At 35.3% G+C, this 72,089-nt stretch overlaps 2 protein-coding genes and 1 non-coding gene across 3 annotated transcripts; all 3 read right to left on the bottom strand.

The window, feature by feature from the left end:
- Positions 1–26,560: 26,560 nt before the first annotated feature.
- On the bottom strand, positions 26,561–26,661 carry LOC121759767. The gene has a single exon (XR_006041714.1). It is a non-coding gene; the product is annotated as a U6 spliceosomal RNA (small nuclear RNA).
- A 1,436-nt stretch (positions 26,662–28,097) lies between these two features.
- Positions 28,098–36,042, bottom strand: LOC121759115 (mitogen-activated protein kinase kinase kinase 1-like). Its single transcript, XM_042154612.1, has 9 exons — positions 34,794–36,042; positions 33,086–33,170; positions 32,902–32,964; positions 32,584–32,741; positions 31,335–31,407; positions 30,527–30,586; positions 29,832–29,936; positions 29,069–29,274; positions 28,098–28,378 (listed from the first exon to the last, which is right to left on the bottom strand). The coding sequence occupies exons 1-8, from the start codon at positions 35,798–35,800 to the stop codon at positions 29,077–29,079; spliced, it is 1,749 nt and encodes a 582-aa protein (XP_042010546.1). The 5' UTR covers positions 35,801–36,042; the 3' UTR covers positions 28,098–28,378; positions 29,069–29,076.
- A 9,916-nt stretch (positions 36,043–45,958) lies between these two features.
- Positions 45,959–49,585, bottom strand: LOC121759501 (beta-1,3-galactosyltransferase 7-like). Its single transcript, XM_042155103.1, has 11 exons — positions 49,235–49,585; positions 49,052–49,151; positions 48,803–48,864; positions 48,536–48,729; positions 48,411–48,474; positions 47,891–47,963; positions 47,688–47,808; positions 47,510–47,597; positions 47,297–47,422; positions 46,869–46,978; positions 45,959–46,564 (listed from the first exon to the last, which is right to left on the bottom strand). The coding sequence occupies exons 1-11, from the start codon at positions 49,321–49,323 to the stop codon at positions 46,416–46,418; spliced, it is 1,176 nt and encodes a 391-aa protein (XP_042011037.1). The 5' UTR covers positions 49,324–49,585; the 3' UTR covers positions 45,959–46,415.
- Positions 49,586–72,089: the final 22,504 nt, after the last annotated feature.

The following is a 72,089-nucleotide window of genomic DNA, read 5'->3' as shown; positions in this document are numbered from 1 at the left end:
TAGTTTTTCGGGATAGAATGATACTCTGAGTTGATAAAATGATACTTTTAGTTTATAAATGTTAGGTTTAGTGCATAAAATGATAGTTTTGCCGGATAGAATGATACTTTCAGCCGATAGAATGATAGTTTTACCGGGTAAAATGATACTTTCAACCGATAGAATGATAGGTATTTTTGGTGTATAAAATGACATTTTTGTTTAATAAAATGATACTTTTACATGATAAAATGATAATCTAAGCGGATAAAATGACAGTAACCTTATAAAAATGATACTCTGAGTTGATAAAATGATACGTTTACTGCTTTGTAGGTTTGTATATTATGTATTGTGCCGATTATATTAGGTTTATTGCATAGAATGATAGTTTTGACAGATAGAATGATACTCTGAGTTGATAAAATGATACTTTTGACTGACTGATAAAATGATAAAATGATAAAATGATAGGTTTATTGCATAGAATGATAGTTTTGCCGGATAAAATGATACTCTGAGTTGATAAAATGATACTTTTGACTGACTGATAAAATGATAAAATGATAGGTATATTGCATAGAATGATAGTTTTGCCGGATAGAATGATACTCTGAGTTGATAAAATGATACTTTTGACTGACTGATAAAATGATAAAATGATAGGTTTATTGCATAGAATGATAGTTTTGCCGGATAGAATGATACTCTGAGTTGATAAAATGATACTTTTGACTGACTGATAAAATGAGCGAAATTCAGAAATTAAATGAGCAAAATTTGGATACGTAAATTTTATCATGAGCAAAATGACATATTTACCCCCGCGCTTTTTTTATGAAGTAAATCTAAGTTTGAATCTAGACCACGTGATTTTAAAAATGTGTGGTCCAAATTTAGTTATAGGGTTATTACGAAAATTGGGGTTATCGTTATAATGCACCCCTATATATATATATATATATATATATGTATATATATATATATATATATAGTTGTGATCATATGATAACCCCTAAATCACGTAATAACCCTATAACCAAATCTGAACCACACATATTTTCTAATCTTGTGGTTGAGATTCAAACTTAGATTTACTTCATAAAAAAAAGCGCGGGGTTAAATATGTCATTTACCTCATTTAATTTCTGAATTTCGCCAAATATCACGTAAAATGATAAAATGATATATGTTAGGTTTATTGCATAGAATGATAGTTTTGCCGGATAGAATGATAGTCTGAGTTGATAAAATGATAATATGTCATATCCCTCATTTAATTTCTGAATTTCGCCAAATATCACGTAAAATGATAAAATGATATATGTTAGGTTTATTGCATAGAATGATAGTTTTGCCGGATAGAATGATACTCTGAGTTGATAAAATGATACTTTTTGACTGACTGATAAAATGATAAAATGATATATGTTAGGTTTATTGCATAGAATGATAGTTTAGGCGGATAGAATGATACTCTGAGTTGATAAAATGATACTTTTGACTGACTGATAAAATGATAAAAGGATAGGTTTATTGCATAGAATGATAGTTTTGCCGGATAAAATGATACTCTGAGTTGATAAAATGATACTTTTGACTAACTGATAAAATGATAAAATGATAGGTTTATTGCATAGAATGATAGTTTTGCCGGATAGAATGATACTCTGAGTTGATAAAATGATACTTTTGACTGACTGATAAAATGATAAAATGATAAAATGATATATGTTAGGTTTATTGCATAGAATGATAGTTTTTCCGGATAGAATGATACTCTGAGTTGATAAAATGATACTTTTAGTTTATAAATGTTAGGTTTAGTGCATAAAATGATAGTTTTGCCGGATATAATGATACTTTCAGCCGATAGAATGATAGTTTTACCGGGTAAAATGATACTTTCAGCCGATAGAATGATAGGTATTTTTGGTGTATAAAATGACATTTTTGTTTAATAAAATGATACTTTTACCTGATAAAATGATAATCTAAGCTGATAAAATGACAGTAACCTTATAAAAATGATACATTACTGCTTTATGATAAAATTCTAGGTTTATTGCATATAATGATAGTTTTTCCGGATAGAATGATACTCTGATTTGACTGACTGATAAAATGATATATGTTAGGTTTATTGCATAGAATGACAGTTTTTCCGGATAGAATGATACTCTGAGTTGATAAAATGATACTTTTAGCTTATAAATGTTAGGTTTACTGCATAAAATGATAGTTTTGCCGGATAGAATGATACTTTCAGCCGATAGAATGATAGTTTTGCCGGGTAGAATGATACTTTCAGCCGATAGAATGATAGGTATTTTTGGTGTATAAAATGACATTTTTGTTTAATAAAATGATACTTTTACCTGATAAAATGATAATCTAAGCGGATAAAATGACAGTAACCTTATAAAAATAATACTCTGAGTTGGAAAAATGATACGTTTACTGCTTTGTGATAAAATGATAGGTTTATTTCATAGAATGATAGTTTTGCCGGATAGAATGATACTCTGAGTTGATAAAATGATACTTTTGACTGACTGATAAAATGATAAAATGATACTCCCTCCGTCCCCGAATAAGAGTCGCTAATTTCCATTTTGGGTCGTCCCCCATTAAGAGTCACTCTTCATTTTTACCATAAATGGTAGTAGGCCCCACATTCCACTAATTCACACCACTTACATTTTATTATAAAATCAATATAAATATGTGGGTCCCACATTCCACTAACTTTTTCAACTAATTTTTCTCTACATTTTTTAAAACTCGTGCCCGGTCAAAGAGCGACTCCTATTAGGGGACGGATGGAGTATATGTTAGGTTTATTGCATAGAATGATAGTTTTACCGGATAGAATGATACTCTGAGTTGATAAAATGATACTTTTGACTTACTGATAAAATGATAAAATGAGCGAAATTCAGAAATTAAATGAGCGAAATTTGGATACGTAAATTTTATCATGAGCGAAATGACATATTTACCCCCGCGTTTTTTTTTATGAAGTAAATCTAAGTTTGAATCTAGACCACGTGATTTTAAAAATGTGTGGTCCAGATTTAGTTATAGGGTTATTACGGAAATTGGGGTTATCATTATAATGCACCCATATATATATATATATAGGTTAGTGATCAAGATATAACTAATTTTAAGTGTATAACTAGAGAACAAATCTCAGCCACATATCTTAATGGAACAAATATTATTTATTTTAATTATATAAAATAGACCAAGGGTATTTTGGAAATTACATTATGAGATTTAAATCAATTAAGCGGTTTCCTTTCCTTCTCCTTTCAAATCTGCGATCAAGTACGGCGAGGGAGGTGAGGAACACGGCGGCGGCACGGAGGTGGAGTCGTCGGGAAACCCCCATTTGTTTAATTATATAAAATAGACCAAGGAATTCTAGATCCAAATATCTGATCAGCATCATCAAGCAGTTTCTGTGCCTATGAAAGGGACGAGTTTAAAGCAGAGTTTGGAGAAATTGAGGGTTTCTGAGAAGATGAATTTGAAAATATTGAGCGAAGAAGAGGATGGGGCGGAGAGTGATTCGAGTTCGGATCTATTTGATTTGCCTAATCATGAATTGGATTTCTTTTCGAGTAGCTTGCCTGTTTACGAGACTAATCATATGGAAAGTATTAGAATTGGAATGCCTATTTCCAGCGCAACATAAAGGAGTAGAATTTTTTTAGGAAATGTGAACCATGCATGAATCATTTTTAGCATCACTCTTAGCATGATTTTACTTCACTCTTGTTTACAAAACACATCACTCTTAGCATGATTTTACTTCACTGTTATTTACAAAACACATCACTCTTATTATGATTTTACTTCACTGTTGTTTACAAAACACATCACTCTTATTATGATTTTACTTCACTGATGTTTACAAAACACATCACTCTTATTATGATTTTACTTCACTGTTGTTTACAAAACACATCAGTCAGTCTTAGTATGTTGTTTACAGAACACATCACTGTTGTTGGGAGTCCATCTCAAATCATTACTCCCATTTCAATTTTCACTTCAATTCCATTGAAGCTCTTAAATAAAGAAGACGTAGAATTAAATAAAGAAGCAAGTCGTCCATTACAGTACTAATAGTTAGTGAAATTACATTAAGCAATTTTCACAGAAATTTTGACAAGGCAGCAATAATTTACAATTTGATAGAGCACAAGTGATGATGTCAAAAAGGCTGTGAAAAGCGAATGCATAAGTAAGAGAGACTAGGCGGAGAGGGAATAGAGGGCGTTCCAGATGTTAGTAAAGGCGCGGACAATGGTGCCGTGATAGTAAGGGGAATTGAGGTGCAGGAAGCAGTTGAGGAGGTGCTTCAGCTCCTCTTTCGCGTAAATCTCCTTCTCCAGAATCATCCGCAGCATTGACTGCCGGAAATCCAGATACGGATCGTCCGATTCCTTCTCCCAACAGCGTGCTCCCCTCCACCTCCTCCGGCGAGTTTTAATTTTCTAGAACAGAGAAGAGGAGAAGAGAGAAGAAGAAATCGCGGTTGTTTTTCAAATGAAATCAATTTGGCGACCTAACCTGATTTTGGTATCAAGATGTTACAAAATTACCATAATACCCCCTCTTTGTTATTATGGAGTAAATTTGTGATTGAGGGAACTAATTTCTCCTTAAAGTAGAAAATTACATGTATTAATACTAGCCCTTGATTTTCTTGATCTTGTGGCTATGATTTGTTCTCTAGTTATAAATTTAAGGGGCTCTTACCCCAAATCACTACTATATATATATATAGGGATGTATTCATTTCCTTTTTGTATCTTTTGTTCTTTGTTCTTTTTAATCTCAGCCCCACGATTTTATCATCCGACGGTTAGATTGGTGCCACGTGTCATTTAATAATGCAGATTTTCAGTTGAATAATGCACACTGACTAATAATGCACCATTATAGTGTAATAATGCAGATTTTCAGTTGAATAATGCACACCGACTAATAATGCACAATTATAGTGTAATAATGCAGATCATTTGGACCGTTGATGAATGAGATCTAACGGCCCATATTAAGAAGAATAAAGGATCTAAGGAATGAATAGGAGAATAACGCTCCCCTATATATATATATATATATATATAACTATGATACTACTATTATTTATATCTCATTTAGATCACTATCAAAGTATATATATATTTTCCATGCACTAAATACTCCCATGCACACACACACACACACACGTATTATTACACATGCACATGTACACTTAAATGTAGTAGTACTATATGATCCCATGTACGTATCTACACGTTGCTACACATGTATACACAACTATTTAAAGTTCACGTACACATACATACTTTTACATATATATATATATATATATATATATATATATATATATGGGGAGCGTTATTCTCCTATTCATCCCTTAGATCCTTTATTCTTCTTAATATGGGCCGTTAGATCTCATTCATCAACGGTCCAGATGATCTGCATTATTACACTATAATGGTCAGATTTATTTTGAAGTTTAGTTTGAACATGAACATTATGATTATAACCTTGTTGTTAGAACACGTATTGGCCGTGGCCGTGTTGTGTAATAACGTATTGGTTAACATCATATTGTTTATGATAGAGTTATTATGAATTATTCTGTTATCGGAAGTCATTTGATTAAGAAAACACAGATGAAAACACATTTGAAAAGGAAAATACAGATTAAAACTTGTATGAAGATAAATTGCAGTATGAAGAAATGAAATTGAAAACTCACTTTGGATTAAAACTTGAAAAGGTAGCAGAGGGAAGGGGGGAGAAGAGCAATGAGTCTGAGATCAGAACTCGGTGTGCTTTTCTACATTCCCGACCTCTTATTTATAGCCAACAACCCTGGCTACATAGGAGTACAGTATCTTACAAATACGTAAGCAGTGACGAAAATCACACTAATTTACATAGTACTATTACAAAAAGTCACTATTCACTATTCACTATTCACTATTCACACGATTTTTACATAACTATAATAGTAAGTAGCCGTCATTCCTGACTTTTGAGAAGCTTTTGAAACATCTTTTGAAAGATAGCCGTAACTTTTGACATTTGAGAAGAGAGCTTTTGACGAGGGTGACCCATGAAGCAATTATGCTGCCAATATGATATTGATAAGCCGAATCCTGTTTTTGCAACGTTTGATGTATTGACAACGTCTCCATTCTTCATCATCATAATAGAAATCCATATGATGACTTCTTTTGAAGCGGTACTTATACATTTCTTCAAGACATCTTTCTTCATTAATAATCGCCGCCTGGAGCCATCTGAGCTCTGATCTGAAATCGAACCGTTGGAAGGGATGCATCGTTCAGGCTGCAGTCATAATGGAGATAATTTTGAGAGTTCTTTTCATCCTTTTGATCCTATTGACTCTATGGAAAATGTCATCAATGGTTTCTCTAATAAAAGGAAAATCCACTTCTTCAGGAGGGGCTTCGAGAACAATTTTTACTATTTCTGAGAGAGAGGTAACCATATCGGTATCAATTTTGATATTGTCAACAAGAAACCTAGAATAGGCTTCAGTATTCTTTCTTCTAAAGTAACATGTCATCAGAAATCAAAGGGGTCTTGACCCCCAATAGGGTCAGAAGAGACTGATTCTTCAGACCTGGACTTTGAAGAGACAGACTTTTGAGCCAAAAATTCAAAGAAATCCCTTTTGAGATGTTCTGGGAGATTATCCATGAAACTTCCAGGTTTTGATTCCGTTTTGCTAAATTTTTCTGGTTTTTCTGCTTTGTCTTTTCCTTTTTGATCTCTTTGGAAAACCGCCTTTTCCCCAGTGGTAAAGAATTTTTTGACAGCCGGTTCAGTTCCAATATGATTTTGAAACCTAGCCCACCATTTGATTCTGAAGACTCTTGTTAAAGAGTAAGGAGAAGGATCCGGATAGATTTTCTCAAAGTTAAAATCCCAGGAAAAGATCCAGGGTACTTTGAACTCAGCATGGAACATGACAAATTTTTGAAAATTTTTGAGGGTAGAGTATTCCGCAAAGGCGTGAAAACCCTTTTGAACTTCAGTAGGAAGAATTTGGATGGAAGATCCTATTTTCCTCCACCAATCAGAGAACCAGATTGGAAATTGTTTCTCACAGTTATGGTGAAAGGCCATGAACCAGGAGTGGTTATAATATCTTAATAAGAAAGCCCTGAACCAAGCATTCTTATAGTCGATATAATTATACCTCTGAGCTGGGTGATTGAAGGTTTTGAATTCACTAAGGCCACCAAAGGTGGTTGTGGTATGGACTTTTTTGATAATGCATTTTGAATACTCAATCTCTTTGGATCTGTTGTAATTATGAGTTATTTCCACTGAATCAGAATCAACAAGAATAAACTCATAATACTTTTGGTCCTTTAGGCAATCATCTGATTCCCAGAGTTGGGAAGGATTTGGAAAACGGTTTCAAATGAAATCAGTTTGAGAGAGTTTGGCTGGAAAATCAGTGAAAGGGGTCATTCCACAATCTTCATGCCACTCTTTTGGAAAATATTTGAATTCTTCAGGAGTATTAGGGATTTGAATATTAGCGGGCTTTGGAATATTTGAGGTAAGGACAGTATTATAAGGGATTTCGGGAGTATTTTGAAGTGGTGAGAATCTGTTTGAAATAATTTGATTTGAAAGGTGTCTTTGATTGGGTTTTTGAGGAGTGTGGGGAGCCGAGGATGAAACCAAAGCCTTTGAGGTTTTGTTTGAGGGGAAGATTTCATAATCTTTGACACTTTGTTTCTTGGACATCCTAGAGTCCGTCATTGCGACCTTGTAAAAATTCTCTGGTTAAGAAATCAGGTAGAGAATTATTTTCTCCTTTTATGAACTCAATTTCAAAATCAAAGACAGATAAAATGGCTTGCCATCTAGCAAAGATTTGTTTTGACACAATATTTTGAACATCTTTTGTAAGGACTTCTTTTGCAGATTTGCAATCAATTTTGATTAAAAACCTTTTGTTATAAAGGTCATCTTGAAATTTTTGAATGCATAAAACGATGGACAAAATTTCTTTTTTGATAACAGAATAATTCATTTGCGCATTATTCCAGATACCAGAATGGTACCTTACCAGTTGCTCTTTTGAATCCAGCTTTTGTTTTAATATCCCTCCATAGCCTATGTTTGAAGCATCCGTTTCAATAATCATGAAGGCTTTCGGATTAGGAATACCTAAGCAAGGTAGAGTTTTGACCTGCTGTTTTATGGTTTTAACCACATTGGTATGTTCTTCTGTCCAATTTGAAGGATTTTTCCTAAGTCTTTGATAGAGAGGTTTACAAGTCTCCCTAAGGTTGGGAAAGAAATCTGAGATGTAATTTAAGCATCCTAAAAATCTTTGTAATTGATTCTTATCTTTTATCTCATCAGGAAATTTGTCTGTAAAGGATATGGATCTACTGATGGGTCTAAAAGCTCCCTTTTCAATCTCATGACCTAAGAATCTTATATTAGTTTGGAAAAGTTTCATTTTTGGAGTAGAAATAACTAATCCATTTCTCTCAACGGTTCTTAAGAAGATTCCTAAATGTTTTATATGTTGATCAAGATCTTGGGAAAAGATCAAAACATCATCTATGTAGACAATGCTAAATTGACTATGAGGGTTTAAGATATCATTCATAATTTTTTGAAATTCCGAAGGAGCATTTTTGAGACCGAAAGGCATTACATTCCATTCGTAATGTCCAAAGGGAACTGTGAAGGCTGTTTTATATCTATCCTTCTCAGCGATTTGAATTTGCCAAAATCCAGATTTAAGATCGAATTTGGAAAATATTTTTGCATTATAAAGCCTGTTTATCAGATCTCTTTTATTAGGAATTGGATGCCTAATCCATTGTAAAACATTATTGAGAGGCTTATAATTAATAACAAGACGGGGAGTTCCCCTTTCTAATTCTGCTTGTTTCATGACGTAGAAAGCAGAACAGCTCCAGGGAGAATTTGAGGGTCTAATAAGCTTTTTATTAAGTAAGTCTTTAACTTCTTTTTTACACACTTCAAGAAGTTCTTGATTCATTTGAATGGGTCTTGACTTCGTAGGGATTTTACTTTCGTGGAAATCTTCCTCATAAGGTAAATTAATCACATGATGCTTTCTTTCCCAGAAAGCATTGGGGACTTCATTACAAACCCTTTTGATAAAATTACTTTCTATTTCTTTGATTTTTGAAACAAATCTAGGATTTTTGAGTTGTTCTTCAATTTTTTGGAAAGGAATTTCTTCTTTAAGATAACTTATTTGTTTTTGTTTTTGGGTTATCTTATTGATTTGTTTAAAGATAGAACTTCTTTGAAGGTTAAGGATTTCTTGTTTCAAAATGGGGGAGATGAAATTAAATTTTAATTCTCTTCCTTGGATATTGGTAGTAATGCCACTATCATCGACACTAAAAGGATAGATTTGAGTTAAGAAAGGTGTTCCCAGAATCATATTGTAGGTGATATCTTCAACAATTGTGAAAATATTCCTGAAACAATAACCATTATTACAGATATGAGCTTTGGAAAGTTTGTATCTGATTCTTAAAGGGTTATTATTGGCTGTGTAAAGTTTCTCTTTTGTTTTGTCACAATATTTAGTAGGAACAACTCCTTCTCTAATAATATTCTGGTCAGCACCCGAATCAACTAACGCCATTATGTTGGTTTTGAAGTTATCGATAACCAGAGTTACATTAACATGCCATTTTTGATAATTCATTTCTTGGATGACTTTTATGGAATTATTTTCTGAATTCTGTTCCGGATTTTCCCAGTTGTTAACTTCTGTATTTCTTTCCATGATAGAAAGTCTTGTTTCTAATTCAAAATCCTTTTCTTTAAGTCCATAAAATTCTTCATTAATTTGTTTTTTAAGATTATTAATTTCACTCTGAAGGTCTTTTGTAGTTATTTGTTTTGATATACTTTGATAAGGATATTTATCCCATAGTTTGTTTAGGCTGAAATCTTCTTTTATATTAACCTTTTTAGAAGTAGATGGCTCTTCAAGAATTAAGTCTTTTAACTTATTAAGATAATCATCCCTAGTTTCAGTGTCAGGGATTTGGTGAAGGAGATCAAGAATAACTTCCTTCTTTTCTTTGGAAATGGTATTGATGCAAATTTTGCAAATATCTTTTTCATTTTCATTACTACTATGGTAATTACTACTTCCAGAGGTGTTTTGAATTTCTTCAATTTCTGACTCACTTTCAGAATTGGAGGAACTATTTTATTCTCTTAGAAGGTTATTAATCTGTTTACTTAGTAGTCTAATGTTTTTATTTCTTTTCTTCCAACATCGTTCTTCGGTGTGACCCATCTTTTTGCAATATTCACATTTTATCTTATCCCTGTCCTTTTCCTTAGTTGGTTTGAATTTTCTTTTTGATCTTGTAAACTTACTTCGTGACGTTCTATAATAATCATGCTTTTGAGTATCTTTCTTGAATTTTCTAATTTTCTTTTTGCTTTTAGACGAAGGAGCCTCAATTTTTTCTATTCCAAACATTTCACAGAAACATCCTAATTCGTTTTTGGCATTTTGTTTGTCCTTCCTATATTTGTTTTGTATTTTTATTTCCATACAAAGGGCTAATCCTTCTTTTTTGATAAAAGCAAATAATTGACCAAAAGTTATATTTTCAAAAGGGATATTTTCAGAATCAATATCATCTTTGAGTTTTTGTATTATTCTTTCACTAAACAATTTGGGTAATCCTGCTATGAATCTTTCTTTCCAAAAGGCTTGATTACAATCATTTCTTTTGAGGACATGAGTTATGAAGACATCTTTATACCATCTGTAGTCGGATAAGGAAGGGCATCTTAGGTTATTTAAAACCATAGAGGAGCTATTATATTCTTCCCTAGGGTTTCCGACAAAATACATAGAGATGGTAATAATTAGGAAATCACAAGCATCACTTGTTTCATGTATTTCACCATCTTGATCTTCGGTATTAACAATATGATTAAGAATTTCTTCCTTGCTTTCTAGGCTTAACGCATTATCCCACCAATTTTTAAGTTGGCCCGTAAAACCATTAACAAGGAGGACACAAGCTTCTTTTTCAGAAATACCAGCATATCTAAATGCCATTTTTGCCATTCCCATTTCTTGTAAAGTATTGAGAATTTCATATTCAGGTTTTCCATCAATATTCCATTCAGTAATTGAGGTTCCATCATAACTGGACCTATGAAATTGACCTCTTTCTTCATACAGCAGATCTGCTGGCGAAGGCCTACTATAATAAGGTTTATTACTGTTAAATTTTTTCCCTTTGAAAATTTTGTTTATTTTAAGAGGGAAGTTACTAGACTCTTTGAAAACATCTTCTAGTTTTTCAACAAAATTATCTTCTTCTTCAGAGGAAGAGTGACTTGACTGTTCAGTACTAGACCCGTGGAAATGTTGAATAACATTCGTAGTTGACTTGCTTGGACCAGCAAGATTTCCAGAGATCTTGTTAAGAATTTCCTCTGTTTTTGAATTGAAGGAAATATTCTTATTTTTCAAATTATCATTGCTTTTGAAAAAAGGTTTGGAAGTATCGTTGAGGATGCTTTGTTTATTAACAGTAAATAACTTTGATGAAATAGTATCTAGTTGTTCTGCAATGGTACCAAGGATTTGGTTTGAAAAATTACTTTGTTGGATAATTTTTCGGAACTCTCTGTTTTCCTCAGGGTCAGTAACATTAGTTCGTTTGAAAGGGTCAGCAATAATCCCTCCTTTAGCAGTTTGAATTTTCAGAGCTTGAAGAGGGGGATGGACAGCTGAAATAACTATATCTTTTTCAGAAGAATACCATCTTTTCATAAGGCTTGAACCAACTTCTATGGCGGGTTTTTTGAAACAATTATACCATCCTTCCGAGGATAGATGAATTGCTATGAAATCATAAAAAAGGAAATTTGATTTGATTCTTTTCATTTCTCTCATCCATTTCTCTTTTATTTCGCTCTTAATTTTATCATTTAATTCATTGAACCATTTCTCTTTTTCTTTGTAGATGGGATTGCTTAATTCTTTCTTAAGATAATCCATGTCAGGTTCAAATTCTTTATTAGTAATTATGACCATGGTACTTCTGGTAGGTGAGTAAGAATCATCCATGTTTTGTTCCGTAGGGGAATTTGGTCGAGGTATGGGAGTTTTGAAGGTCCAATTTCTTTCAGATGTGCTAGGCATGTCAGAACAGGAGGCTCTACTACTTTCGTAGTTGAAACTCCTATTGTTTCTAAAGGTTGAGAAAGAATTTGTTCTATCAAATTTGACAGTTATAGTGCCATTTGGTTCTTCAATGATCTGAGAAGGTTCCGTTTTTTCTAAGTTTCTAGGAGCCTGAGGTTCCATTATGGTAAACTGGCTTGGGATAGTAATTTCATCCCATTTTAATCTTTTAGGAGTATAGGTTGAGGATTGCTCAGCATCAACCTGAAGAAGGATAGTTTCTCCTTTTGAAAAGGGATTCTTGCTGAATTTGGGATTCAGATTGGACGTCATTAGTCTAAGATAGACCCTAAACATGACAGCAAAGTTTTTACATACATGAAACTTATCCCCTTGAATTTGAACATCAAGGATGAGAGATTCAAGGATCATGGGGTCAGTGAGATCGACAGAGAAATTTGGACAGCAGTTGAAGTAGATGGGACCATTACATATGTTTGTTTGAACCATGGCTAAAATAGAAGTTTTGTAATCTTTGAGTCTTTTATCTCTTAGAACAAGCAAAATAGGGGCATCCACTCCTATGTGGACTAAGGGTTTGACAGCAATTTGGGCAAGACCAAAATGTGCATATCTATATTTCTGTTCCCTATATTTTTTTAGGGATTCTCCATTAAGAAGAGGAAAGCTTTCCGATTTTTGCAATATGCTTCTAGTTTCTTCATGAGTTCTTATAGAAAAGGCAGTTTTGAAATCAATAAGTCCTATATCATAGTAGTTTTCTATTTTTTCATTAGGGATGCTCCAATTAGAATAATCTATAGGGGCATGAGTTTCACTACTTGAAACAATGTTTTTATCCATTTTATTTTTGGTTTTGGGTACTAAAAGACTTCTAAATTTACTGGCCATAGTCAAAAGGAGGGATAGATTAAGATTAGGAGATGGTTTAGATCTAAGAAACTGGTCGCAGGGGAACACTATGCGTGGAACACCTAAACTTAAGGCTTACCAACCGTCTTACAAGTTTGCCGAACCTGAATTCCAACGTTTCTTTGACTAAGGTTATTCCTAAGGATAATCTGATCATCTCAATTTCAAGTATTAAGACAGTTGAATTTATAGGTCTAATAACATCCATTAATATAACTATGATACTACTATTATTTATATCTCATTTAGATCACTGTCAAAGTATATATATATTTTCCATGCACTAAATACTCCCATGCACACACACACACACGTATTATTACACATGCACATGTACACTTAAATGTAGTAGTACTATATGATCCCATGTACGTATCTACACGTTGCTACACATGTATACACAACTATTTAAAGTTCACGTACACATACATACTTTTACATATATATATATATATATATATAGGATTGTATTCAAATCCTTTTCCCCTTATTAATCCAATCTCCTTCTTAATCTCATGCGTTGATTTAGGCTGATCCAATGGACTACATTTTTAATTGGAATTATCAGATTTCATGAGTTTTTAACGTGAGAAGGGCATAATAGAGAATATCTATTGTAGTTGGTTATGGAATGCTCCATGATTTCCTCCGTGGAGGATTATTGCAGTTTTTCATCAAAATTCATTCAGATTTCGTTTAATACTTTCTGCTTCAAACCGCGTTTTATCAACATTCGGCCACACGGCGCATAATTGGTGTTTAATAGCTTTATCGAATCTAAATCGAACGCATACAGATTTTCCACGGAGAGCAAGCTCTACGATCTGTTCAGCCACGTTGCGCTCGTCGCCTCCGTCAGGATTTGCAGAGATGTGACGCGTCGATCGTCGCTCGGATATGCCTACGTCAATTTCAATTCTTTGATCGACGGTGATCGTGATTCATTCTGTTTTTTCATTAGCATGCATCTCCAATTCATTACGCCACATATTTTTTTGTTGGAATATCATTGAATTAATAGTGATGATGGCGTGATTTGATTATTTAGATCCCCAATCTGAATGAATTATGTGTGTACAATTTTCCAATTCGTATTTCCTCATGAATTATGATTCTCATTTAGCAGCTTATAAGTGATGATAGATACAATTCCTGAGTGAAATGTTTTATGCTTGATGGCTTAAAATTGTGATAATGTGCAGGTTCTAATGCAAAAGATGCTTTGAATTTCACTCATGTCAATGGAAAGCCAATCCGGATCATGTTCTCTCACAGAGATCCTAGCCTCCGGAAAAGTGGATATGCTAATCTCTTCATCAAGAATCTGGATCAAGCAATCGACACAAAGGCGTTCTTCGAGACCTTCTCTGCCTTCGGAACTGTGCTCTCTTGCAAGATCGCAGTCGATCACAACGAGAACTCGAAGGGCTATGGCTTCGTGTAGTTCGACAGGGACGAAGCCGCGCAAAACGTACACATAATGTACATATTGTATAGTATAATGCGTAGTTTAGTTTCTGTAATGCATTATTTGTGATATGTAATGAAGCGATTATACTGACGCGTTTAATTTAAGTTGTGTCGTGTTTCGATGTTTGGCGCACGTTTCTTGTTTTCCCCAAGGGTTTAACAAGCCTAGGGGCTAGGGTGTAGTACGTTCTAAGTCTAAAAAACGTTGTCCAAATACACGAGCTGCGGTAATTCGTCTTGGGTTGCACAAAATGTATATTTTGTATAGTATAATGCGTAGTTTAGATTCTATAATGCATTATTTGTGATATGTAATGAACATTTATCCTGCCCCGTTTAATTTAAGTTGTGTCGTGTGTCGTTGTTTGGCGCACGTTTCTTGTTTTCCCTAAGGGTTTGACAAGCCTAGGGGCTAGGGTGTAGTATGTTCTAAGTCTAAAAAAAGTTGTCCAAATACACGAGTTGGAGTAATTCGTTTGGGGTTGCACATGCATAACGCGTAGGTATATTTTAAAACAGATATACATAATGTACGTATTATGTAGTGTAATGCGTAGTTTTAGTTTATGTAATGCATTATTTGTGATATGTAATGAACATTTATCCTGACCCGTTTAATTTAAGTTGTGCCGTGTTTTGATGTTTGGCGCACGGTTCTTGTTTTCCCTAAGGGTTTAACAAGCCTAGGGGTTAGGGTATAGTATGTACGACAACAACCACGTGATGCATAAAACAAGATAAATAATGCATTCAAATAGCCGAATAATGTACAGAATCACTCAAGTAATGAACATACAAAGAGTGCATTCATTCTTAAACTCATGTACAACAGCAGTCTAATGATGCATAAAACAGGATAAATAATGCATAGAAATAGCTTAATAATATACAACGGTCAGAAATTCCAATCCCTAGAGATAGGCGACGTTACAACCTCGTATTATGTTGTATGCAATAGGGAAGGCAAGAAGAAGTCGAACGAGGATGACCAATTGAATGCCCGAGTTTCACTTATTCATCTAGGGTTCAGATATCATCTCGGCTAGAGAGTAGTTTTTACCTATACACATAATGTACATATATTACTCTGTAGTGGTTTTTTTATTTTCAGTTATGGACGATTTATGATCTGTAATGTAAATGTTTGCTGAGCACGTTTCATGTATTCCCCAAGGGTTTAGCAATCCTTGAGGCTAGGGTGTAGTATGTATTAAGTTACAAAACCGCCGCCAAAGTCCACGTGTTTCAGTCATTCATCTAGGGTTTATATATCATCTCGGGTAGGGAAGTAGTTTTTACTGATACATATAATGTTCATATATTACTCTATAATGGTTATTTTAGTTTCTGTAATGGACTATTTATGATATATAATGTAAATGTTGGCTGAGACGTTTTTTTTGGTGATTTTAAACAGTGGTGGTTGTACCAATGTACACACACAGTCAATTAATGCATAATACTCGGTAAATAATGTGTAATACTTGATAAATAGTGTACAGAAGCAATGAAATAATGCACAAAGAAATATGACTTTCACCCATTCACCTATGTACACAGCGGTCAAATAATGCATAATATTTGATACAAAATGTATACTACTAGTTTAATAATGTAAAGATTCATCTACATCCATCTGCTTTCACAGTATTTATCTGGGACTTTTTTCACTTCATTGCTCCTGAATCTCAGCTGCTTCGCTGCTGTCCAACATACAACATCAGAACATTATTTAAATGGGAAGCTATCAATATTGTGTCGCATTGTCATTATATAAGGCACAGTTCACACATGTACACAAGCAGTCAATTAATGCATAATACTTGGTAAATAATGTATAATACTCGATAAATAGTGTACAGAAGCAATCAAATAATGCACAAAGGAATATAACTTTCACTCATTAACATATGTACACAAGCAGTCAAATAATGCATAATATTTGATACATAATGTATACTATTAGTTAAATAATGTACAAATTCAATCAGATATGCACAAAGGAATATTATACAAGCAGATTTGGGAATTCTGGTTTTCACTCATGCACCTATGTACACAAGCAGTCACATAATGCCAATTACTTGATAAATAATGTAAACTACTAGCTATATAATGTACAGTTTCAATCAAATAATGCACATAGGAATATTGCATTCACCCATTCACCCACGTCCCTCAGCAAGCAGTCAAATAATGCCTAATAATTGATAAATAATGTATTCTACTACATAAATAATGGACAGATTCAATCCAATAATGCGCACATTAATATTGCATTCATCCAATCACCCATGTGCACAAGCAGTCAAATAATGCCTAATACAAGATGAATAATGTATACTACTAGATAAATAATGCACATATTCAATCAAATAATGCGTACATGAATATTGCATTCACCCAATCACCCATGTACATAAGCAGTCAAATAATGGATAATACATGATAAATAATGTGTAATCATTAATTAATAATGTACCCAAACAATCAAATAATGCACACAAGAATTTTACATTCACCCATCCACCCATTTACAAAAATTGTCGACGAATGCGCAAATGAAGACTACTTGATGTAGATCCTAGCCAATGCCATAAGCGAAGGCTCAATGATACCTCCCCTAAGCCTCAATACCAAATGCAGAGTCGGCTCTACAGAATTATTCATCACTCCGCTAATCAGAATACAGAGTGTAACAACATAACTAAATCTAGAAATGGAGAGAGAGAATTACCTTTCTGTATGTTGTAATCAGCAATTGTTAGGCCATCTTCACGCTGCTTTCCGGCGAAAATCAATCGCTTCTGATCCGGTGGGATTCCTATACATAATTTCAAACGTAAATCACATCAATTTACCATCAACAATTCTTCACACCCCATTTTCTTCAAATTAACATCGAACACCATATAAACCTTTTGCAACCCTACCTTGTCGACGCCTTCAACAATTTGTTCGCGCGCTACCGGAGTGAGAGTTGGAGAATGGAACCGACAAAAACGATCACTTTCTAGAGATACCCGACAAAAAACGGTGGCGGCTAGGGCTTGAAGGGTGGTAGAAAATGGGAAGACGAATTGCAGAGACGTGGAGAGAGGGATAGACGTTTGGAGTGGGAGAGAGTGTGAGTAGATGGAAGGTTGTGTCAAATTTCCGCTGAAAATTCGCTCATTCTGTTTTGGGCGTTTTCAATTTAGTTATTTTACTAGTTTACCCTTATAATGCACAAAATCCATCATATAATGCAACACGGGAGTAAAAAATGGGATTTCATCTGGTCCCTCCATCCACCAAATCCAACGACCCAAATTAAGAAGGAACTTAAATCTAAGAGAGGAAAAGGAGATTAACACTACCCTATATATATATATATATATATATATATATATATATATATATATATGGGGAGCGTTATTCTCCTATTCATCCCTTAGATCCTTTATTCTTCTTAATATGGGCCGTTAGATCTCATTCATCAACGGTCCAGATGATCTGCATTATTACACTATAATGGTCAATTATTAGTCGGTGTGCATTATGCAACTGAAAATCTGCATTATTACGCTATAAAGGTGCATTATTAGTCGGTGTACATTATTCAACTGAAAATCTGCATTATTAAATGACACGTGGCATCAATCTAACCGTCGGATGACAAAATCGTGGGGCTGAGATCAAGAAGGAAAAAGGAGGAAATATGCAAAAAGGAAATGAATACATATATATATATATATATATAAGGAGATGATCAAAACAAGTATGGCCCTAGGATTAGATGATCTAATGGTCAATAATTAACCAAAAACACGAAAGGTCATAATTAAGTAGTTTTAGGTCATATTATAAGATTTGAGTTTAATGTCATATTAAGATCATTTTAGGTCATGCTTTGTTAGTATGACCTAAACATAAACTAACAATGACCTAAACATGCCATACGCATGATATTGTTCTGCGTTTCTGTATTTAAATCTAGTTTTGCATAGATTAAAACCTATATATATATTTATGTGATAACCCTATAACTAAATCTCCACCACACATTTTTAAAATATATGGTCTAGATTTAATCTAACAAAACTATCATTTTATCAAATAAAACTATCATATTTCTAATATATTAAGGGCAAAATTGTCATTTCGTTATAAAATTAGGTGGGCATCAAGGAGATGGCAGCAACGGTGTTTCTAACGGTTGCCATCAGAAATTAAGATTGAGAATACGCACTTTTATTATGAATATGTACACGCCTCCAAAAGACATCCACGTTAAGAGTTTGCAGATTGAATATTAAATTGTCTCATAAATAAAAATAAATGTGCCTATCAACACATTCAAGGCTACAAAACACAATAAAATGAACTGATAAGAAAGCATCTTTCGATCTCGACCTCTTCCTAATTCGGTGCACTGAATATGTAACAATAAAAGACAAAATCCCTCTGTTTCGTAACATATATATGACAATTTCACTCGAATCTAAGAAATGACTATTCTATATACACATTTCAAATCAAGAATCCGAGATCTCCTTCCTGCCAAATATGAGCAACACCTGAAACTATCATTTTATCAACTGAAACTATCATTTTATCCCCTGAAACTATCATTTTATCCCGTGAAACTATCATTTTATCCCCTGAAACCATCATTTTATCAAGTGCAACTATCATTTTACCTTCTGAAACTATCATTTTATCCCATGAAACTATCATTTTATCCCCTGAAACTATCATTTTATCCCCTGAAACCATCATTTTATCAAGTTCAACTATCATTTTACCTTATGAAACTATCATTTTATCCCCTGAAACTACCATTTTATCCCCTAAAACCATCATTTTATCAAGTGGAACTATCATTTTACCTTCTGAAACTATCATTTTCGATATAAAGATTTATCATTTTTTAGTACTTACCATTTGTACCATTTGTAATTATGGGACTGAGGATTCGATCCAATTTTTAGATTCTGATTCTGATTCTGCAAGCACACTTAGAAGACCAGACTGTAAATTCTGAATTCAGTTTAAATTCAGATATAAACCACAACAATGCTTTCCGTATTGATCACGACCTACTTAGAATAATAGTTGCAGATTACCAAATTTCGCAATAAAATTGATCGAATAGACTATTCCATTCATCAATAAGCAGCCACACCACATGAAAATTTTTACTTAAAGCAGATAAATTGACCCTGGCGTGGGACGTATCGACGCCGGAAAAATCAAGCGCGCCATGAAGCACAAATTTGAAATCATCTTCAGCGGATAATCCACATTTACAGCGGCAATTCACGCTCCGAGTGAAAAGATGGAATTGGAATTTGGAGAGTGTCCATGGAAGAAAGTTGCAAGTTGATGAAGAAGATAATACTACTAAGCTACTCGATTGGAACGCCATAATTGCAATCGAAAACTAACTATTTCTGGAATTATAATAATTTCTGTAAAAACCTTTTGGGGCTGCATCGTGGAGAAGAAGAAGAAGAGGCAAAACTGGTGGTTGTAATAGTGGTTTCGAATATAATCACCCAAGATTATCATTTTATCAGTCAGAAGTATCATTTTATCTGCTGTGAGTATCATTTTGTCATTTTATAGGTCAGAAGTATCATTTTATATGTACATATCTACAAATCAGTAAAAGTATCATTGTATCAACTCAGAGTATCATTCTATCCGGCAAAACTATCATTTTATGTACATACCTACAAATCAGTAAAAGTATCATGGTATCAACTCAGAGTATCATTCTATCCGGCAAAACTATCGTTTTATGTATATACCTACAAATCAGTAAAAGTATCATTGTATCAACTCAGAGTATCATTTTATCCGGCAAAACTATCATTTTATGTACATACCTACAAATCAGTAAAAGTATCATTGTATCAACTCAGAGTATCATTCTATCCGGCAAAACTATCATTTTATGCAGTAAACCTAACATCGAACTGAGAGAGAGTGAAAGAATGGAGCGAAATTTAGAAATTAAATGAGGGAAATGACGTATTTACCCTTTGCGCCTTTTTTTATGAATCTCAGCCACAAGATTATAAAATATGTGTGGTTCATATTTAGTTATAGGGTTATTACGTGATTTGAGGGTTGTTATATGATCACATCTCTCTCTCTCTCTTTATATATATATATAGGGAGATGATCAAAATAAAAATGCATTTAAATCCAGAAATGCAGCCCAAATCTTGGCCCTAGGATTAGATGATCTAATGGTTAATAATTAACCAAAAACACGGAAGGTCATAATTAAGCAATTTTAGGTCATATTATAATATTGGGTTTAATGTCATGCTAAGATCATGTTAGGTCATGCTAACATAGCATTACCTAAAAATTAACTAACTATGACCTAAAAGTGCCCTACGTATGATATTGTTCTGCGTTTCTGTATTTAAATCATATTTTGCATAGATTAAAACCCTATATATATATATATATATATATATATATATATATATATATAGAGGTTAGTGATCAAGAAATAACTAATTTTAAGTGTATAACTAGAGAACAAATCTCAGCCACACATCTTAACGGAACAAATATTATTTATTTTAATAATCTAAAATAGCTCAAGGGTATTTTTGGAAATTACATTATAAAATTTAAATCAAATTACGTTGTTTCCTTTCCTTCTCCTTCCAAATCTGAATGAGAGACGGGAGAGGACACCTCCGGCTTAGGCTGCGGCGGTCTCTCGGCAGGCGGCGGGCGGCAGAGGGGACGGAGGCTGCGGGTCGGCAGTGGCGTGATGCGGCGACGGAGCGGACCAGAGAGAGCTGTTGTGCCAATCGGGGACGCGTTTATTCCTCATAATCGGCGGCGAGATCGGATTGGGAATTGGATCGAAGATGAAGTACACATAAATTGAAATCGGAGTGAGTGGAATTTCGATGATTTGGAAGCCGAACCTACATGTGTTTGGTTGAGGGAACAGTCAATTACAAATTATAAGTTAAACTTTTTTCCCATGTTTGACCACATGAACTAAACTATTAGACAGATTTGCAAATTAAATCCAAATGTCTTCGAAGGGGTTTGAACCCATGAGTATTTTTTCAGCTGATGAATTAAGTGTACTGCTTAAAAATCAATAGAATGTGGAGTAAATAATTTAAGATATAATTGACTGTTTAGATATAGTTTATAGGATAATACTTTATAGTTATGGATATTGATTAGAAATAACTTAAAGTTTAATCTAATATTTTCTTCAAATTTTAACTTAGTCAAATTACATCACTCTTAGCATTATTTTACTTCACTCTTATTTACAAATTACATCACTCTTAGCATGATTTTACTTCACTCTTGTTTACAAAACACATCACTCTTAGCATGATTTTACTTCACTCTTGTTTACAAATTACATTACCCTTAGCATGATTTTACTTCACTCTTGTTTACAAAAACATCACTATTAGCCTGATTTTACTTCACTCTTGTTTACAAAACACATCACTCTTAGCATGGTTTTACTTCACTCTTGTTTACAAAACACATCACTCTTAGCATGATTTTACTTCACTCTTGTTTACAAAAAACATCACTCTTAGCGTGATTTTACTTCACTCTTGTTTACAAAACACATCACTCTTAGCATGATTTTACTTCACTCTTGTTTACAAAACACATCACTCTTAGCATGATTTTACTTCACTCTTGTTTACAAAACATATCACTCACAAAACACATCACTCTTAGCATGATTTTACTTCACTCTTGTTTACAAAACACATCACTCTTAGCATGATTTTACTTCACTCTTGTTTACAAAACACATCACTCTTAGCATGATTCTACTTCACTCTTGTTTACAAAACACATCACTCTTAGCATGGTTTTACTTCACTCTTGTTTACAAAACACGTCACTCTTAGCATGATTTTACTTCACTCTTGTTTACAAAACACATCACTCTTAACATGGTTTTACTTCACTCTTGTTTACAAAACATACCACTCTTAGCATGATCTAAAACATACTTATTATACGTAATTCATGATGAATCCTCAGTTGCACTTATATCCTGCTAATTAAAGATTGAATCCTTTGTTTTATTAACATTTCGAGTGGATTCCAATTTATGTTCAGAATCCAATCGGAATTCTTAAAATATTTTATAAAAATTCCGTACTTACACAAATAATAATATAAATTGCAGTAGTTTTATAGGGGCTTGGAAAATTAGCATGAGGTCCCCAATCTCATTCATACGAAATCGAGATGTGTGGATTGGGTGGATTCCAAATTCCAAATCCCAAATACCATTACATTTCTCTATAACTTTATAAACCATTATCATTAAATATCATAGCATTAGCATTAGCAGCCTTGTGAATTTGAGTGTGAGGAGATCCATTCATTTATCACACTATCTCACCACCACCGGCGCCGCCGCGTACATGTCAGCAGCATCCACCTCCGATTCATGCTCCTCCCGGCACTTCTCATGGCTGATGAAATCCTACTTCCCTCACCCCCACCACCCCTCTGCCTTCTCCCCCGCCGGCAAGCTCGTCTCCACTCTTCTCCAAACCTGATTTTGGCTATGCAATGACCATAATACCCCCGCTTTATTATTATAGAGTAAATTTGTGATTGAGGGAACTAATTTCTCCTTAAATTCGAAAATTAATACTAACCCTTGATTTTTTTGATCTTGTGGCTATGATTTGTTCTCTAGTTATTTGGTTAAGGGGTATTTGCCATAGATCACTACTCTATATATATATATATATATATATATATATATATATATATATATATATTTGACATATATATGCAAATAACCAAAAAAAAATTGCAATAATATAAATATATATATCAATATGCAAAATTATGCATGTTTTAGATTAGAGATGTCACATAAGAGATCTTTTTGTACCACACCTATTATAAATAAGTGTGGAGTCTTTTATTATTATCAAGCAGAATGAAGAATTAAAATATTAATCTCATTTTCTCTTTGGCGTGAAACGCCCCTAACACCTCAACTAGGGTATTTCTCTCTACAAAGTCACGCTATTTTCCCTTCTTCAATATTTTCTCAAATAATTTCTTATATGAGATTAATATGAATTAATATGAGATTAATTCCTATTGAAAATATTATATGAAAAGAGAGCACAAAGGGAGTAAAATAGCGACTTCGAGAGAATTGGAGAGATTGACGGTTTCTCCAAGAGGGAAGAACCGATGGAGAGAATGATAAATATTAATTTAATTCATTCTGCTTGATAATAATAAAAGACTTCACACATATTTATAATATGTGTGGTACAAAAAGATTCATATAAACTAGAAAGTAAATCAAAAGCAAATCAAATCCTAACCATGGAAAGTAAATAAAATCATAACAACTAAATAATACTAAAACATAAATAAACTAAATAAATATACGGAGAGAATATCAGCTCCCTTCCGGAATAAAATAGAATATCAGGTCCCTATCAACTCCCCCACCGTTGAAAACCACCTTGCCCATAAGGTGGAAGTCAGAAAAATTAATTCTTCCATCTCGTTGTCGCTGTCTTTGTTTGGATCTTCGTCTGCAAACAAAATTGTATCGTTTGGGACCGCAACAAGTGATGGAGAAACCGTCTTTGGACATGAGATCTCTTCCGCGACTTCAGTGACATAACCAATGATGACAACAACGATTTTTGGGCTATGGGATTTGGTTTCCACCAAAACCATTGGCTCATCCAGCTTTTGAGGCGATTCGTCATCAATTTTTACCATCTCTTCGATGATGGGATCAGACTTGACATTTGTTGTTGGATCATCATCTTTTTTTGCAATAGGCTCTATGATAGAATCAGATGTGGCCTCCTTTTTAGCAAAATATGCAACTGCCTCCATAATTTTGTTGAGAAGTTTATTCGTCTCGGCGAGGTAAATGGCATCCTCATCAAAGTTATGATAAACATCATCCAGAAATTCTTACCATGAACAATCAGGATTTGTGCATCTATACTTATGGAGCCATACAGATGCTGGATGGTCAAAAAATAACTTCACAAAGAACAAACGATCGGAATCAGAGAACAAATGATAGTAAAAAAATATTCTTGAATATCAAAAATCCATCTCATGGGGTTCACACCAGAAAATCGAGGAGCAATAGGAGGGGAGTCTGGCAGCAAAATGGACATGGTGGTAGAAAGGAAATCAATTGGATGATGAGAGCCTAATAAAAGCACCAATTTGATAGGAATTAACGTGAGGTTAATTCCTATGGAAGAAATTATTTGAGAAAATATTGAAGAAAAGAAAATAGCGTGACTTTGTAGATAGAAATACCCTAGTTAAGGTGCTAGGAGGCGTTTCAAATCAAATCCTAACCACTATGGAAAGTAAATAAAATCATAACAACTAAAAAAATACTAAAACATAAATATACGGAGATAATATCAGCTTCCTTCCGAAATAAAATAGAATATCAGGCCCCTATCACAGTGCATTCTGTCGAGAGAGTATTTAAGAAAAATTTGCAAAATAAGTTGAGAGACAAATGAATAATATCTTAGTTGTATACATTGAGAGAAAACTTTTAAAAAAAATTAAAAATGAGACTATTTTTTTACGATTTCAAGACAATGGCGACTTGCTGAAAACAATTACTCCCTCCGTCCATGATTAAATGTCTCATATTTAATCGGCACGAGTTTTAAGAAATTGTTTGACTTTATGAAGTAAAGTGAGTAGAAAAAGTTATTGGAATGTGATGCCTACTTTTATATATTGGTTTTATAATAAAATGTGAGAGGAATGAGTTAGTGGAATGTAAAGTCCACTAACCAAATAATAGTAAAAGTGAAATGATATATTTATTGTCTGGCGGAGGGAGTATAATCTAGTGTGTTGTTATGTAAAACTAGTGTTATGTGCTATGCACGAGGCAGACGATTTTTACATACTCTATCCGTCTCTGAAAAGTGTGAATATTTGGTTTGACACGAGTTTCAATAGTATAAAATTGGTAAATTAAGAAAGAGATGTGTAGTGTAAGTAGTGTTATAAGTGAAGAGTGGGTTCTATATTACTAGTAGTGTAATGTAATAACTTGTAAATAAAATGAGGGGTAGGGATAAATTGTTATTTAATATCCACAGTTCAACCTTCACAGGTTCCTCCGACATCATTGTGGTATTCCTACATCCGACACTTCTATTTCCCTTTTTTTTTTTGGATCCACCTTCATTGGATGAAGATTCTTGGATGCCAACTGAAATCACAGCCAAACCATTGCTGACCCCCAGGTAGACTTTCCTCCTTCAATCCCAACTTATCACTCAACGAAACTTGTACCTTTTTAGTATTAAAAGAAGACATTGAATTTGGCTTTCTTGCAGAAGAGTGGAAATGTAGTATCTGTTTATCAACATTAGCTAACAGTGGTAATGTGTTTTGGTCACGTTGAATCTGATCATTATTGATTTTGGCTGTGCCTTTGTAACTCGGTTGTATCCAGTAGTTAGAGATTATAGAGTTAACATACTCCCTCCGTCCCACTCAAGATGGCCACATTCTTGAGTGGCTAGGATTTTAGGAGGTGTTGTTAGGTGGAATAAAGGAGAGAGGAAAAAGGTAGTTGAATATTTAATGAAGAGAGGGGAGAGAGGAGGTTATTTCCAAAATTGGAAAGTGGCCATCTTGAATGGGACAAACAAAAAATGAAAGTTTGGCCCAAGCTCGGTATGGGCAGGCACAGGCCCGGCCCATCAGTGAAACGAAGCAGGCCTGGGTTGGGCTCATCAGTTGAGATGGGCTCCAATTGGGCCATTTTGTAAACCCAGGCCCAGAACCATCAGAAGCCCAGCTCAGGCCCAGGACTAGCCCAGGCCCAGGCCCATCAGAGGCCCACCTTCTATAATTAGTTTTTTAATGTAATTAAGTGATTAATCACTAATAATAGTATATTTCTCTATTTATGCATGTCATCTTGTGCACGTGACATGTTAATTTTGTCTATATCATTCCAATATTTTAGATGTCTCCGAATGGACTCAAACAGTAATAGTTTAATATCAACATAAGTTTCCAACTAAATCATGAATGAAACATTCAATCTTGATTACATCTAATTTTTTTAATTTTTTTTTAATCCAAGATGTAAAAAAGATGATTATGAAGTTTAACTTTAACAATATTATGTATTCAAACCTTAATATATGATGATAATTATAGAATTCTTTAAATTTGTTAGTTAATTCATATACTTGTAGCTTTAAAAATACAACATCAACCCAAATATCATCACCTACTAACATAATTAACAATATTAGTTATTCCTTTAGTTATACACTTACTTTTAAATAGAATAATGAACATGAAAAATATTGTTGATACAAAGTCAATAAATGAACTTAAACACATTATTAAATTTAGATTTAGGTAATGAGATATAAAAATACAAGTTATATATTTTATTTTTGCATATAATACATTTAGGATATCTTTAAAATACTTAAACAAAAAATTTAAACAAAGCCCAGTCCAGCCCGACCCGGGCCCACATGGCAAGTGGGCCTATGTCGGGCCGGGCCTAGCAAAATTAGAAAAAGCCTGGCCCAGCCCAGCTCACCTCAGACATGGGCTTGGGCCTGGCTAAGCTCAATATAGGCTAGTCTTGGCAGGTCCGGGCCGGGCTGGGCCAGCCCTGCCCACTTGACATCTCTAATTCGGTGCTTTATTTATCAAGGCAAAAGCCAAGAATTGAGGATGTTACCTCTCTTTTGTATGTATATAAAATAGTAAACTTTTAGACACAAGATTCAAGAAAGTGGCGCCTAGAATGGAACGACCCAAAATAAAATACAACTCAACTATTGCAGGCGGTCGGGATCAATGGCATCCACTCTTGTACAAGTTGTTGAAGATTGGAAAAGATTCATCAATCCAATCCTCATGGTTTTGCTGTGTTTCTTTAGTTTCTGCTTCTGCCATAAGCATCATCTTGTTTCATAGTGCTTGCAGTCTTGTTGAAGCAGCAGTTATGGAATTTTCTTGTTCGATCATTCATTTGTAGCTTGCCAATATGTTAATTACTCTGCATTTGGCCTCACTCTCTCGAACTCGTTATGATCATTGCAGGTGCGAAGGAAGCTAGCCGCGACCAGGAGCTACAGAAAGAAATATGGGCACTCAGGCTAAGAAATCTGTGGCGCTGCAGCTTCGACTCTGCTAGCTAGGCCTTCGTATTTCGCCTGTGCAGATGTAGGACACCTAACTGATTTGCATTATGTAAATGTGAGAAACACCAATAGCATTGGTGTGTTTCAAAAAGTCATTTAAATTAATCAATTAACTACAAATATATAGATGAAATATCAGACAAATTTGGGTTGGGCTCTTTCCAGGAAAGTTTTCGGAAATTTCAACCAGAGAGATGAAGTGTACATTCTTGAAATAATGACTGGTTGTCTGCAACAACAGATGTCAGTTTACCTGAACAGAAACTTCGGGCAAATCATGAAAGAAAAGAAGCATCATTAACATTTACATACATCCTACTAATTACAAGATCACACACTACAACACTACATAACAATCAGAATCAACAGAAAAAAGAGAGAGCATGAATACACATTACAAAAAATGAGCTCCTATCTGGAAAAATCAAAATGTATTGAAATAATCGAAGAATGCTAACTCTCGAGCCTTATATTCTTAGTATGATGTGAAATCCTCAGGTTTGCAGTACATACACACCACACTATGGTCCTGCAAGGAGAAAAAACGAACCATGACAACAAGAGAAGAATGACAAAAAGAACAAATTCGAATCATTTAGTGCGTTAACAAGTGAAGCGAGGAGCATCTAGTAGTTCATCATTATAGATAATTTATACTCCCTCCGTCTCATAATAGATGGCACACTTGGGGAATGGCACGAGATTTTAGGTGATGTTATTTTGTATGTTAGATGGGAACAGAAAATACTCCCTCCGTCCCCCAAAATTCGTCACCATTTGACCCGGCACGGGTTTTAATAAATGTAATAGAAAGTGGGTTGAAAAAGTTGGTGGCATGTGGGTCCTACTTTTATATATTAGTTTTATAATAAAATGTGAGTGCGAATGAGTTAGTGGAATGTAGGGTCCACTACCAAAAATGGTAAAAGTGAAAGGTGATAAATTTTTAGGGACGGACGAAAAAGGAAATAGGTGACAAATTTTCAGGGACGGAGGGAGTAGTATATTTAAATTAATGTGAGAGAACTTTTTTCAAAAAAGGAAATGTGACATCTTTTGTGGGACAAACTAAAAAGGAAAGTGCGACATCTATTATGAGACGGAGGGAGTAATATAAAGTGTTGTGGTGTGGTTTTGATGGAGATGGGGATTCATCATTCATATATTGCATCAGCCAACACTGGAACTCAAAATTGGGAGTAATGTTTGTGCTGCTTACCTCAAATTTCAGAACAGCCAGCCAAAGCTGTGAGCAGATGATGAAAGCGGCCGCTTCACAAAGGGGTGGTCCAGGAGCTCAGCAGCTGTTGGCCGCAAGCTTGGGTCGATCTGTAGGCATTGAAGTATGAAATCCTGCGCATCACTTGAAAGAGTATCGGGGACATCAGGTCTCACTCCCTGTCCTATCTTGTATAATGCTGTCATCTGTCATCAGAGAGAACGATTATCAATGTCCTGCGTCATGAGTGGGATATCATCAATGTGATCTGATCACATGCACAAACTTCCTACAACTATTTCTGCAAAATGTAATAGTGTCCTCTGATAGCAAGATGGCTGAAAAAATGAGCTTCAAGTAATAAGCCGAGTGCCATAGTTAATAGCTATCAAAATATTTTATCCCACTTGGATAAGCAATCATGAGAAACAATATAAGTTCGTAGTCTTGGACAACTAAACAAAATTTATTCATGAGGTACTTGGTGATAGTATTTCTCTTCTCATGTAGCAGTCTCCTTTACTAGAGTATTTACAATGAAAATGTCAATTTCTCAAATAAATCAACTGGTCAATAATGTCAGGAAAATCGTGTCTAGAACACTCTGCACATGATCGATTGGGCCCAAGTTGAAATAAATATGAGAAACTCACCAAAGATTCAGAGTCAGAATTATTGTAAATAACACAACTGACAAATTATCTTAGCAGAAGAAACATTAAAGTCATTTAGAAAGTCTAAAACAGTAAATTCTTTCACTTACATATTCTAAACCAAAATATGGAAAACGTCTGGTCAACATCTCCAACACCGTGCATCCGAGACTCCATATATCTGCTGCAAGCCCATAGCCCTTGCTACGAACAACCTGCAGCAGCACAAGAAGCTATTAAGTAGATGTAATCAACATTCCATTCCCCAACATAGATAACAGAAAGAAACAATTTCAACCAAAACATCAAATTACATTAGATAGGTTTTTCATATGCAACACCTTCAAATAAGTTATTGTTCTTAAAGAAACACAAACTCTTACCCTTGAACAGACTTACATTTCAACAATTCGAAGTATTAGTTGCTCCACATGTATTATGTTCGAACTACATTTCATAAGGGGGTGTTTACTTTGGATGATATATAAAGGGTGCATTTACTTGTCTGATTGATTAATGGTAAATGGTAAAGTAGCCTATATTGTTAATCAAGAAAATTAGCCTCTATTATTTTGATCTATATATCCAATCATCCAAGGTATACACCACCTAATTGACAGCACATAAGGTTGAGGATTTGAGGGATTACATGATCAAACAAACACAAAATTGTTAAATCCATCAAAGTATATGGTGGATTGCCTATAGGCCTTGTGCTTTATTTTATCTGTTTAAGCTAACACCCAACGTAAACACCCCCTAAGAATATCAAACAAGTCAACATCTAAACGAGCATAATAGTGACCTCGGGAGCCATCCAAAATGCAGTCCCCTTGCAAGACTTCACATCATTCAACTTGGCAGCCTGCACAATTAAATAATCACAAGACACACAACAATATTATACACCAAACCATTTGCATGATATGAAATTATGAAAGCATTGTGCGAAATATGCATACTCCATTTGTCCCCCATTAATTGGCACCGTTTGACTTGGCATAAGTTTTAAGAAATATAGTGGAAAGTAAGTGTAAAAAGTTAGTGGATGTGGGGTCCTACTTTTATATACTCCCTCCGTTTTTTAAAAATAGCAACCCTTTCCATTTTAGTACGTTCTTTAAAAATAGCAACTTTCTATTTTAGGAAATCTTTACACCCCTATACATCAATTTATTTACCACTTATACCACTACAATTAACAACTTAAAGTGGGCCCATAATCCACTAACATTAATTCCATCACTTTTTTCTCTCCCTCTCCTATTTTACCAACTTTTTTCTCCCTCTCTCGTACTTTACCAATTTTTCTCTCCCTCAGTGCCGTTTCAAATGTCCCTATTTTTAAAAAACGGAGGGAGTATTAATTTTATAATAAAATGTGAGTGGAATGAGTTAGTGGAATGTGGGGTCCATTACCAAAAGTAGTGAAAGGTAAGGGTGCCAATTAATTGGAGCCGGACGTAAAAGGAAATTGGTGTCAATTAATGGGGGACGAAGGAAGTATAATTTACCAAACCATTTGCAAGATATGAAATTACGAAAGCATTGTGCGACATATGCATATAATTTTATATTGCATATATATTTATAAATGGAAAATAAGAGATTACCTTAGCAAGACCAAAATCAGCAAGCTTCACTAAACCATTTGTGTGCACCAATATATTTGCACATTTTATATCTCTGCAATATGCAAGACAGAAAGATAAGAAAAAATTAACATTTCTAAGTCGGTTAAAAAAAAGAAAACGAATCCCTTAACTTTGCTATGGTGAGTGCAAGTCAGTTGAAAGAAGAGAATTCAAAATCTAGGCACTGTGGGACATATATCCTATCAAAATGCACATTACTAGAGCACCTAAATTGTTTTACCATCTTGTTTTTAAATAGTCCCCCCCCCCTGGGATTTCATCTATATGGATAGCTTTCCGAGTCAGCTCTTATTTATCCTAGAGAAGTTAGACAAATCTTATAGTAGCGGTAAATGACCCTTAAACATGGCAGACAGGTGCAGTACATGTATTAAAATATTATTCAGCTTTTACCAAATTTAAATATGCCAACAAGAACGTCCAGTAACAAAGGAGTGTTCTATTGCACAAGTTGACACACTTAATACACTGAAAGATAAGACAGAAGCTTAGATGAAATGATTCTATCCAAGACTCCAGGTGAAGATACCCATAAGAATTTGGAGTTTTGGACCTAAAGTACGGGAATGATACTAACCTAATATTCAGCAAGGGTAGAAGATAGGGAGTGATAAATAAGGTCAAAGAATATTACTACCTCTCCTGTCCCCAAAAAGGTATGCATCATGCATCATCATGGAGATCAGGCAATTCAAAGGAAGCATCATTTGACATGATCATGATCCAAAAGATACATATGAATGTGGACTGAAAACTGGAAGTTTCAGAAGGGGGTGACATTGTGGGAAAACAACATCATAACCAAAAAAAAACACTTTTTCACAAGCCTCAAGCATGGCATACTCTTCATATAAGCATGACTGATGTGTCAGGTATTTCATACAGAGAAACCTACACTAAAGTAAACAGACAGCCACACATAAGTGATTAAGTGGGCATCAGCCTCACCACCCAGTGGATGAGATTGCCCACGAATAAAGCTCCCTTAATATAGGAAGTAGTCGTACTATAACTATTGTGAAGCCTTAGATAAAAGTCATGGGACTAGGTTGGATCCATCTTTTTAAAGAAAAGGTTATGTAAGGATATTTACACAAAGAATAGTTAATGCTGCAAGTCAGACGATTTATGTAATAACAAGTGTATGCTGTAACTAAAAGAAAGCAGAGTTGAAGAGTAAATACCAAAAAAAGTCTGATTTCATCACCTGTGGATGACATCTCTGTCATGCAGATACTTCAAACCATGTAGAATCTGCCGTGTATAACCGGAGACTTGAGGCACTCGAAGATCATATTTCAGGTAAAGTCTCAAAAGGGAGCCTTGTGTGACCAGCTCGAGAAAAATACAGAGATGTGATCCCTTCTACTTTACAGAAAATAGGAAAATAATAAAACTTGGGATAATGCATAGTGATAGACAAAGAAGGAAGCAGACGGTACTGTGGAGAATCCATAATGAATTAGAGAAATAGGACAAAACTAGCACAAATAAAGCTGGGTAGAAATATTTCAGCAAATGGTACCTTCTCTGTCCCATAATACCGTACGATGTTCTCATGTTCAAATTGACTAAGAAGAGCGATTTCCTGAACAGATTAAGAGGAACTAGAAGATCAGAAGTGTTGGAACATACAAAAAAGTAACTTCTGCAATGGTCAATTTTACAAAGGTGGTTAATAAACAAGCATCATTATAAGACTGCTAGACCTGTTCAAGTTGGAATACACATTGCTTCCCGTCCTCTCCTTGATCAAGCAAAGACACCTCCTTTACAGCAAAAAAGAATCCGCCACTGTATCATAGAAACTAACTAAATTACTTCTTGCCCAAATTCAGTTTCATTGTACATATTAGGGCATCCACTATAGGGGGGGGGGGCGGCATGCCGGCCGGCCCACCGATTTTTTTTTTTAATTATTTTCGAAAATTATATTATAAATACCACTCCTCCACCACCCATTTTACACCATTTTCAAACATTCTCCATTAATTCACTCTCTACACTTTCATTCTCAAAAAATGCACGGTGGAGACGACGAATCACTCGGCACTAACGAATCGGGATATGGCGGCTATCCTTCCCAGCCTTGGGGTTGGAGTCAAACTCCCTCTCCGTGGGGGTCGAGTCCAACTCCTCCTCCATCTCAGTCGTGGAGGTCGAGCCGAAGTTCACCATGTGGGAGGAGTATCTTGTTCTCGAGCACTATCCGAAATTCAAGGCAATCCGTGCGCAAGAGCGGGCAGGAGCTCCTGGGGCGAAGCGTACTAGACACAACATAGCCGGGGACTACAGCAGCGGCAACGGCTCGTAATCATTTGACCTCAACGACGAGCAAACCGAAGAGCCATCCGCTACACACTCTAGGCGCCCACGCCCTCCGGGACAACATGCCTCTATCCGAAGCGCTAGAGTGGCTAGAAGTTCCTCCCGCGTATCGTCGGCCGCGTCTGGATCGCGCATCCCGCATCCTGCCCCTATACCGCAACCCATGGCCCCTGGTCCCCACGAGGTCTTGAGGGAGAACCTAGATGTGCAGTTGAGGAAACAACTGCAGGAAAACTGCCGTTTCTACGAGACCGCAACCGACCCGGTCATCAAGGGTATATACTGGAAACTCATAAGTCGGTTCCAGCGCCTGCTAGGCTTGTCTGATGAGGATTTGGCAGGGGCGGCCGGCGGCAGCGGGGGAGGCGGCGGAGAAGAGGAGGAATCCGACTCCGCCACCGAGTAGACGGTGGCGACGTTTTTATTTGTATTGTTTTTAAATGTTCGTTGTATAATTTTACCGTTTCCAATACAACGAATATTCGGTCTCAATTAACTCGTTTTCTAATTATTTACATTTCGATACTTTTAATTATAATTGATTTAAAGTTAACGAAAAAATAATAAAATGAAAAGTGGCTAAAAATTTTGGGGCTATTGGAAGTGTCCACCTTATAGCTGCGGACATTTTTTTGTGGGCGCGGACAAATAAACTGGGGTTGTGGACAAAAAAGGGGACGGGGCTATTGGAAGTATTCGCCCTATAGTGGATGCCCTTACAGAGCTCCAAATTATCAGCATGAGCAGTCCATTATCATGTTCATAGAACTGGCAGAGATTATTGAGAGTATTAACTGGCAGGTTATAAGCAAATACTTATGTCAACTACTCCTGCTAGCTAGCAAAGACTAACGATTTACCACTAATTTATTTTTATTTTTATTATTATTATTTAGGTCTCTCTTTAAGTAAATTCAGGTTAACTTCAAGATCCTCCTAAAACTACACCCATTGCTAATTCCACAGTCAATGGATACCCAAAGTCTACCATTCAACAGCAGCGCACTTAGCTGCTCAAAAAACATACACATGACAATATATACTCCAAGTACTAGAAATTCAATAACAACACTCAAATAAAGTACTTACTCCGCAATTCCTTCATATACAGATCCAAATGTTCCACGTCCCAAAAGCTCACCCTTCTGCCAGTCATGAATAACACGTCCATGTCTTTCATTAGATGAAATGCTAGACATAGGTTCAGTCACGGAACTTGAGGAATCATCCTCATTTGAAGAGAAAGAGCACGACTCTGATAATGCACGGTTTTCTTCCGTTGTCATCAGCCCAACCCTCGCAACCTTCTCCTGCTCACTCCTATCCGGACCAACTACCTCAGTCTCTTCATTATTCAAAAAGAACCTGCTTTGGAACTTAGGAATACATGGATCACGCTCCTGCAGAAATCCTGTCGATGCATCCCAATCGGGCACCACTATAGTTGGCCGTGAGCCCTTAATACCATTTATACGAGAAGCTTTTGATCTCACACTTAATCTATGAACAAAATTTACACCATCCTCTAATCGTTTTGATGGCTCAGAAACACCCCTGCACTTGTTCGCATAATCAAAATCACAAGTAACCCCCAATTGCTTACTAGCTACGCCAAGACTATTCTCTAAATCCCCAACAGGAAAACCCCCCATTTTCCGATTAATCCCATCAATTGCCCTAATATTACCGTTAGCATAAGAATATTTAACACAATCAACCTCCGTTTCCTGATACAAGGTCTCCAATTTCTTACTAATCATACCCCCAACCTTCATCGCCTCATATTCCTCCTGCGATATAGCGAAGTCGTCTATACCGGAAAAACCAAACGCTTCACAGATAACTTGAAATTCTCCCTCGGTCCCATCCACACGGAAGCTCGTCGTCTTCCCGCCGTACAAATCCAAGGAGCTCGCGCGCTGAGACTCCTCCGGCGAGTGCGACGATGACGAAGATGAACCAGAGAGAGAGAAGTCGTAGCTGGCATTCCTGAGTGCGTTGCACCGCTCAAGCCTCTTCGGCTTCGCTGGGCGGCGGCTGGAGTTGCTCGGCTCCGACCTATGGGAGAAGAGCTTCGGAAATCGATGCATTTTCATCAGCCCAAGCAAAATCCATTAAACGGTTAATAAGAAATCTCAGCTCCTTTCCAGTGATTTGATTCGATTTCGAACTTAATTCCTCGTCTCTGATCTTCAATAATTACTCGAATTTCGTCAAATTAAGCTAATTTTTCGGCTTCGAGCAGAAGCCGGAAACAGTGTGTGTGAAGTGTGTGTGTGTGTGTCAGAGAGAAAGAATAAAAAAACATGTGGTGCAAATGCGGTGCATTGAACTGAATATTTCCAGCTAAACTTTATATTTTCCCGGGAAAGATAATTAATAATCGGAAAATTACATTATTTTGCAATAAATTCGAGACTTTATTGCGTACGCAGTATATATTTGGGGTGACGATATACTTGAACAAATTTGAATGTCTCAATTTATGGCACGACTCCATGTACCTTAATTCGTAGTACTCCCTCCGTCCCGCACTACTCGCACTTATTTCCTTTTTGGGCGTCCCAAGTTACTTGCACTCTTTCCATTTTTAGTAAAAAATTTCACCTACAGCCGTCATTTTTGACTTTCCTATACACTCATTCCTTAATCTCCGAGCCGAAAAGGAAATGAGCGAGTAGCCCGGGACGGAGGGAGTACTAGATAGCTAGATAATTCTTTGTATTTTTACTCGTTAGTCGTTACCGTAAGTACTAAAATGAATTTGTCTATCATATTTTGACATATATTATCATAATAATGAAGTAAGTTATTTAAATAATAAAATTTAGTCAAATACATAGTTATCATTTTTAATTTTTTTTCCTATGATGATCAAATTTAGTCATTTTAATAAAATGAGGACTCATATAAACTTGATCATATTTTGTGATTTTAATAAGTACTAGTAGCTTTTAATATTCATCAAAAAGTTTGAATTGATCTCTCTTTTTCTTAAAGTTGATCTTTTTAGTTAGTGGGGGTCGCTGTACATCATTTTCTAAAAAATTTAGTGAAAGATGCCCACCACCAAAAAATACTACCAACACATTGTGAATATAATTTAAAAACATCGAGATGAGCCAATTAAAACTTGATTATGGGAGTAAATAAAATTTCCAAAGTACAACAAGTATTTCAAATCATAACTATAGTCTTGAAGAGTGAAATTTTAGTGGCGGTCTTAGAAAATTACTTATTAATCTGTTTATATAGTTTTTCAGGCACTAGATTTTTTGATAGTAGTGCATATTAGTACATGCATTACATACAATGGTTTTCAATATAAAATAGTATACACAAAATTCAAATATATCTTCTGAATAGTATTTTGAAGGGCCATTTTAGTTGAGTTTTTTGAGAGCTACGAGATAAGCCAAACACCTCCTTAGATTCCTCCAATGTAATTATTGAATCAATTAAGTTTATTTATATATTACCAACTTTGACTAAGAAAAAGAGCAAAGTAGTCTCTCTTTTTCAAGGGGAAGCAAAATCGTAGTCAAAAGTAGAAATATTTCAAACCAATATCAAAACTCGCACCAAACATATTTTTTACAACTAGTGTTACATATCTTAATTTATATTAGGACTTTCATAACAGTACTGACAAATTTCGAATGTGAGGGATTAATTATTGAAAATGTTCCTCGACTAATTTGATGATTAAAAATTACTAATACTACTACTACTAACACTAACCTGTGTTTCTACAAACGCTTTTTATGACCTTATTCTATTAAAAGATTACTATATCGACGAATGTGTCGTATAATGCTGACAACATATATGGTGTGTCATGAAATTGTCCGCCAACGTCAGCAATTATTCTTATTTAAGATAGGTTTATGAAGTAAATACAACTTCTGCTGCCTACTTATTAGTGCCACCTTCGACCAATAGGAGGGAATCCTCTGTGCACAAATGCACAGTATGGACTGTTGTTTCTCATTTAAATAAAATAATATACATTTAATTAATTTAATTTATTTGATTATTTTAATTATTTGCGTGGATCAGCAGCAGAATGCATTTGTTCACAGCAAAAGATCCCCATCCTTCTACCAATTCGTAGAAATATTAATGAAGCCAAGATGGGCAAAGACTGCTTACCTTTTCCAGTCGAATTAGCCAATCATGTTCAGTTTTTTAAAATATTGAAAAAGAGTATTATTTAAAATACATAATAAATACTAATAAAGTAACAAAATATGTTTGACTATTTTTTAAATTTACATGCAAAATATGAAGAGCCAGGTTGAGAAAATTACACAAATTCCAAAAACTAGTGGTATGACTATTTTTTTAATTTACATGTAAAAGTATTGCCTTGTATTTTGATTGCAAAGTGTCGATTAGAAAGCATTGAAATGTTTTTTCGGGTTGCCAACATATAAGAGCATCCGCCATGGGCGGACGAATAGCCCGCCTGATGCATCGTCCGCCCCTTCGTTCTCCATTGTAGCTCCACGGACGATATGAAACCTATCGTCCGCGCCCTATGCTTCATCCGCGGACGATAACCTCGGAACACTCATCGTCCGCGGTATCGTCTGCCCCATTAAGGGTCCCGCGGACGATACTGCGGACGATGCAACGCGTTTTCTTTTTTTTTTAATTTTATTTCTTCTAAAATCTACTATATGTATACCACACTTTCCAACTTCTATTTCACTCTACTATCTTCTCTTCCTCTATTTAAATAATGAATCCGGGTGATTTCCCAAATCTGAATAGTCCTGACGGATTGCCGATGTTCGGCAGTGGTGCACGGTGGCCGGGCACAGACCCTGACGAATACCGGCCCTTCGATACACCGGGTTCCATCGAGTCCAACTGGGAGGCCAACACCTAGTACGATCCGGATTTCAGCACCGATTTGTACGGGTTGTCCGACATGGAGTCGTCCCTCGCCCGCGCCCCCGCCTCGGCCTCCGCCCCCAAGGGAAGGAAGAAGAGAACCAAATGCAGAGCCCACAAGTTGCCGCCTCCCGAGAACAATGAAGAATTTGCCCCAGGGAGGACGAACTACAACCCCGAAGTTACCGTTCTTCTGACGAGGTATTGGGTTGATATTTCAGAGGACCTGGTGTTTGCCAACAACAAACGACAAATCGCGTACTGGGAACGCATCATAGAGCGCTACAATGCAAACAAGTCGGCGGCCTCGTACAAGCGGCGGAGGGAGCAGCTCCGCAAGCACCGGGATCAGGTGAAGAAGCAACTCAACTGGTTCTCGGCGGAGTACATGAGGTGCTTGAGGGAGCAGGGCAGCGGCGAGAGTTTGTCCGATGTACGTGATAAGGCGTTGGCGTAGTACTTATTAATGTACGGCGAGTTTAAGCACTACTCCGTCTGGCTCCTCGTGAAGGACAAGCCGAACTTCTGAGGAGGGATTATGCCCATATTGTTTGCGTCGAAGAGGACGAAGAACACAGCTACTAGTGATTATACGAGCAGCGACAGCGGCGCGCCTCCGATGGACCTCAACCAGCCGATGTACGAGGATGAGAGCTTCGGCACACCGATGTCCTCCCGGTGTCCCATTGGCAACAAAGCTGCGAAGAACAAGGGCAAGGCGAAGGCGACAACCTCACAGACCCTGGCCCCGACCCCGACTCCGACCCCGGCCCCGACTTCGGCTACGGCACATGCCTATGGGTACTTGATGAGGGTCGCCACGCAGAGGACGTTGTTGGACACGCACAACGCCCTCAAGCAGTGCGACGACCCGAATGAAGCCCAATACCTCAAGAAGATGATCGATGCTCTCCAGCGCCAGTTGGGAATGCTTTAGACCAGCCTTTTTATCTGTAGTGCACTAGTTTTTATTTCCACTCTTGTAATTTTTTTTAATTAAGTAAATGTAGGATTTGCCTTTAAATTGTGGTGCTTTTTTATTTATTTTGCTTGACATATTTGTAAACATAAAAATTAAATATAAAAAAGTAGTTAAAACTATAGGGCAGACTATAGGGCGTCCTACTACAAATGGATGGGTAGGAGGATAAAATGCTGATATGGCGCTCTATAGGGCATGCTATAGGGCACCCCACCGTGGATGTTGTAATGTTGTAGAGCTTAAAATTTTATCGTCCACTACTAATGGCATGAATTATATGTCAAGTTAATAAATGCATAAGCTGATAATCCCCACTCCCACTGCCGACTTTATACATGATATGTCTCTTATTTCACACATGGAATTACATGTTCACTTCAATGATAATTTTCACATAGTGATAGTTAGCTATCAATCTATATGCGTCTTTTTCTTCTCAGATTTTTAATAATTCTACAATGATGCCGCTTGTGATTGCCTACATTACGTAGAAATTCAGATCGCAAACTATGATTAGTATAAACCTTCCAACTTAGGTTATGATTTAGAGTAGGGATGTCAATATATAGCTCGAAATTCGCGGGTTGACCCGAATAACCCGGTAAAATCTTAGGGTTAGGGCAGGAAAATTGCAATCCAAATTTAGAAGCGGGCTACACGGGCTGACCCGTTCGGGTCGGCGGGTTAGCACATGGGTTGAGCATTTAAAATAAAAATATAATTAAAATTTTGGGTTATATACTTATATGAAGAATACATGGTAATATCAATATTAAACACAACATTGATATGAAGTTTATATGGTAATTATGTCTTCTCTCTCAAATTGAAGATTAGTTATATGGAATGCATGATTTCCATTTAATTGTAGTCAGATTCACGTGTGCTATTAATTAAGCGACATGTTTATGTATTTTGATAATACTACTTATTTGCGACAATCCATTTTTTAATAAGTTAGAATATTGGATTGGATAGAAAGTAACGTATAAGATCACTTTTGACTTGAATAGCCCGTGAGTTAGTTTGGAACCCGAAGATTTAGGGTTAGGGCCGAAAATTTATAACCTAAAAAATTCACAACCCGAATAACCCGCATCTAAATACTCCGACAACCTGAGTGAATTGTCTCGAACCCGAGCAAGTTATATATTAGCCCAATTGACATCCCTAATTTAGAGCCTAAATAAGAATATACTACTCATAATCAATAATCAGAATATAGTAGTGCACGGCAGTTACAATTAAGTATTTGTGCGACAACATTTTATAAACATTGGTGAAATAAAACTTAGTCAATCACAAATTACATCTCCACCATAGGAGTTTTAATCTTGGTAGTTAACGACATAACGATTTACATGCACCTACTTAAGCGCATTACAACATTTAAAATATGAATTATATATTCTTGGTTTTCATATTATAAGGCTTTCTTGATCAAGGGGCATAGCCACCCTGACCACCACCTTCACCTCCCCCAGCGCCGCCACCATATCCGCCGGCATGCCCCCCACCCGCGGAAGCACTACCGCCACCGCCACCACCACCGCCTCCTTCACCTCCACCATATCCTCCACCATGGGCACCTCCTGCACCACCACCAGCACCAGCACCTCCACCACTTCCATATCCCGAACCCGAGGCGCTTCCTTCCCCTCCGGCGCTCGCACCTCCACCACCGCCACCATGACCCCCGCCACCACCGTAGCCTCCAGCACCTCCTCCTCCACTGCCGCTCCCTTCCCCACCTCCTTCCCCTCCCCCATATCCACCGGCATGTCCTCCACCGGCCGCCGCACCACCACCACCACCGCCGCCGCCTGAGCCTCCGCCGCCGCCATGCGCTCCACCAGCCCCACCGCCGTATCCTCCACCCGCTCCGTGCCCTTCCCCACTGCCACCAGCATAACCCCCTCCAGCAGAAGCAGAACCACCGCCGCCGCCAGTGCCGCCGCCGCCGCCTCCTCCAGCGCCATGCTCCCCAGCACCACCGCCGCCACCACTTCCGGCACCACCAGCGTAGCCATGACCAGCGGCAGCTCCGCCGCCGCCGCCTCCTTCACCTCCGCCTCCGCCTCCACCGCCGCCGTAGACACCAACTTCGACACCCAAACCAAGTCGGGCGGCGGAACATATTGCCGCAAACAAAACTATAAAGAAGAGTAGAGAAATAAATTTGTTTGAAGCCATGATTGTTGATATTTGGTTGCATGCATGAGCACCTATATATAGGCAATATGTGTGTGAGAGAGAATGAGAGAAAGGTTGCTTAAAAATGAAAGTGGTCCATCCATCCATTAACCAATCACGATTGCTCTTACTAGTGAACTTTTGCTGTCTCCCACATCCGATTATCCAACTCTATTTTTTCTTTGATTTTTTATATAATTGGCTAATTAGTACTAGTAGATAGTAGGTTTTAAAATGGATAAATTCTAGTAATATGTCTCCCTAGTTTAATATGGATTACTATTTCGTTTCTTAATTCTCTCGTTAAATTTGACTATATTGCTTAATTAACTCTTTTCACACCCGTATTAAATCTACACACTTCCACCCCTAATATAGCGCATTTGTAGTAGTACTAGTAGTATTTTTATTGGTGTTCGGTTTCCAAGATAAGATAATATCAAGATATAATCTAGGATTGAGTTGTGAGATTATTTTAGTCATAGGGGGTTAGCTATGACTAATTATTCCATAATTATCAATCTAGGATTGAGTTGTGGTGTTGAATCTCATGAACCAACATACTACAAATTTGATCACGGATACAATCTTGCAAACCGAACACCCCTTTATCTACAAAATGACCTAAGTAAAAGTTTGAGCCTTGAAATTATGAGCCATCCATTAGAGCATCCACAACGGAGAGCACACTGATGTCCGTCCGTCCGTGCCAGCGAGCAGGGCGACGTGGCGCGTTTCTATTGGCCGTTGGCATTTTCTTTTTTCTTTTTTTAAAAAATTGAAAATAATACCAAAAATTAAAATATATATATTTTTGGATTCCCAAAAATATACAGATTTTATTACCATTTTTTTGAATTTTTTTTTTTAAATTTTTTAAAAAAAATTTAATCCCAAAATCATCTATAAATACACACATTCATCATTCATTTGGGTGAAATTCGGCCACGAGTAGTGGGCTTTTATAATTTTATGAATTTAATTATGTAATTTTTAATTTTTATGATTTAAATTATGTAATTTTTAATTTTTAAGACTTTAATGAAGAAAAATTTAATTTTTACGATTTTAATTATGTAATTTTTAATTTTTTTGTAATTTGTAATATTATTCCGGTTATTTTTAATGCATTTTAATATTGTGGAAATGTTTTTATTTAAATTGAATAATAGAATGGTGGTACCCTTGAGCATGTCCTCGCGGAAGAGCACGGATGTGGGTGTTGTGTTCTTGCCTAAGAGTATGGAGTAAAAGTGGATCTGAACCCACATCCGTGCTCGTTGGCAAGAACACGGATGTGGATGCTCTTAAAATGATCAGAAACGCGTTTTTTAGTTGAATTATGAGTTCATACAAATAGCCAAATAGGTACAGTATAACAGTAATGTGTTTCTAGAAGACAAAACATGACTACTACTATTACTATATGATACTACTATATAGAAAAAATGGCTTTTTGTTAATCAGATCTTAACATGATCTAATTTATGCACCAAGTGATTAGTTTACATATTATAAGTACAACAATGTTTGTATGGATAATCATATATTTTTAAGGCTACTTGACCTAATTTAAGCCCCAAATTAAAAGAGTAAGTTGTGCTTTCCAGTGTAATGGATTGTTTACTTAAAGAATTTATAAGCTTTTGAAATATAATCTTAAACAACTTATAAGTCGTAAAGTAAGTTCCAACAAATTATATAATTTTTCCAAAAAAATTAAAATAAATTCTTATAAGATATAATTAATTTATAAAAATAATTATTATTTTGTTATTTCTAATATTTACTCTTCTAATTGTATTTATCTCCATTGTTCTCTCTATAATTAGGATTTTTTTTCTCTATAACTAGGAGTCTGAGACAACTTATAAGCTCTCAATGTCTTATGAGTTCGTGAAAATTTATACTCCATGATTTGGTAGTTTGCAATATATATGTCTATACAAGCTTTGTTGGAATGAAGAGATACGTCTGATTGAAGGAAATAATCAAGGCTACAACAAAAAAAAAACAAGAAAAAAGAAGAAATTAAATCAATCTAGTTCAATCAAAGTTTATAAAATAAAAAGATTATTTACTTTTCTTGTTAAGGTAGATATCCCTATATTAAGAGTTGGATGTAAATAGAATTAATGATCTAATCTAATAAAAATTCCTTAAAATATTTTACTGTCTTTTATTAACCGCATCCTATTTTTTTATTTTTTTAACTTTTTAATCAACATTAGCCATACAACCATTGATTAAATATATGAGGTGTAAGGTTGAACTTGATATTATTCAAAAAACTTATTTCAATAATTAAAGCTTTTAAGTACTTCCTCCATCTCTCCTAAAAATAGGAGTTTTTGAAATCGTATAAGTTTAATGTAAAATTGATAAAGTAAGAAAGACTGAAAGATAGAAAGAAAAGCGTGTTGGTAAAAAATGAGTCACACCTCATTCTAAAGAGAGAAATTTTCCTAAATAGTAAGCTTCTAATTTTTTTAGGACGGACAAAAAAAGAAATGCATTTATATTTTTAGGGGACAGGTAGAATATTATCAATGATAAAATTATTAATATAACCACGACAACATGAAAAAGGTAACTTTTAATCTTTTAATAACAAATTATAAGCATGTGTTATTTTAGTTCTCTCTCAAAAGTACGTTGTAATTTCATCGACTCGTATCTCCTTCGATGATTTGTCTAAACTTGAGTAAATAGGAGTAATACATAAAGCTTAGCAAACATTTATAAGAAAAATTTATAATCTTGAAAACTTTTGTATGAAAAAATATGACCCAACGTGTATTTTGGGTGCAGGTATGTTTGGAATTCAACTCAAGTGTAGATATAGTACGAACCAATAAAATTACGTAGTTGTGTTAATAATAATGAATTAATTATACTCATTAAGTTTATGGTAGTAATATAATTAGTAGATTTCGAAAAGAGAAATTTTTGGGCACTGAGTTGCATAAGTAGTGGGTAAGTAAGCACTTTTTCCCTTATCACTTAGACATCATGATGGAAATCCAACTCAAATTTATTCGTTTTCCACATATATTTATGGATGAATTAACATGATCACAGTGGCAATTTTTGACTTTATCACTACTTACACATGTGCTATGTTGCCTTTGCCTCATTCTGTATGTATTGTTATTAGTATGTGATATTGCTTCATTTTCAGCATTTATATACTTATATGTGCTTAATCCATGGATGAATTTATATGTTATCCATGAAAGAGTGATAAATTAATTGAGTAGTGTATCTTATCCTTCCCACAATCTCTCTCTTACAACACATAAAGAAAGAAATAATCAAGTATGTTGACATGAGTAGGATATAGAATGCCTGAACCATAGGAGCATATGAACCAAACAATGGCAATAATCTCAAATGAAAATCACCAAGTCTTGGGCAAGAACATAAAGACCAAATAGCCACAATCATAAGCATGTTTGGTACCAGCTCATAGCCATATAAGACATGTATCACAAAAAATCAAGTGTTTGGAAATATTGTTTGAGATATCCTTTTAGAAAGCAAAATAAGATAGCATAAAACATAAGAAGGGACTTATCTTCCCGATGCACTGTTTATTAGCACTAAAATAAATTGAAAGTAGACAAGTTACGTAAGAATGAGTATCAATTTAAGGGGACTAATGATTAATTCAAAGTACTGCAATGTAGACATCAAATACTATCTGGAAAAAGGGGTTTAAGCAGAGCTACATTTAAGTGAACTAAAGTAGACAAAAGTTGAAAATTAATTCCAGCAAAAGAGATCTCCTAGGATATTGATTTCACCAACTATCAATAAATTTATCATGGCTGTGATATCTTATGGAAACTTTAGGAATTACTTTGACGCTCAATAATGTATTCTAAACCTCATTTCAGATAACCAAAATTACTGATTCTACGTGTGTGTGAGTTGACCTAACAGTAGGGTAGAGTGACGCTCACTAATGTATTCTAAACCTCCTTTTAGATAATCAAAATTATTGATTCCACGTGTGTGTTAGTTGACCTAGTGGTAAAGTAGAGTGATAATGTCTGATGCCAAAAGTCTCGGGTTCGAGTCCACCGTGACGTAGTTGTTCGAATGTGCGAGTCAATATTCGAATTTAGAAGCAGAGACGGAAAGGGACATGGAAGAAGTAGTGAAAGAGACGTAGATGAATAGGTAAACCCACAATTACATTAAACAAAACTACAGCCGTACAAGCAAGAAAATTCTAACCATGGCGCTTCCACAAATAGAGTAACAACACCACCACCACTTCAACCAACTGGAATGGCGAAAACAACCGGCGGTATCCCTACTAAATTAATAATCAACAACAAGACTGTGTCTCTCTCAAGTCTCGAAACAATGTATACATGTATTTCACCTCCCATTTCAAAAAAAGAAAAAGAAAAAAGAATCCGGCTAGAAGAAACATCGTCTACTCAAATTTGCTCCTCGTCTATACATATTCAAAGAAATATCTTCAGTGGGAAAAGAACCTGTTATACACATTTTACTGTGCGGTCATGGTATTGATATTTCTCTGTCTGCCTCAGCAAGTCAGCATTGCTACGGGCCTTGTACAGTCTACGTGTATTTCCCTTTCTCTTTTTATCTTTTGAGAGATCCTACAGTAAAGCATGCCAAAGGGCTTCTTCTCCTTCGCCACATCGTTCGTGGACAAATTTGATCTTTTCTACTGATTTGCAGATTCCACTGCAGCTCCAGTCGAACGAGGCAATGCACACATTTCCTGCTTGTGCTTTCCATTCACAATCTGCACAATAGCAAATGTGACTGCAGTTCGAACTATAGAATATAAGTCTTGAGGCATTATTAGTCGAGAAGCTTTTTTCGTCTGAAATTACACAGAATTCTCACATTTTTTTGCATCCCACTATTAGTTTCTTACATTTTTATTTTATTTTCTTCAATTCCAATTTCCTATAGTTTTGTTAACTTATCGCTTATGAGGGGTTGACTATATGCAGTTAAAATCACAAAATATGTAATTTTGAAGATCCGACCTAAATTAAGCTCTCACATACCAGATGTAGAGGAGAAGTTAAAGAAATTAATACCTGGCGGAGTACCACAGCACATATTACGCTCGTCAATGTGCTCGACTTCAAGGCCGATAAACCAAGAACCAAGTGACACATCTTCATTGGCATACTTGTGCAGTATGTGCCTACAAATTGCAATTTTTTTCAGTGTGTGTTACATTGTAGAGTTCGAAAGCAAAATTAAAGCTCGAATACATAACCACACATCTTCATAATGCTTACCACGGCATCTATATACTAAATATAGGAAAAAATGAAAACTTCAACTTCAGAAGACAGCAAAATACTTTAGGTCTTTCTAACTGCATCAAGAGTATACATGAACAGTTTCGTTTCAAAATATGTATGTTTTGTTACTCCAACTTTGTAACATACACTCGTTGATAACTCAAATGAAACGAAATAGAGGTGAGTAGGTTAAACCAGTAGCAGGAGGTTCTTACTGGTTAATCGAGATGTAAGTTGCCAAATCTTTTGAAATGGCATAAATCTGCCCTGTTGCATGGCGGAAGTATTTATTTCCCTCTTCTCCAAATTTCCAGTACTCAGGCTCGTGGTACTTAACCGACCTGAATAATGAGCATATCCAGTTATTAAACATCCAAAATTAAGAGAGAAAAAAGGGTAATAGTAATTCATTGAGTCTTAAAGATTACTTCTGAGCTAAAACAGGTCCGGATTTCATACAACCGATGTAGACTCTGGGTTTTGATCGATGACGAGCAAGAGTTGCAGCAAATGTACCTGTGGGATCAAAAGCTTAATGAGCACACAAATGCAAGATAAGAATTTTGAAGGAACTATCTGAAATGAGGAACGGTAGGTAGCATTTACCCAAATTAAGATGAACATCATCGTCCACCTTGACATAAAAATCAGCATCCCACTTTGCAACCGCAGTGGCAAAGAAAATTTTTGTTTTTGCCGACAACTCATGATATCCTTCAACATGCTCCTGCAATATTTTATGATGTGAAGAAGGTTTCCAAGGAGCAAGAAGAGAAAAGAAGAGGGTGTCCGGAAAAAAATGTTTTTACCAGCCTCAGGAAGTCCTTATGTTGAGCTTCTTCAGAGTCGAGAGCTCTATCTAATATGCTGTTAGAAGTTGCACTGGATCAATCAAAAACACAGAGATTCCCCGTTAGTTCATTTCAACTTAATAATTTCCCACATTTGAAAAAACAAAGACGATCGAAGATTAAATATTGCACTTCATTCATCTCCTTCAGCAACTACAAACAATACCCTCCCTTCACAATGACTAATCTGTGACTATTTTTTTGTGAAGTCAACATAGTAAAACTTTAAAGATAACTTAGTTGTTTGATACTCGTGATCTAGGATTACAACCTAGGTAAGAATAGTAATCAATGGACTTCATTTCTTAACCTCACTTCACATCGACAAGGTTAAGGTTAGAATTAAATGAAGAGGAAATAGCTTGAGCCAATGAAATCAATAGGTAATTCTATAAATATTGCAATGATTTTAAGGAAGCATATACAGAAAGAAAATTCAAAGAAGAAGTTTCCAAATTTAAGAATGGCAGCAGCATACCTATGCCCAATCATAAACCTCACAACAATCCCCTTCTCTTCTTCCAATCTGCGAAGTTTATCACCTGAAAACACAAGTAATCTCAGACCAGTTTCTCGAAGAATACAAGAATATGTAATTGTTACCTCGAGGCATCCAAGTCTCTCGGACAGAATCACGCCTTTTTCGGCTACTGAAAGCTGTGTTTATACCAATGACCATGAAGGCCTTCTTCCTGACAGGCTGTTGATTTGCAGTTGGGATCAGGCCATCACCTCTACTCACACTTCTAGAGGCAGATAGCTCCATCTGGAGCATTGAAATCGACTTGTCTAATCCCCTGAAACGACCTCACATTGAGATTCGACCATCACTTAGGTCTATTACTTGTAATATTAGGGAAGGGGGCTCACTGGATTGCTTCATGTGTTTTATAAACCTCCTTCATTACATCATTGTCATTATCTTCTTCCTTCTACAGATGTACATAAATTCATACAATTAATTGAACATAATTTCACAAAAAACTAGAGAAGGGAAGATTTGAATCAAAAAGAGCTTTAGCAATCAGATTGTGAAAAGCTAGATATAACTTTAGCTGATCTAATCATCTAATACAAAAAAAAATGAATAATATCAAAAATTCAGTATAAAAATTGAACCTTTTTCTTAGTATTGCAATCCTCGGAGACGATCTGCAGCTCTTGATCCCTTCTCTGCTGAGTTATGAGCTGATTATTCGATTCCAAAGAACCCCAAAATCTGTACGCACACAGAATCCGTTACAGCTAAATCCCAAAAAATTATGGAAAGGAAAATTAAGATTTGTCGCAGCAAAGACGTACTTGTTGGTGAAAAGCATGCCAATGAAGAAGAAAGAAATGGAGAAAATAGGAATCCATGTCACTGAAACCTTGGCAGTTTTACTCTTCATCACGAGAAGAGAAAATGGAGAAGAGACAAAACACAGGATTGGAATGAATTCTGGGATAAATAAACTCAGAGATTGTCGGAGAGACGTGCGCCGATGGAGCTGCGAGAAAATGGAGAAGAATGTTGATGGAAATTCGGGAATAAAATCACAAGACAATAGTATATCTGTATATGCAATAAATATATTATTTGAATTGTTGACGCCGGTTTAGACTTTGGACTTGGTGAATGAAATATCGGAGGTTTGGCCGAAATTCATTGGGTGTTTCCATGTGGTTGTGATTTGTCAAATTTGTTAATTTATTGATTCTAATTATTTGATTCCATCTTAATTCTTAGTGCATCCACGCGGTTGAAGGACGACGTCCATCCGTCCGTGTCAGTGGCACGGCACCTACTGTCCGCCATTGCACTCTCGCTGCTGGCACGGCGCGCGTGGATGGACGACGTCCATCCGTCCGTGTCAGCGGCACGGCACCTGCTGTCCGCCATTGCACTCTCGCCGCTGGCACGGCGCTCACGTCCGTGCCAGCGAGCAGCTGACGTGTCATCCTTTGATTGGCCAACGACAATTTTCTTTTTTAAAAAAAAATCAGATTTTTATTAAAATATCCGATTAAAAATAAAAAAAATATTTTCCACTTCCCAAAAAATTATATCCGTTTTCTCTCCACTTTTAATTTATTTTTCAATTTGTTTCCCCAAAAATTCATATTTTCATCTATAAATACTCCCACTTTTACACAAAAAATTTCACACCACACCACACAATTCTCACTAAATTCTCTCATTTCCATTCTTACAATTCTCAATCTTTCTTTCACTCTTGCAACAAAAAAATGTCTGACTCCCGCGATTCGAACCACGAATGGTTCGGCTCGCAACCATTTCCTAGTCCGGAAACGAAATTTTTGGCCCCTCCTCAAACCCAAAGTTCGCAAGCTCCGGGTGGCTATCGGCCTTACCCGGTGTAATTTTTAATTTTTAGGATTTTAATTATGTAATTTTTAATTTTTAGAATTTTAATTATGTAATATTTATTTTTTTATAATTTGTAATAGTATTCCGGGTAATTTTAATGCATTTTAATATTGTGGAAATGTTTTTATTTAAATTGAATAATAGAATGGTGGGACCATTGAGCTTGTTCTTGCGAAAGAGTACGGATGTGAGTATTGTGTGCTCTTGCCTAAGGACATGGAGTAAAAGTGGATCCGGAGCCACATAGTTACTCGTTGGCAAGCACGGATGGGGATGCTCTTATCCTATTCCTATGGGGGTAGGGTAGCCTATATCAGTTCAGAATGCATATAAGTATAATTTGAGGTGATTAAAATCGAAATTTCGATTATAAGTAACATAAATATCCAGAAAAAATGAGATTAAAAGGTATGAATTGTGAACAGACGAGAATTGTATTTAAAATAAGAACTAAAAACCAATTTTATTGTTTGGATATCAAGATTCAAGGAATCTAAATTATAATTTATGTTACTGGAACATATTTTATTTTCCTTTAATCTTGTGCAAAAAGGGTATAATTGTCAAAATATCATTGTATTTTAAGAGCATCGTTAACGCCATGGGCCGGGGCGCAAATAGCGAGTCCCGGCCCGTCATGCGAGTTGGAGAGGGGGGGTTGCGGCCTGGGCCGGTCCCGGGGCAGCATTTGCGGCCTGGGGACGGTCACGGGGTCCGGCCCGTGGCTCGCGTTAGATGGTTCGGGACGGGACAGAGCTGCAATTTTTGCCAAAAATTGGAAGAGGAAGAAGAGGGAGGAAGAGGAAGAAGAGGAGGAAGAGGGAGAGGGAGATGGGTGACGGAGCCCAATTTTCCGATTTCTTTTGCATTTGGAAGAGGAAGAAGAGGGAGGGGGAGAGGAAGAAGAGGGGCGGCGGATCCAATTTTCTAATTTTTAATTTTTTTTTGTATTTTTTTACATTTTTTTATGTTATAATTTTTAGTTTTTTTGCATTTGTATTTTTTTTCTAGGATTTGTAATTTCTTTTTTCGAATGAATAATTTATTTTCCCGGTTTGAATTGTTCAACGTATTGCATTTACGAGTCAAATAGGTTGAAGTTGTGAATAATGTCAATTATTAGTTGCGGCCCGGGTTGTGGCATGTAGGGTTAGAGCAGTTGGGGCCTGGGACTCAAATTTGAGGGAATGATAACGTGGAGGAGACTTGAAGCCTGAACATGGCCAGGGTTAATGATGCCCTAACACCTGAAAAATAAAATCAACATTATCCAACATATATTACGGTATACTAACAGTTAACAATATAATTAGTAGTAATTTTCTTTTAACATCAATATCAATTAAAACTTTTAACATGTTTTAGTAACAATTGTATAAAGTAAGTAGAATTAATAAGTTAACTAATTTGACAAAACACATTTGTTTACAATGCAAAACCTTATTTACACATAAACCATGATATTACATAATTAAACCTGATTTACATCGATCAAAAGGATGAAACTAAACATAGGAGTATATTTTATCAAAAGAATATAAGTATTTTTAATAAGTCACTTGAACTCGAACTCAACCTAAAATTATCGGGTTCTTAATAGATCAATCCAATAAGGACCGAACTCAATAAGACTTGACCCATTAATTTTGTGCATGTTCACATTTGGGTTTTTGTATCATGTCGAAAGTTGTCAACTCTAGCTATAGCAAATATATGTAAAGCATAATATTAATATCTTCTCTAGCTTTATCTAATATGACCTTAATATCATATCATAGAATTTCTGCTGGTTGGTTCTCATTCTCTTTTTTTATTTATTGTTATGTGAGCTTGTAATTAACTTTATCTCCATCCATAATAAATAGACAATATTTAAAATGACACGTGTTTTAATGCACAACTGATAAAATAAAAGGGGAATAAATCCTCTTCAGTGGAGGATAATCACAGCATGCTGACGTGGTAAAAAACGCCGTCGCATTTGATTTCTTTGCATATTATTACACTGCATTTTTTTTGTTTCCTTCTGTTTCTTTTCCTATTTTTTTTATCTCTCTTTTTAACGCTCTCATTTAATTGATAATAATTAATTGTATTCTCTCCATAGTTCGAATTATGAGAATCATAATTAATTTTTTATAATACTAATAATTTTTAATTAGTTATTTACAAGAAATAGAAACCAGAATAATTCTAACTGCAAAATAAGTGTTTTTTATAAACAAAAGAGTGAACATTTTTTTTAATCAGTAAACTTTGTCGACTTTGTCAATGTATCAATTTTGGTCTGTAACAGAAAATATATTTTGAGGTCCATTAACATTGATGTATTATTGTTTGGGCTATTTTTCACAATTTTTGATATTTCGTTTGAGGGTATTTTCATCTAAAAAAAAGTTGAAACGGTGAAAAAGTACTTCAAACGATATTACAACGAAGTTAATGGACCTCAAAAAGATATTTTCAAATGTCACGCACCAAAATTGATACATTGCTGGCAAAGTTCACGGACCAAAAAAATGTTCCCACTAAATAAAAATATAACCAAGTAATCTCATTTCTAAAAATGGAAAGTTTCTCTCTCATACTTTACCCAATTTTTCTCCCCTTTTACATATTTTACTTACTTTTTCTCTATGGCCATGTTTGGTTGTCAGGATTCTGTCTAGGAAAGTAATCTGATTCCTTAAATTTTAAATTCCTGTGTTTGTTTCGGTTTTTAATCAAAATGGGAAAATAATCAAAATCCTGAAACAAGTAAAGTTAGTACAACTTTCCAAGATTCTGAATCCTAACTTTTCTTAGGTATTCTTTTTCCCAGTTTTAGGATTCTTACATATTTAATGCAATATAGTATAGTTTATTATTATTATTATTATTATTATTATTATTATTATTATTATTATTATTATTATTATTATTATTATTATTATTATTATTATTATTATTATTATTATTATTATTATTATTATTATCATCATCATCATCATCATCATCATCATCATCATCATCATCATCATCATCATCATCATCATCATCATCATCATCATCATCGTTATTATTTATTACAATGTTTTAAAAATAATTTAAAAGTATAAACCATACTTAATTTCAGGATAATAAATAACTATAATTCAAATTATCATAATTATAACTATATTATTAATATAGATTTTTATTATAATAATAATAATTTATTAAATAATTAATTATAATTATAATTATATAATAATATAATAATTATTAATTTATAAATTAGTAATTAACAATAAAATTGTAGTGAAATTTTAAATTATAAAATTCAATTAAAAATTAAGTAAATATAATGATGATAATAATAATAATAATAATAATAATAATCTTATTTATTATTATATTATTATATATTATGATGTATAATCCATATTTAAACCATCCATCGTAATAATAAATAAAATAATATAATTATTATCATTTGTAATTAATAATTTATAAAATAATATGTATTATTATTTTTTATAAATAAAAATGATAAGTATATTTTTAGTTTAGTGTTTAAATCAAATATATACTTTCAAATCTTGATATTTTCCAAACACTGGAAAGTAAAGTTATTTAGAAATCATATTCCTGGGATTCATTTTCCTAGGAATCATTTTCCTTGTCAACTTTACTTTCCCGCCAACCAAACATGGCCTATATCTCTTTACTTTACCCACTTTTTCTCCTTTTTTGTCTTATTTATTATTCTTTCATTAAATTTCATTTCAAATTTCACTTTATTATTTTCGTATATTTAAAAAAAATATTTTGCATATAGTATTATTATTTCTCCTATTACTAATTTTATTTTTATTTTGCATACATTATTACACTTCCATTTTCCTATTACAAAAAAGTGTTGTAAAATGAATAATGAGAATATTATAACAATGAAGAACGCCCATTAACTAAAGTGGAGTAACATATAAGGGTAATAAAAAAATATAAAAATGCAGCGTTATAAGTAATTAGCCAATGAAACAAAACCAAATGCGACGTCATTTGTTGCACAGCACCATGTTGTGATTATCCTCCTCTGTAGACTGTAGATGATCCATTCCCAAGTAAAAAAGATAGAAAGAAAAAATGTTTGGAGTATTATTAGGGTAACATCTATGACCTATATTATGTTGGAAATATTGCAGCCTTTACACAGGCAAACTCTTGCTATTACATAAGAACAACAAATTAGAAGGTAAATAAAACAAAGTAAATACAAAAAAGGAACAAGATGCAAACTATAGTCTTCTTTAAGTCGAGTCGAGGTATCCCTCTCTCCGCAAGACGAAATACGCCCCGGCTAGTGCTCACGGATTGGCGTAATGTCCCCAAAGATGAAACGACTTTCCTCCTATCGAGTTGAAGCAGCTCAAACTCGTTGGCTCCGGCGAACTTGAATTGAAGGCGAGAACCAAGCAATGCAATGCTCCTAATGCGAACTAGAATGCTTGAACTAGAGAGAAGAGAGAATGATTTGTTGGTGTGTTTTCCATCTCTCAAATCCACACCTATTTATAGGATAGGAGTGACCATATGAGAGGTTTTGGCATTAAGGAACCTCATAAACATTTTGGTGGTTACCCTAGAAGTGAAAAGCCAAAAGACTTAGAAAATGAAAAGCTTAAAGCTCTTCAAATTTCTCTCGTTTTCAACAATCCCCCACATTGGTTAGAGCGCTGCAAGCTCAAACCAACACCAAACACAAATGCATGTATGCAGACTCTTTGCTCAGTTCTCGAGAAACGATACTGTATTTGGAGAGGTAACTTGTGATTTTGAACCTTCCATAGTCAACACTATCGGACATACCGACGGGCTAGTGGACGCGATGCCTTGAACTATTCCTCCTTGGTGTATGCCTAGTCAATAACATCAACACAATATTGTCTCAACTCCATCAGTGTCACGTTTGTGTCCGTTTCGGCCGTGGAACACCTCTTTGGAATTCATAAGTGACTCACACACACGAAGCGGCCTCACTTCTCACTTACATAGGTGATTCTTTCATGAGTATCCTGCCATACTGCATCTCCTTGAGATTTCAAGAATCATTAAAAGTCAAAAGACTTAACCTCTTACCACGTGCAGGTTACAACACTCAATGCTTTCTAAAGAATGGGCGAAGATTAAAATCTTCTGAGTGTTACAGCTAGATTTATATAGCTTCGTTTTCCCATTGAACCAATCTCATGGGATCTCCAATCGTATGGATGGGTTACCACTATACTCATCTTTTAAGATGTGGTTTTTAGTCCCATTCCTTTTAGCAATTTATGCATTTGATCACGGTTTAAACCTTTTGTTAACGGATCCGGTAAGTTATCCATTGACTTTACATAGTCAACTGAGATAATGCCACTTGTGATCAACTGCCTTACGGTATTATGTCGCCGACGAATATGTCGAGACTTACCATTATAAAAGCCACTTTGTGCTCTACCTATAGCTGCTTTGCTATCACAGTGTATCAATACTGCGGGCACTGGCTTCTTCCAACATGGAATACATTCTAAGAAATTTCTAAGCCACTCGGCTTTTTCCCCTGCTTTATCCAATGCGATAAACTCAGATTCCATGGTGGAACGAGCAATACACGTCTGTTTCGTTGATTTCCACGAGACAACACCATCCCCCACAGTGAACAATGTTAGGTTTAGTATACTGAAAAGCATGTTTCAAGTGAGTTCGCACGAATAGAATCGAGTTCGCACGAATAGAATCTTGCTTGTGTACGGAAAAACTCTACAATCCACTTTTGACCTGATTCAGTATCATTCGAGCAGTTTGCACGAATAGAATCATATATTATTACATTGTGTTTGCTTGTGCGTTTATAAGATGTTTTATAAACATTTAAATGCATAAGAAGTAAACAAAGCCTAAAGTCTTTTGCTTAGTAGACTGGTCGTGGGCTGCGCTCACTTTAAGGTACTACAGTCGGTTCTAAGCAATGCTTTGCAATAGAAAAGAAGGATTTCACAACCTAGATAGGCTTTGGCTACCTATCGTGAAAGGTTGCAACGTCAGTCCGATTATTTCTAAGCATTATTGAAATAAGATGATGTTGGTGTGGTATAGCATTGAATGGATCTAACAGCAAGACGAGTCTTTATGCTATCTACTGAAAGACGAGGTCTTGATAATTAATTTCTTAATCTACATACGTTAGCATTGAGCATACGACATTGAGTATATACTACTTTGACTTACCAAAGGTGCGAGTTTTTCGTCACCCAACGATCCAGGTATATTGGGTAGTGGTGATCATTATCTAGCGGTGCTAGGATTGCTATTATGTTGAATCGTGCGCGAGGTGAGTCTCGTTTGATAATGTCCTCAAGAGGAGCTTGAACAAGGTTTTATTATTCAGAAACTGGACAGTTGGAGTTTTATTACACTATGAATAATAAATAAGCATTTCTTGCTAAGTCTACTCTTGGAATTAATAAGATGTTAATTAATTAAGTCCATAGCAGACTTTAATTAATTAATGGGCATTTATATCTTAAGCATGGGAAATAAATATAAACAAAATGGAAACCCGGAATACTTATAATTTCGGATTTGGATGGGGAGTTCAATATTACTTTTGTAGTGGCTGCTCGTAATATTCCAATATAAGCTTGTATTAAATTGTGGGTTCAATTTAATCAGTAAAAAGCTAATTGGGGGAGCCCATATCCAAAATCTTCCATAGATCCCTGACTGGGCCCAATATGAACTATTATAAATAGGAGAATAAAGGAGACATAAAAATAAGAATTTTAAGAGTGAAAAATTTCGTCCCCCTCTATTTTGAGAGGAGCTCGAAAATTCTCTCTCCTCCTCCTCCATGAGAAAGTTCTGTCTTCTTTATTCGAGTCCTAGTGTTTCGATAAGATCAGCCCACCCTGATGTCGAGATACAGTTTAGGACACCAGTCAGAAGATCTGTGGTCTAGTATTGAAGATCATCGTGGAGAAGGCGCGAGCAATCGACGATTCTTTGGAGAATCAAATCGGTAACTCTAAACCGTAGAATTCATGATTTAGGATTTATATTCTTTAAGCATGAATTATTTGCGTTCTAACATGCAATATTGTGTTAACATATGAATTGATTAATCTCATAATCTGTCAAATAGATCCTACGTCTGATTTATTTGTTTGTTTTGTACAAGTCTTCCGCTGTGCAAGGGGCACCAAAACCCCAACAATTGGTATCAGAGCCAATTTTTGGCTCTGATTATGTGGATTAATTTCATGTTATTTGATTTGCTTGAATGCATGTCTTTCTTCGTTGTGCGTTTGTTATTACATGTTCGAACACAAGAATGAAGAATGCGATCGAGCCTCGACGTTGGAAGTCTCCGCCGGTTTGTGCGATAGCTATAATTCCACAAAATCAGTTTTAGTTAATGGATGAATACTATCAAATCAAATCTTGATTATAAACGTAATGATTATGTGATTTGAATTATTAATTATGATGTATGTTTTCTTTAACGAATGCTTTACGTAAAGTAAATGATTGGAATTGAGAATTACATCGCAAAATTGGTGGAGTGTTTAACGGAGAGCAGCAGCTGCGGAGCGGTGCGCGATGCAGCGGTGCTGGCGGCTGGAGAGACAGCTATGTCCCAGCAGCAGCGAGCAACGCCGGTGTGCAAATCCTTGGATTCAATTTTGGAAATAATTCAAGATAAATATGGAAATAAGATTTGAATATATCTTTTGTGGATTTTATATATTATATGAGATTTGATTATGAATTAAATCATGGATTAATTAGATTTTTTCCTTATTTAATGGATTTATATGGATTTTATTCCTAGATGAATCCTAGTTATATTTGGAAAATAATAATCTAGTTTTTATCTATATCCTATGAATTTATATGGATTTATTCCTAGACAAATCCTAGTTGGATTTAGATAATGATAATATTATTTTATTCTTATCCTATGAGTTTATATGAATTTATTCATAGATAAATTCTAGATTGATTTGGATAGTGATAATATAATATTTTATTCTTATCTTATAGATTTATATGGATTTGTTCCTAGATAAATCTTAGATAGATTTGAATAATTATAATATAATATTATCTTATTCTATGGATTTATGTGGATATATTCCAAGATAAATCCTAGATGAATTATGATAAATATTTATATTAATTTATTTTATCCTATGGATTTGGATAGATTTAATTCTATTAAGACTAATCCTAGATGGATTAAAATAAACATTAATCCAATTTATCCTTATCTTTTGGATTTATATCCTAGATAGATTAGGATAAAGATAATATATAAGAAAATTCTTATTTAATTGGATTTAGATAAATTTATTTATCAAAGAAATCCTAAGTAATGTTTAATATATTCTAGATGTCTATTCTAAATAAAATTAAGATTTGTATAAATCTTGGTTGATTGGATTTTATTTATAGTATGGATTTTGATGGAATCGTTTCTATCTAGTAATATCCTAGAACGATTTAAATAATGATAATAATATATCAATGTTATCTTGAATTGTAGGATTTGATTTTATCATAATAAAATCTAGAATGATTCTAAATGGAATTAGATAGTTAACACTATCTTGATAAATCCTAAATGAATAAGGATAATAATTATCCAAGATAAAACATAATTATTTAATTGATTCTCCCTTGACTAGATTAAATAATTGTCGTTAATTATCCGGTGTGTTTAAATGCCATGCATTAAATGGATTTATCTGTTTAGTTGGTGTTTATTTTTATAAGTGGATTATCTATCTTATTTGCTTATGTGATAATTATGCAAAAGCTATATAAAATATCTAAGCGATAATTACAACAGGTGCGTTGTATATGGTCTCCATCAATTGGTCTGCAATTTATGAAGCTTTTTTCTAATATTATTGCCACCTGCTCTGTGGGGACAACAATCCTAAGAAATAGCGAGTTCATGAGGGCAGACTTCTAAAAAATAAATAGTACTCCCTCCGTCCCATTAAATATGCAACATTTGCTTTTCGGCACGGGATTTTATGTAGTGTTGTTTTGTGAGTTAATGAAGAGAGAGTAAAGTAAGAGAGAAGAAAAAGTAGAGAGAGTATTGTTTCCATTTTTAGAAACGTTTCATTTTTAACGGGACAGACCAAAAAGGAAAACGTTTCATTTCTAATGGGACAGAGGGAGTATGAACTAGAATGTGGTTTCCAATATTATCGCCACCTGCTATGTGGGGACAATAATCCTAAGAAACTGCGAGATTCAGAAGTTCACACAGGATTTATGAGATAGCTTGATCTTGTTAGCAGCACATGAGCATTGTTATGGGAGTGTGTTGTAGAAATGAGACTCTGTAATGCTAAATTCGGTGGTCTTTCTTAGGCAACATTAGGCGGCCATGACACACTTGTGGTCTCTGGACTATTCGTCGATGATTGTGACCAGTAAAATTGTAAGATTTTAATGCGTATTGACCTCCCCTGGAGGATACAAAATTTTAATTTTACAGTTGCAAGATACATAATTATTTTGTGGTTATTTGCGATTATGTATTGAGCATAAGTATGTGATAATAAGTTTATTTGCCAAATCTTCATTATGTCATTCAATATCTTGTGTGCGATCCTTAAAGAAATAAACTCGAATGCCAATATTATGTAGACTGGAAACGTAAATGGATAAGATTCTCATCGCTAAAACTTGGAGTTAATACTCAATGATTCATATCCTCCATTTCCTCGACATAATTCCATGAAGAATGTTCGAGAATGCATTTTCCATGTACTTGATAAGTTCTTTGTGGAATAAGGTCAAACTATTTTCTTATAAGTAGCATGACAAGTCTTGGTTAGTGACGATGAAAGATGTATATCAATAGAATCTGTCAAGATGATTCGATTGGAATATCCTAGAGGGACAGAATGTTTTGAGGAATCTTTTGATCACTCAAATAGTTTTCTGACTCAAGTCATTGTCTAAAGTAATAAGAAATGACTACAAGAAGGTTTAACTAAAAAGTAGAAAACCTTCAGAATATTAGTCGTTATATTACTGTTAGAGGAAAGTAACATGATAGATAACGAATTCATGAAGGCTGCATTTTTCCTAAGTCCTAGTTTATTTGAACAAAAGACTAGATATGGAAATGGGAGAGCCTGAATTGTCATCAAAGTTTGTTTAAAGCGAGTGAAGATGCTTTGTAAGTTGGATTGACCCTTTTAAAAAAGGGACAATGACTTCCATGACAATGCAACTTCTAAGTAAGAGATCTTGATCTAGTTAGGCTTTTGTTGCAGTGGGAGCTTTTAAATGCTCAATTGTTGTTTTATGGTTGATGTTTAAGGCATCATAGTATTGAAACAATATAAATGCAACAAGGTTGAGTATGAAACAACACATCAACTTCTTAAACAATGAATGATAAAGTATTTATGGCTCTTAGTCTTAAGGCCAAGAAAATACTTAGCTATTGCTCAGACTGATCCAGACCATCAAGATTTTAATGATTTGTTTGTTAAATAGCTTGAAAGTCGAGAATGTCTGTTTGATGCACTATAAGTGAGAATCATTCGATTCAGACCGCTTATAGAAGTGCAACATAGAAAGACTAGCAAGTCTCAATGGTTTACACCATAAGGAGACAAGCAATGGGTTATGATTAGTTGTGGGAGCCTAACCTCCATTGACGAATCCAAGCGTTCTTCTGAAGAATGGGATAGTTATGTAAGAATGAATCAAAGTCTTTCTAAGACAAGTTTGATTAAGTGATGAGTTGTACTCATGAAAATCTTATCATTGATGGGATAAGCGTTAGATATAACGAGATACACCTTAAAGAAACTACCATCATCAGTACCTTCTACAAAACACGAGTTGTGGACTAGAGCGACCCTAGTCTAGCCTATCTCAAGGTGTAATGCTGTTCCAATGCATGTTAGAAAGGTATCCAAGTCCAATGCATGTTAGAAAGGTATCCAAGTAATTGAAGTTGAGTACTGATCATGCATGTTTTAAGGTTGTCCCAAATGATGTAAGATTATAAGTTCTGTAATCTTCAAAGATAGAACTCTTGTTTGAAGATCAAGACATGATTTAAAAGCCTAACAGGGTGATAACTCTTAGGACAAAGAGAGATATCGAATTTTCCACATTACCAAAGAGTCATACCATTAGAAACTTTTGCGCTAATAAAATCAACTTCAACACCTAAGATTGTATGAACCATGTCGTAGTGGGAGCGTTCCTAGGAACATAACAAGTTCATGGGTCTAAGAGTGTCGCAAGACTCGGTCTTAGATTAACTTGAACATAATCCCTTTAACTACAATGTAGAATTGGTTCATTTGGATATTCGTCCTTGAAAAGGTGATAGATTCCAAACTACAATCTTAGATAGACAACATGTTTTACAAGACTTGCAATACTACCTACAAGCTGTGTCAGTCAGTGGGAGCTAGTATAATTGCAAGTGTAAATATGGATCTCAAATGGCTAGACAGTGACAATGGGCTATGCCCAAAGAGAAATATCATCTTCTCGCTGTCATTGTGCCAAGATTTGTTCGATCCTACTGCCTATCAGAACTTACATAAATTAGAATGTATGTATTATGATTGTCAAGATAGCTTTCTATTAATAGATGTCTTGAGGAAATCATCTACATGGAACATCCTAATGAGTATGTAATAAAAGGCAAGAAACACATGATTGGAAGCTAATGAAGACCTTTATGGTCTTAAGCATGCATCTAAATCAGAGTATGTGTTTTAGCGAGATTGTCAAATGATTGAAATTTGACATGTGCCCTTAAGCGTGTTGTAAGCACAAGGAAGTTGAAAGTGCATTGAATATGGTATTATTGATACTCTATGATGATGAAATCTATAAAAGTTGCAAACAACTAAGATTGGCATCTAGCGTAGGAAACTGGTTGTCTACTCTGTTTAAGATAAAGGATTTAAGAGAAACTAATTACATTCTAAGCATCTAATTCTTTAAGATTGCTAGAAAGAATGTTGAGATTCTCTTAGGAATCCTATATCTATACATAGCTTGGAACATTTTAGCATTGAAAATTCCATGAAAAGGTTGTTACCATTCAAGATGGAATTGTCTTGTCTCTAGTCAAGTGTCGTTTGACACTTAGTGAGAACAAGAATTATGAGACTAGTTCTGCAGATAGATGTCTCATGTATGCTATGATGTGTACTAAGTTTGATATTAGTTGTGCTTTTGCATAGCAAGTATATATCATTTTAACCATGGCAAATGACTTTGATTGAGGTAATGGATATACCATAGTACTTGAGAAAGACTAATCGTTATATTCTAGTTTACCCGTCATTCATGTAATGTCCTTGGGGTTACACTGACTAAGTCTCATGACTAATCAGTGATCGAGTAAGTAATCCTCATTATATGTGTTTACATTAGGATTATACTCCTAGTAGCTTTGATCGTAAGTTTGAGTATGCCTATGAGTAATTTTACTCTAGCAAAGGCTAACTCAAGGGACAAACAAGATCATAAGCTAAGAATTCACATAGAGAGATGAAATTAATTAAAGATCTAGTACGCAGCAAAGACATAGTAGTGGAAAAGATATTATCAGAGAACAACCAAGCAGATTTTTCACAGAAAATGCCTTTATGGCAACATGTTTCAAATATGATGTGAAATGAATGGTAGTTGGATATATCAAGCTCCAAGACCTGCTTTGTGTATAAGTGGGAGAGTTTTTGGCAGTGGAAATACTCGAAAGCATGTTTTGAGTATAAATGAGAGATTGTTAGGTTTAGTATACTGAAAAGCATGTTTCGAGCGAGTTCGCACGAATAGAATCGAGTTCGCACGAATAGAATCTTGCTTGTGTACGGAAAAACTCTACAATCCACTTTTGACCCGATTCAGTATCACTCGAGCAGTTTGCACGAATAGAATCAATATATTATTACATTGTGTTTGCTTGTGCATTTATAAGATGGTTTATAAACATTTAAATGCATAAGAAGTAAACAAAGCCTAAAGTCTTTTGCTTAGTAGACTGGTCGTGGGTTGCGCTCACTTTAAGGTACTATAGTCGGTTCAAAGCAATGCTTTGCAAAAGAAAAGAAGAATTTCACAACCTAGATAGGCTTTGGCTACCTATCGTGAAAGGTTGCAATGACAGTCCGATTATTTCTAAGCCTTATTGAAATAAGATGACGTTGATGTGGTATAGCACTGAATGGATCTAACAGCAAGACGAGTCTTTATGCGATCTACTGAAAGACGAGGTCTTGATAATTAATTTCTTAATCTACATACGTTAGCATTGAGCATACGGCATTGAGTATATACTACATTGACTTACCAAAGGTGCGGGTTTTTCGTCACCCAACGATCCAGGTATATTGGGTAGTGGTGATCATTATCTAGCGGTGCTAGGATTGCTATTATGTTGAATCGTGCGCGAGGTGAGTCTCGTTTGATAATGTCCTCAAGAGGAGTTTGAACAAGGTTTTATTATTCGGAAACTTGCCAGTTGGAGTTTTATTACACTATGAATAATAAATAAGTGTTTCTTGCTAAGTCTACTCTTGGAATTAATAAGATGTTAATTAATTAAGTCCATAGCAGACTTTAATTAATTAATGGGCATTTATATCTTAAGCGCGGGAAATAAATAATAAACAAAATGGAAACCCGGAATACTTATAATTTCGGATTTGGATGGGGAGTTCAATATTACTTCTGTAGTGGCTGCTCGTAATATTCCAATATAAGCTTGTATTAAATTGTGGGTTCAATTTAATCAGTAAAAAGCTAATTGGGGGAGCCCATATCCAAAATCTTCCATAGATCCCTGACTGGGCCCAATATGAACTATTATAAATAGGAGAATAAAAGAGACAGAAAAATAAGAATTTTAAGAGTGAAAATTTTTGTCCCCCTCTATTTTGAGAGGAGCTCGAAAATTCTCTCTCCTCATCCTCCTCCGTGAGAAAGTTCTGTCTTCTTTATTCGAGTCCTAGTGTTTCGATAAGATCAGCCCACCCTGATGTCGAGATACAGTTCGGGAAACCAGTCAGAAGATCTGTGGTCTAGTATTGAAGATCATCGTGGAGAAGGCGCGAGCAATCGACGATTCTTTGGAGAATCAAATCGGTAACTCTAAACCGTAGAATTCATGATTTGTGATTTATATTCTTTAAGCATGAATTATTTGCGTTCTAGCATGCAATACCGTGTTAGCATGTGAATTAATTAATCTCATAATCTGTCAAATAGATCCTACGTCTGATTTATTTGTTTTGTACAAGTCTTCCGTTGTGCAAGGGGCATCAAAACCCCAACAAACACATACCCACTTGTCGAGAATGACTCTTTTGAATCAGAGATCCAATTTGCATCATAGTACCCTTCAAGTACTTGGGGATATCTCGTGTAATGCAGCCCAAAGTTAATAGTATACTTTAAGTATCTCAAAACTCTACACAGAGCTTTCCAATGTTCCTTGCTAGGATTGCTCGTAAATCGGCCCAACTTGTTTACAGGACAAGCAAGATCAGGTCGAGTACAGTTTGTGATAAACATCAAACTTCCAATGACCTTTGCATACTCTTCTTGAGCAACAGAATCACCCATATTCTTGCTCAGATGGACATTGAGCTCCAAAGGAGTCTTTGCTGGTTTACAATCAAACGAGTTGAATTTCTTAAGCATTTTCTGAACATAATGAGATTGCGTTAAGGTAATTCCCTCATTAGTCCTCAATATTTTGATTCCGAGAATCACATCAGCCAGACCCATATCTTTCATATCAAAATTTCTTTTCAACATGTTTTTTGTCTCATTAATAATGGCACTATTGCTGCCCATTATCAACATATCATCAACATACAGACACACAATAACAAACTCGTTATCTGTGTTCTTAATGTAAACACACTTATCACATTCATTTATTGTAACGCCCCACTTTTTGAACCCTAATTTTCGAACCCTAAGACGATTGCATTTATTTATTTTAATGTCGTGAATTAAATGACGAATTGTTATGTGATTTCTTTGGTGACCTAATTTTGGTTCGTAGTTATGATTTTGGGTTGACGGAGTCAACTTCATTGAATTGATGACATGGCTATTTGAATATTTGATGCGGGGTGAAGTATATTGCGGTGAATTATTTTTTTTTTCTAAGGGTGAGTGAGATTAAATAGGATCATCAATAATTATCTTGGCCATTTTATTTAGAATCTCCGACCACTATTAAATATTGGAGAGGAATTCTATTTTCTTGGATTTAATTATTTATTTGGGATAATTATCCAAATTAAATCCAAAGTCCAATTACCTTATTTCTTCATGAGAAAATTATTTATTTCGTCAATCCCTATGCTTATTCCAAGAGAGATTTTGAAATTTTCCTAATTATGGGAGGAGGAAATTATTTATTTTTATCTCTTATCTATTTCTTTCCATGAGTGAATTGAAATATTCTAGCAAATCTTGCCTTACCTTATTCAATTAAAGATTTGAAATTTATTCCTTGTGGGAGGAACTTAATACACACCTATTTCCCTATATTTTGGGAGGATTATTATTAATTTTTCTGCTCCGGATTATTTTATTCTACTCCGTGAAATACCAAATTAAATCATAGGCTAATTAAATAGCCTATAATTTTAGAAATCCCCCTTATTCCTCCCCAAGAATCACGTTAATTCCCCCCATCAAATCTCCTCCAAATCTTAATGTAATTAATTGGGATTTTATTTCAACTCTTTACATATGAGGGGGAGAAAACCCTAAACCTACAACTACACGCCCCCTCCACCCCACATCCCACACGCCACTTTCTCCTCTCCACTCCTCTTCCACTTGTTCTTCTATTCCACTCAAGACCTCTTCATTTTTTTGCCAAGAATTTGTTGAAGAATCAAGATTCATACTTTGTTCTACCGATCGTTTCAATCAAGAAAGGTACAATTGAACTTCTTTTCCTCATCCTCTCCATTCAAAAATTTATTTTGATTCCCTCATGCATAATGAGTGTAGGATCGTAGGTCTAAGAAATTAATCGGGTGGGATTGATGATTTCATGAGAAAAGATATGTTTATGCGTTATGGTTGTATATGATTTATCTTGTGGATGATTTATGTTGAATGCTATGTGAATATGTGAGAACACAATTGTGTGATCTTGCTGAAGCATGAATATATGTGTTGGGATGAATATTTGGTAAACCCTAATTCGGAATTGTGAAGCATGAAATCTGTAGTGTTCGGACAGTAGATTCCGACGCGTGTTTGACTGACCAAACGAACTCCTTTTTGTTCGATCCTTTTTTCTGAGTAAACGTTACGGCGTCTTCTATGTTGTGTGAAAATTTCAACCTATTTGGGCGAAAGATGAAATTTAGTGAATTTTTGAAATCGACTACGCAGTTCTGCCAGAAATTGTTTTCTCGACCAGTGGGTTTCATTTTTATTTGACCGACCTAAAAAGGTTATTTTGATGTGAAATTTTAACTGGATGGTATTTGATGTGTTTACTGCATTGTGGTAAAATTTTAGCCCCAACGGAGGTCGGATAAAATTTTTAACGATTTTTACAAAACGCTTGCGCTGTGCTGCCAGGTTCCTACCACGATCAAAAGATCTTGATGATTAAGTTTTAAATAATATACATGATGCATATGTGTTAAGAAACCAATTAGATGATGTAGTGATGTGTTGTGCATTGATACATGCTATGGTGTGTTTCCTCATGTTGACAAAATGAATCGACGGGAAAAGGGGAAAGTTGGGGACATGCATGATTTTGAGTCGGTATTTGAGACTGATTGTGATACACATAATTTAAAGGTGATAACTCGCGCTCTCAGCGTGACAGCAAGGGAAAGGAGATACTTGAAATCTAAGCAGTCGAGGTGGGCTTTCTTTTAAATAAGGACGATGTCCTAAATGTTTTATCGATGGGATATGAAACTGTGTTTATCATGCCTTGTTTGATTTTAACGTGCCTATCTGATATGGCTTTATACCATTATTATTTAAATCGAATTCGGTTCCTCGTAGGGCCGCAAACCCTACTTGGACTAGTGTACACCTATGGTAGACCGTGTGTTAGCGTACGGGCTGGCCGGTCTAGTGACCTGGTTTGCGGCCGCATTCCTTGTCATGTATGAGCAGATATGGCTAACGTCTATGGGAAAATGATTGATCAGTCGACTTTTACTATGAGAAATGATTTTGAGTGCCTTGGGCCTTTCTAAAGCTAAACCCCGATGGTTACTTATGTATGGCATGATAAATAATACTTTTATTGAAAATGTTTTCCGCAAGAGCCCACTGAGTATCTTTATAGTACTCAGCCCTGCATGTGTTTTCCCTATGTGCAGGTTGAGCGGCGACGAGCGGTTGGCGGTGTTGAGCAAATCAATTAAATAAATGCTATTGTCTTAAAACTCCAAGTGTCGTCGTGTCTTCATACATGACTTCACTCTTCTCTTGGATGCTTCCACTAAAACATGATTATTTTGTCGTTAAGTTGATACTGATATTTTTGGATTCTTATTTTGAATATTGAAACACGTTACGTTTTGAATTATTTTAAGCCATGCCTTTTTGACCTAAAGTATCATAGTCCTTCTTCATTGGATTTCATCGTTAAAGCGTCCCCTTTTCTTATACTTAATTGTTCATTAAATACTTTGGTCAAACCTCTTTGATGAAACCCTAGCCTATTTTTCCTTGTTGCATTTAAGTCCGTTTAAGTCGCGATCGCCGCATTTATTATACCCTAGAAGGGCGGTCGTGACATTTATAGTGAATCCATTTGCCAACATCACGTTGTCACATTTCAAATGCCATTGTAAAGGTGCTTGCTTCAACCCATATAATGACTTTACCAGTTTGCATACTTTACGCTCTTGTCCAGGCACAACAAACCCTTCGGGTTGTTCCATATATATTTCTTCTTCCAGATCACCATTCATAAACGCAGTTTTCACATCCATTTGGTGAATCTCAAGATTGTGCAAAGCAGCAATCGCAAGAAGCACCCGAATGGAAGTGATTCTCGTAACAAGTGAATAGGTATCAAAAAAATTCATACCCTTCTTTCAGCTTAAAGCCTTGGACAACTAGGCGAGCTTTGTACTTATCTATAGTACAATCGGGCTTATATTTCCTTTTCAGAATCCACTTGCACCCTAAAGCCTTATAGCCTTCAGGCAAGTCTACTAACACCCAAGTGTTATTTCTCATGATGGATTCAATTTCACTGTTAATAGCTTCTTGCCACCACGCTGCGTCTGGGCCAGACAAAGCTTCCGCCAATGACTTTGGTTCACCATCTAACATAAAAGTTTTGAAGTCTGGACCAAAAGTTTTAGCAATTTTAACTCTTTTACCACGTCTTGGTTCTATATCCCCTGGACTTGGCCTCGTCCTTTTTGGAGGATTAGAACTAGTGGATTCATCCATCATTCTTTCACTAGAACGATCCTCCTGCTTCTTGCAAGGGTACACATTCTCAAAGAATATGGCATTTCTTGACTCAATTGTTATTCTTTCAGCTACGTCAGGCACAGCTGACCTATGGACTAGGAAACGATATGCACTACTATTAAGTGCATGACCAATAAAGATGCAATCGACTGTTTTAGGGCCTATTGCAACTTGTTTCGGAGGAGGCACTTTTACCTTCGCTAAACACCCTCACACTTTGAGGTATGTATATGAAGGTTTCTTTCCCTCCCACAATTCATAAGGAGTCACATCCCTATTTTTGAGTGGAATTTTGTTCAGGATATGATTCGCTGTTAACACAGCCCCCCCACATGTTCTGGGATAAACCAGAATTAATCAACAGAGCATTCATCATCTCTTTAAGTGTTCGATTTTTTCGTTCAACAACTCCATTTGACTGGGGAGAATATGAAACCGTTGTTTGGTGAATTATACCACTTGCATGACATAATTCTGCAAACGGGGCTACATACTCACCACCTTTATCACTTCGAACACATTTAATTCGATAATTAAGTTGATTTTTGGCTTCATTTTTGAAGTCTTTAAACGCTTCAATGGCCTCATCTTTACTTCTTAATAAGTAAAGGTAACAATACCTTGTGCAATCATCTATAAATGTGATGAAGTACTTTTTACCACCTCTAGTTTGCACAAATTTTAAATCACATACGTCTGTATGGATTAATTCTAGAGGTTTTATGCTCCGTTCTACCGAGCGAAACGGTAGCTTGGTCATTTTTGCTTCAACACAGACTTTCACATTTCGTTTGTGAGTTAAACTCGTGAACTTTAGTAAATCAAGATTCACTAATCTTTTTATAGCATTTAGATTTACATGTCCTAATCTACAATGCCATAAATCGGAGCACTCAAGCAAATAAGAGGATGCGTCATCTTCCTTATTGCTTGTTCCTTTTCCACGGTGAATGACCGTAACATTCAGCTCAAAAAGCCCATTCACTAGGTGACCTTCACCTATGAACTTTCCATACTTGGTCAGTATAACCTTTTCACACTCAAATTCTAGTGAAAATCCATGATTTACTTGAAGTAAGTCTGACACCAAATTATTTTGGATGTTGGGGACATGCAACACATCCTTAAGGGTAACAACCTTTCCAGATCCTAATTTTAGGAACACATTACCCACACCAACCAACTCAGAAGAGGCTTGGTTTCCTATGCAAACTTTTCTACCTCCAACAGATTTGTAAGTAGAAAAAACGCTTCTCTCGGAGGACATGTGGCACCCGTATCAACAAACCATTCATTTGGATTATTACCATGGTCCACGTCGGAGACCATTGCGACCACCTCGTGATCTTTGTTGTTTATAACAACACGTTCAAATAATTTGCGCAATATTGTCTCCATTAATAAGTACACAATTATATTGAACCATATGTGCATTGGTATATTCAATAACCTATGCATCCCAATTACTACTACCAAGTCTAAATTGGTCTTGCTTGTCAGATGACAAACGATAAACACCATTCTCAAGAGAATAGCTCTCAAGGAATTAACCACTCCATAGCGCATTGACATGATTTCAGCAAGAGTACAATATCTCGTCTTGCGATTGTTGGAAATATTGCAGTCTTTACACGGGCAAACTCTTGCTATTACATAAGAACAACAAACTAGAAGGTAAATAAAACAAAGTAAATACAGAAAAAGGAACAAGATGCAAACTATAGTCTTCTTTAAGTCGAGTCGAGGTATCCCTCTCTCCGCAAGACGAAATACGCCCCGACTAGTGCTCACGGATTGGCGTAATGTCCCCAAAGATGAAACGACTTTCCTCCTATTGAGTTGAAGCACCTCAAACTCGTAGGCTTCGGCGAACTTGAATTGGAGGCGAGAACCAAGCAATGCAATGCTCCTAATGCATGCTTGAACTAGAGAGAAGAGAGAATGATTTGTTGGTGTGTTTTCCATCTCTCAAATCCACACATATTTATAGGATAAGAGTGACCATATGAGAGGTCTTGGCATTAAGGAACCTCATAAACATTTTGGAGCTTACCCTAGAAGTGAAAAGCCAAAAGACTTAGAAAATGAAAAGCTTAAAGCTCTTCAAATTTCTCACGTTTTCAACATATTATGCATCATTCTGAAATTTTATTATTTTTAGGTATTGCAATATCATTGTGACAATCCAACCCAGAATATTAATCATTTTTTGGATAATTGCATGTAGTTTTGTACATCGTATAATAAATGTGTTGATAAGATACATAGAGGCTAATTAATGGAATTAATACACTAAAATGTATATTAAATAAGTTGTTATTTGTAAGTATATATATAAGATAAATATTGGTATGTAATGATTATTTTTGTTAACCTCTATGTATTTATATGTGTATACGTGTATGGTATGTATACATATAATATTTAATTGTTTATGAGTATTAATATAGCTAATATAACGCAATATAGTTCATTAATCACGATTGATATATTACGTACGCATATGTGAATATTATATACTCTATATAACTACTAGCTGGTATTATTTAATTTATAGAATATATTATGTGCAAGGAATTGTTGGCATAAATTGTATACGTTGTTTAAAGCAACATCTTAAAATAGTTTTAAGGTGATCATCTATAATTTTCTTGATATACGTGATAATTGATAAGAATTCATTTTAAGCTGCACATGAAACCTTAACCGACTTAGTAGATATATAGGTATATACTTAAATCTCTGAAAAAAAGAGGGGAGGGAGGAAAAAAAAAAGGAAATAGTCGACGTAAAATTTGTTATAGGAGAAGGACGTAGTCCAACAGTAGAAGAAAGATGAGCCCAATACATTAGAAAAGATAGAGAGTTGTAGATTGGCAGACGGGAACAAGGGTTCAATAAGAATGTGTATCATAATCATCAAGTCTGTATAAATCACACTTTTAATTTTACATGTGTGCTTCTTTGCTATATATTTAAGTGAAGTGAATAATTGGATTATATGATGTAACTTTGATATAATTGTCTGTTATTTGGTATCAATGGTGGAATATGATATGGATATATGATTGATGCAATGAATATATTTATGTATTGCATTAGAATTATTTGAATCACTTGATTAAAAATGATTTGTGACGGTCTTGCGCTGAGTCTGAAATCACAATGAGACCTACGGGTCAATTCATATTGGGACCTTTTGGTCAAATCACAGTGTGACCTTCGGGTCAAATCACAGTTGGACTTTCGGGTCAATTCATATTGGGACCTGCGAGTCAAATC

This window comes from Salvia splendens, chromosome 12, assembly GCF_004379255.2.
Source record: "Salvia splendens isolate huo1 chromosome 12, SspV2, whole genome shotgun sequence".
NCBI classification, from domain to species: Eukaryota; Viridiplantae; Streptophyta; class Magnoliopsida; order Lamiales; family Lamiaceae; genus Salvia; species Salvia splendens.
This window is presented reverse-complemented; position numbering and strand designations above follow the sequence as displayed.

What these genes read in the sequence shown, in the direction of transcription:
- LOC121759501 (XM_042155103.1), bottom strand. Translation starts at nt 49,323, where the DNA reads ATGAAGAGTAAAACTGCCAAGGTTTCAGTGACATGGATTCCTATTTTC. An exon ending in AGAGACTTGGATGCCTCGAG is followed by an intron (nt 48,475 to 48,535) that starts GTAACAATTACA and finishes TTGTGTTTTCAG; the next exon opens with GTGATAAACTTCGCAGATTG. An exon ending in ATAAGGACTTCCTGAGGCTG is followed by an intron (nt 47,809 to 47,890) that starts GTAAAAACATTT and finishes AAAATATTGCAG; the next exon opens with GAGCATGTTGAAGGATATCA.
- LOC121759115 (XM_042154612.1), bottom strand. Translation starts at nt 35,800, where the DNA reads ATGAAAATGCATCGATTTCCGAAGCTCTTCTCCCATAGGTCGGAGCCG. An exon ending in CTGATTTTGGTCTTGCTAAG is followed by an intron (nt 30,587 to 31,334) that starts GTAATCTCTTAT and finishes TTAATTGTGCAG; the next exon opens with GCTGCCAAGTTGAATGATGT. An exon ending in CATATTTTGGTTTAGAATAT is followed by an intron (nt 29,275 to 29,831) that starts GTAAGTGAAAGA and finishes CTCTGATGACAG; the next exon opens with ATGACAGCATTATACAAGAT.